Source organism: Arachis ipaensis, chromosome B1, assembly GCF_059453495.1.
Source record: "Arachis ipaensis isolate K30076 ecotype BB chromosome B1, ASM5945349v1, whole genome shotgun sequence".
Lineage (NCBI taxonomy): Eukaryota > Viridiplantae > Streptophyta > Magnoliopsida > Fabales > Fabaceae > Arachis > Arachis ipaensis.
In genome coordinates this window covers 1071899-1137182 of record NC_142436.1, presented here as the reverse complement: position 1 = coordinate 1137182, position 65284 = coordinate 1071899, and the positions used below count along the sequence as shown (strand labels likewise).

Sequence of the window (65284 nt, the reverse complement as noted above, 5' to 3'; positions counted from 1 at the left end):
CTTCATTTACCAAAAAAGCAACATCCCTCTCAAGGCATAAGATTATTGCAGCCCACGCCTCAAGATCTAATTCTTCCCAATCCTCATCTTTCATTTCCTCCGACTTTTTCTCTTTTCGTGCCAGTGTCTTGTGTAATTTTTGTGATATAAGCAGATTTTTCATCTGTATCCTCCAATAAGAAAAATAATTTTTTTTATTAAACTTTTCGATTCCATATTTGCCTACTTTGACATTACCACTAGTAGAAGCCATTATATTCAAAATTGAATTTTACCACACAAATAATGAATAATATAACGTTGGCTCTTGATACCAACTGTTGAGTCTACAGTGGAATTTTGACTTCTAATAGTAATATGAAATTGAACACTACTCACAATAATACACTCGCTATATATTTTGTAAAGAGAAAAAATAATATGAAAGATTTCTTCTAACTAACTCTATAAGATGATGTGAATAAGGATATTGTTATTATTATTGACTTCAATTACAATTCTAGAAACGTATATATAGTATCTCTATGCTATAACTTCAACGAATAAGAATAAAATTCTCCGACAAAAAACTCCTTACTAAACATTTTGAGTTCTCTCCTATTAAAACTCATTTATTTTACTTCCTAAAATTACTCTTATCCTTCTTTTATTCTCACACTATTGGTCTTTATAGTTTTACTAAATTTACAATTAAATTTCTATTTTCTTTTAATTAGATTCTTATACTGCGTTCAATTTTGTAATTAAGTCGTTTTTATTTTTAAAAATATAAAAATTAACAAAATATTTCTCTAAAAAAATATATATAATAAAAAATTTAATTATGTTCTTAATTATTGATATTTTTAATTTACAAAAAAATATTCAGTTAACTCTAATATTTTTTACACTATAAATAATCTAATTATAAAATTAAAAATAATAAATTTAATAAAATTACAGAATCTAACAGAATAATTAAACTAATAATATATTAACTTCCCTTTACAACAAAAACGTAAAGAAACTAAGACAATAGAGATGTAGACGTATAAAATTTAATGAAAAAGTTTTTATATTTTGTTTGACGCTTATATACAAGATATAACTAATATATTTGTGTATTGTGGTTTCACTGGTTTGATACTTGAGAGAAAACAAAAAAAAACTTGAAAAAAAAAAAATAAAGACATTATTTTTTAGTCTTGTCAAAATCAAATAACTTTCATTCTTCCTCCCTTATCTTCTCATCAGCACCACCCTGGAAGGCATTGTAAAGTCAAAGATAATAAAAGTCAAAGCTTGAAGAAGAAGTAAGAGAGTTAAGTTAGTTGTGTTATAAGTTAGACATAAAATCAGTTACACCAGCAGCTATATATAGTGATAGTGTTATAAAGATGAAGACTCTTCTTATTTTCTCTCCAAATTATGTTCTTTTTTCTCTCTTAGCCTTATCTCATTCATCAAATATTGTTGTTATATTTTTTTTATGTATTCTCTCATGTAAGAACTTTTTTTTAGATTTGTGTAAACTTTATACAAATAATTTTTTTTCTTTTTATTTGCTAAAATTCTTTTTTTTTTTTTTTTTTGAGATCAATATGAAATAAAGAATCACACTTTGAAACTTTTGGTCATAAATATTTTAGTCATATAATAATATCACTTGAGTCAAAAAATTAATACTGATAAAAAAAATTAGCCACGCTATGCGTACACTACTAAAATCAGCCACTAATATAAAATATATTAGAATATATTTATACATAAATACATTGGTAATTGATTTTAGTGACTGAATTTAATGTATAAATAATATTTTAAAAAAAATACATAAATAGTTATATTTATAATAACTACGGTTATCAAAATGAGTTGACTGACATACCTATTTAACCACCTTAAATAAGAGAGTTTTTTGCTAAAAAAATAGACTCCTAAAAATAAGACGTTTAACAGACGCAAACCAATTAATCTGTGAATTAAATAGGTTGATACTGCTTATGAAATAAACGGACTAGTCTATTTAAATTTTTTATTTTTTAAAAATATTTTCAATAATTTTTGTAATAGTCTAACTCAAAATATCTCAAGTTCTAAAAAAAATATTTCAAATGCTAACCCAATAATATATGAAAAAGGCAAAAAAAAAAAGACCAAAAATTAGTATTTTAGGCCAAAAATTGATATTTTTAATTAGAAATTACTTAGTTAGATAAAAAAATAAAAAATAACAACCATATCCACAACCACCAACAACCATCAAACCACCCTTCCACACAAAGAGCTACCAAAATTTTGTATATGTATTTTAGAAAAGAGACATTTAAAAAAAAAAACTAAAAAAGCTTTTGTACTTGTCTCTATAATAACTAAATGGTTCATATATCACTTTTTTTTTTTTCACTTAATTACGTCTTTACTCTTTAGTTTTCATGGCTGAAAATTCCTTTATTGAATAAGTTTAGATCCAATATTCAATTCTAAAATTTAAGAAACTCATAAACATTGACTACAAAAACATGAAAATGGAAAAGCAAAAAATTTAAAAGCTTGCAAATAGAGTGTTAAATTAAATAGTCAAGATTCAACAATATACAAAAATCTTCAAAATTAATCTCAAGTTTCTACTTACATGTAGTTTAATTACATATGCATATACATACATGGGAAATAGCTATTATAAAAATTCTAGTAGATAGCAAATTGAAAATATTTATCTATTATAAAAATCTAATTAAAAACTTGATAAAAAATAATAATATAAAAAGTTGGTAAAAGTTTTTATCTATTGACATAAATAATTAATAATTAAAAGTTTTTATCTTGGGGAAGACTTGGTCGCGAAAACCCTAAACTAACAAAAGGGTAAATAATAATGATCATTATTGTTATGTTTATTAAAATAAAATAAAAGGTGGAAATGATGTAAGTAACACTTTAGAGTACTTACACCTAAGAGCCAATGGATATCCACTTAATAAAGATAGATAATAATCAAGTTTGATCTATAATATATAAGTAGCTTAATTTGTTTGTGGCAATAAATGAAATAAAATAAATTTTTTATTTACTCTTGTTCGTTACCTGAGGTTCTCGAGTATTCGACGAGTCGGATGTTGGTGGAGGAATGGGATGGCGAGACTCTGAAGTAACTCGAAACAGGTTCTTGGCCCAGAGTCGGAGGTCGGCGAGAGCGGTGATAGAACGGACAAGGGGGGATGGCTACCTACAAGGACACTCCGATGATCAAATCAGTGTCCGTACAAGAAGATAGCTAAATTAGGTAAGATGATGCGTACCTTGAGTGAGTGCTGACCTTTCCCCTTATATACTGTGTTTGGCGGGTCCAAAGATGACCTAGCCCACTGGCCAGAATACTTGTGAGTTGTCCCTGTCTACGTGGGAGGAGCTGGTCATCCTGGACTTTGGGTCGAGACTTCAGGTGTGGCCCCGAAAAAGCCAACCCGACCAGTTTGCTAGGTGTAGTGCTAGATCGCGCGGGTGACGAGGCCGGGTGTCGGCATGGGTCGGGTACTAGAAACCGACCCGTTGGATTTTCCTGGTGGAGGATAGTTTAGGCCTAGGTCAAAGGTGGTGACCCGACTGGGCGGTTAATTGGACCGGATTTGTAGTCCATAACAACTCTATAGTATAAATTAACTTTTATTTCTACACTATATTTATCTATTTTGTAATTTCTTTCTTATTTTATTGAAATTAATAGCTAAAAGCTAGAATCTCTCCTTAATCTATGGAAAATTGAAGATTGCCTCTAAAACCAAAAAGAAATAAATTAAAAGTCCATAGAAATTAACATGGATGGAAGGACACAAACTTGATGAAAAATTCATAAATGCATGCTTACCTACATTTAGATATTGCCAATTTGCCAATTGAAGATCAATTATGAAACCCTTTTTATATATATATAGTGTCTATAGTTGTGATAGTTACGTTGATTATATAATTTTAAAATATTTAAAAAATATTATTATAATTAAAATAATATTTTTTATTATTAAAAATACTTTTAAATTAAAAATATAAAAAATATTAATAAAATAAAAAATATTATTTTAATTTTAGTAGTATTTTTTAAATATTATTGATTCGAGTTATTTATCCACTTTAGTGGTTTCATTGTCAAGGACGGATCTTTCTTTTGACAATGCAGAGCCATGTCCCCTTCCTTTTTGAAGCAAAAAAAATTGTAGTTTTGTTATATGAGTTCAATTATACATTCAAATATTTTTGGCAATTAAATTTAATTAAGTTAGCTTAGATTTAATAAAAATTATTTTAATCATACCAGCATGTATACATGGGTATTTTAATAATATAAAATATATTATTCTTCGTCTTTGTCTTCTCCTTCTTTTTCTCTTTTTCTTTCTCCGCCTTCTTCTCCTTTACCTCCTCCTTTTTCTTTTTCTTTCAAATTTATGCATATAGGTTCTTCTTCTTCGCACATACAAGTTCTTCTTTTTTATTGGTTCTGATTTTTTTTAGTGCCATCATTAAATAATTTCGGTTCATTTTTTATATTATTTCGATTCGTTTGTGTGTTAATTGAGGTTCACCTGATACTGCTGATAAGTATTGACCAAATTTTTCATTCCTTAAGTAATTTCGGTTTATTTCTTAGTTTATTTGAACTTCATTTGGATCCAGAAATGAATTTGATGTGTTTGTGTTAATTAAAGTTCACTTGATGCTGTTAATAAGTATTGACCAAATTTTTTACCAAAGAAGAATAAAATTATTCATTGTCACTTTATTCAATTGCATTAGATTCTATTCTATTCCATTCAATTAGTTCAGATTTGAACAAACAGTAAAAAAAACTCAATCATCAACAAAAACACATCAAATTCATTTCTGGATCCAAATGAACCTCAATTAAACTAAGAAATGAACCAAAATTATTTATGGAATAAAAAATTTGGTCAATACTTATCAGTAGTATCAAGTGAACCTCAATTAGCACACAAATAGACCGAAATTAGTTCAGATTTGAACAAACAATAAAAAAGATTCAATCATTAACAAAAACACATCGAATTCGTTTATGGATCCAAATGAATCTCAATTAAACTAAGAAATAAATCGAAATTATATAAAGAATAAAAATTTTGGTCAATACTTATCAGCAACATCAAGTGAATCTCAATTAAGACATAAATGAACTGAAATTATTTAATGATAGCAGCAGAGAAAATCAGAACTAATAAAGATGTTTGCAAAATAGTGTTATTGGTGATGACGATAACAAAAAAAAAGAAAAAAAAAAGACACAACATTAAAAAAGAAGAAGAATCTGCGTGCGTGAATTTGGAAGAAGAAGAAATAGGAAGAGGAGAAGAAGAAGGGAAAAAGAAGAACTTACCTACGTGAATTTGAAAGAAGAAGAAGAAAGAGGAGGATGAGGGAAAGGAGGAGCAGGAGAAGAAGGCGAAAGAGAATGAGGCACGTGATTTAAAAAGTTATTATAACAATTTAGTTAAATTTATTAGTTAAATATTTTGCTTGAATATAGAATTTTATTGATTGAATTAATAGATGAGATGAACTTAAATAATTGGTTTTCTTAAATTTCCACTAACTAAAACACTCGATTAAATAAACACAAACCTTCTAAAATTTCATAAACCTTTTAAATTCTCTATTTTGTGAACTTTTTTTTTTATCTACTTGACTTATTATTATTTGATTTTTTATTAGATTTTTTTTTTCTAATCAAATACATTCAAATATTCAATAATTATTATAATTTTTAATGTTTATCATTCTAACTATAATTTTTTAAAATATTTTATAGTTTATATATTCTAAATTTTCTATAATTATAACGATAAAAATAAAAAAATTTATAAACTTTTAAAAAAAAAGACAAATATTTTTTTTAAAAAATTAAATTTAATAATAAATTTTATCTTAATTATTTACAACGAGAATTTTGTAATAACATCCTCAATAAAGTTAGACGAACTTAATTTAAATAAAATTTATATCAAAATTATTTTGATAATTATTATTTATTTGGTATATATATAAATCCCCACCCCCCAAAAAATTATGTTCAAGCTCCACCACTAGTCACCGTAGCCTTAAACCCTATAGAATCTACCATATATATTTTGCTTGATTGAACAAAACATAGTAGTTATTTCAAGTGGGCTTCATCTATTGAGGATTATATATTGAGCAATTAATAGCTATGGACATTGGACACCCCACTTTTTACCCTTCATAATTAATATCGTCACTGCTGCTATTGTACTATCTGAAGAAAAGTTTAGGTAATAATAAATACTAACAAATCAATCTATTCCTTATATTACTATATATATATATAAAATAAATTATCTTTTTCATTTTTTGAATAATATTCTATTTGGGGTGAAAGATCCTGCAGGCCAATATTTAATTTTATAGCGACATATAATTAACAATAATATTTAAAAAATAATAAAAAATTAGTTGTTTTTTTGTTTTTACCAAAGATAGGAGACTCGAACCCGCAACATCTTAATTGAGTATGGGGAGACTATGCCATTTGAGCTATTACTTATTGGCAATAAAAAAAAATTATATAAAAAAAATTACAAATATAAAAAATTAGTTTAAATAATTTAAAATAATTTTATTTAATATTTATATTAACTATCACCAAAATAATTATATAATTTTAAATATAATTACAAATATTATATATATATAAAATTATAAATATTATATTATATAAAATAACTTTAGATATTATTTTCTATCACTGCCCTATAAATTAATTGCATCCTTGGAAGAACTAAGAAATTTGTGGTTATCTTTTATGGAGTAGAAGATGATGAGAGTGATGACAAGTAGACATATTATTGTAGGTCATGGTAAGGTAATTTTGGTAGCTAGGTCAAATAATTATTAGAAAGGACGTGTGGTGTTAAAATTTAAAAAAATATTATTCATATACTAAAATATTTTTAATATTTTATGAAAAATATGATTATTATTAATTAATTATGTATTTAAATTATTTTTTAATTAACAAAATAAAATAAATTGTTTGATTGTTAAAAATAATGATGTAAAAATAATATTTATTATAAAAAATATAGATGTAATGTGGTTGAAAATTAAAATAACCTAAAAAATTTATAAAAATCACAAATAACCATCCAACTTTTTAAAGAACTGAAAATTCTGCATTCATTAAGTGTTTATATTTAAATCGAATCCAATAAAATAACTATCCGATTATTCATTAAAATAATCATCTACACCAACAATAACCATCTGATTTTGTATTGAACTGTGTCGGGGGCCGCAGCGGGGGTAGCACGGTCGGCGTGGAGGGGGTGGGGGATTGCAATGGCGCAGGTGAGACTATGGCAGCAAGAGAAAGATCGAAAATTGGGAGGTTATGATGAGATTAGAGTAACCGTACGTAGTGTGAATAGATTTAATTACTAATCTTAATTTTTCAAATTTTAACGTCTGAAAATTTGATTTTCAATTATAATTTTATCTTTTTTTTTTAATTTATTGTTCACATTGTTAACAATTATTATTGTTTTTCTATATTTTTTCTTATATTGGCTCGTTTGAAAAGTTTCAAAAGTTACTGTTTTAAGCTTTTGATATATGAAGAATAATAGTATTAATGTTTAATGCAATTTTCAACATTAAATTGTAACTTTCTAGTCACCAAAAAAAATTGTAACTTTCTAAAAGATTATTTAAGTGTTTATGAAAAAGTTAAAAAAATGATTTTTTTTCATAATAAATTTTTTTTATCATATTTCTTTTAAAATAAGCATTTTTAGAATTAAAAAATCAAATATAAAATAACTTATTTAATATTTATAAGTTACTTTTAACATAAATATTTATTATTTAAATTATTTAAAAAAAACTTAATTAAACTATTATGAACCTAATATATCTCCTTGTACCATTATTGGTTACCTAGTACTTAATACATATGTTGATAAGGATGATGATATTAGTGGTGGTGGTTGAGAAGAAGAGACATGGTAGTTATGGTGGCTAGAAAGGTGACCATAGTGGCAGTGGGGTGACGACCATAACAGTGTGATGGTGTACCACCATTGGTGTTACTAAATTGAGGAGATGAAAAAAGAATGATAGGAAAAAGAAATAGATAGTTAATAATTTCATGCATTTGAATAGTAATAATATAATTGAAATATTTTTAAAATTAATAAAATTACGTGGTCAAATAATTTTTTCTACTAAGTTCTAATCAAGTTAGATATGCGCGTTTCTTTTCTTGAATGTCATCGTCGTCTTCTTTTTTTCAATAATGTCGTTGTCGTTGTCATCTTTTTCAATTTCTTCTTCTTCTTCTTTCTTTTTCCTCCTCGTCCTCTTTTATTATCATCATTATCGATATTGTTATTTTAATCTTCTTCTTTTCTTATATATGTTAAAAAAATTAGAACACATAAATTTTGATGCACAACACAAAAGTTTTTGTGCATAACAAAAATTTTTAAAAGGCCATATACCAGAACATTGACATCCAACCAACAAAATACACATAGCACAAAAAATTTGATACAAAATATAAAAAATTTGGTGCACAACACAAAAATTTTAATGTATAATATAAAATTTTTATTTTGTTTAGTTTGAATCAATTTGAATAAAATTGGTTACAAAAATATTTATATATAATATATTTTTTTAAATATTACAAATTTAAGATAAATAAAACGTTGGGGATAGTTTTTAAATTTCTAGCTAATGTTAGAGATTGAGGAGATGAGAACAAGCATATTTTTACTCAAAACAACAAAAAATCTAGCATATTTCTAAAGGTCATTTAACACACATTTTAACAATAATACATCAAATTAAATTTATTTTATATATAGTAGAAAAAATTTATCTTAAAAAATTAAGAATAATTAAGTTATATTTTTTTTAAGGTTTTAACATTTTGAATGGGTTTAATGACCTAAAACGATCCAATCCAATTTCAATTGAATTAAATGGGTATATGTCAATAAATGACCATCTTTATATTCGACTAAATCAGACTTATTTATTACATATACACTTATCTATAAATATTACAAGTTATTTTTAAAATTTAAAAAAATAAAATTGAATACTATAATTACTAAACGGTAGTGCTATATAATTTATTTTGATAATTAAATTTAATTAAATTAATCTAATAATTTATTGACACAATAAAAATCAACTAAGAAAAAAAAGAAAATGATATTCATAGCTCCTTTCATCTCATAATAACATTCTAGTTTGTAATAAATATATGGAAAATGATATTGGGTCATAGGTAGTTCAATTCGGTATCAGCAGCCTCCAATTATTAGTGGATGTATTTAATTTGTTCAAATACTTTTCAAAGCTAATTAGGAGGTAGTTTAATCAAGCAACAAACTCACACTTTAATTTCTCATTGTTAATAAATTAATCAACATTCTTTTAAACAAAAATATATTAAAAAATGAATTTAACTAAATAATTAACATTTTCAGTCATTATTATTAGATAATTTTTTAAATTACTTTTCAATATTAAATTCTAATCCTAAATTCTAAATTTTCTAAAAAAATTATAATTTTATAATAAAAAATTAATTAATATTAGCTAACTAAAAATTGATTTTCTTTATTTATTATTAAAAAAATAAAATACCATATGTAATAATATCAAATCATCAACAATAATTTAAAGACTTTAATTAATATATGGCTATATGATGAGTATACATCACTGCCACTTTTTATGAGTTGGAGCAATAATAACCAAAATTAAACAAACATGTGTTAACAATAAGTTTAATTTTCCACACTTATTATTACATTTTAATTTAAAAATTGGAAAATATTGTTGAAACTACCAACTAATCATACTTAATGCTAGTTTTAGCCATTTGAAAAGTCTCCAATGACAACTATAATATTAAGAGAGAAGTCATTTTTTTTTAACTTCTCTATAAACTTCTAAATAGCTTCTTAGAAAATCGTAATTTGGTTTTGAAAATTACACTAGACATTAATACTAATACTTTTCATAAGTCAAAAGCTTAATTAAAAAAGTTACTTTTAAAGCTTTTCAAACGGGCTCTTAGGTAGCGTTTGGTGGAGAGACAGAGACAGAAAGACTGAGACTGAGAGACAGAGACTAAGAGACAGAGATTGAAATAAATCTCAGTATTCTGTTTGGTGCAAAATAGGAGACAGAAATTGAAACAAGAATGAAACTATAATTTAATTTGTATAAAGGGTAAAATTGAAATTAATTAATTGAAATGAGGATATTTTAGGTATAAAATGTTATTAAAGTTTCAGTATCTATCTCTAAAAATTTTAGTCCCATGTGTCCCTACTTTTTGGAGATACTGAAATACTGAAATTTTAGTACCAGTCTCTGAGCCAACAAACATAATACTGAATCTCAGTCTTTCATTTTCTGTCTCAATACCTCAAAACAAACACTATCTTAATGCCGATTTTAGTCATTTGAAAAGTCTTCAATGACAAGTATATATATATATATATATATATATATATATATATATATATATATATATATATAGTGCATGCATGAAGCTATGCTCATTATTACAAACCATATATACCATAATATATATAACAAACATTTTTCTTCTTTGTATCAAGAAAAAATAAAAATGAAGAAACTACTCCTCCTCCTCCTTAAAGTTACAATAATTGTTGTGTTGATGAATAATTTGGCATCAATAGGAGTGATGGGTTATGGACCAGTGTTGATAAGAGGGGGAGTGAGAGATTCTTGTTCACAAATTGAGCTGCCTAAAACAGTTCATGGTCCTGAGAGCATAGCATTTGATTGCCATGGCAAAGGACCTTATGTTGGTGTTTCTGATGGAAGAATCCTCAAATGGCACCAACAACATAGATCTTGGACTCAGTTCGCGGTTACCTCCGCAACAAGGTAGGCATCTTCGTCGTTGTTTTTTTATGTTATTGTCATGAAATCGTTTCTGTTAAAAATTTAAGCCGTTAAAAAGAGGTATATTGATGGTTATATTTTTTTATATGCCTTTTTACGTAAAAAAGTTTTTTTTTTTTTTGAATTTATGTCAGTTTTTATATAGATATTCTCCTCCTTAAAGTTTTATGATTTTTTTTAACATTATTTATACTTTTATATAAGGAGGATTTGGTAAGCTTTCTGGTGATTTCTTTCATATATTTGGTCTCTCATGTGGTTGAATTTAGTTTCTTCAAAAAATGAATGACTTTTTGAATTCTTTAATCATTAAGTTTTTTTTTTTTTGTGTTTATTATGTTTTGTAAAATAATAAATAAAAATACAACTTGACGGATATAAAATAATGCTAGATAAAGTGTTAGTTTGAATATGGAAAAGTTTCCAGAAACAAAAATTTTTAGCTAAAAAATGTGAAAACTTATTATTTTTTCCTTTATTTAATGTATTTTATAATAAATAAATACTAAATAAAATAAATTTAGATTTTTTTTTCTTTAATATTACCGTTTGAATATAAGACTCATCAAATTAAACCTAATTGAACTAAAGTTATATTTAAGGGTAAATGAAATTAAAGTATATAAATATTATATTGTATGATATACAAGTAATATATTTCTCAAATAATGACACACACCAATGCATCACTAGTTTTGTATGCAGTGTATGTTGTATTTTAGTTATGAATTTGGATCCATTAAAATGTTAATAATTAATGTTATGAAGTGGAGAGTTAGGCTCCATTTGGTCTATGTTCCAGGATAGAGACATAGAAATAGTGGAAAATAAAAACATGGAAGTTGTGCCTCAATATGTTGTTTAATTTGGCTATTGTGTGTATAATTTAAAACGAGTTTATATTTTAATTAAAAGTACATAAAATAAATGAGAATATAAAGAAGGAAACATGGTTTAATAATCAGTCAAGCCTAGCCTTTTAATCTGTTTCCAATCCTTAATTTCCATGATAGAAGATAATTCACACATATATATTGATGCATTTTTAGTGGAAAATAGTTTTACATGTGTAATTAATTATGTAACAATATATTAATAAAAATAATTATTTTTTATATTTATTGTGTAAATAATTATTTAAACAGATATAATTGTACGACTGTATGTGTAAATATTTTACATCGTTAATATATCAAAACTAATATATATAAATTTAATTTTAATGTATTTTTGTGTAAAATAGTTTTACACGTATAACTAATTACGTAACGATACATTAATAAAAATAACTATCTTTTACATTTATTATGTAAATAGTTATCTAACAAAATAGATGTAATTGCACGACTGTATAAAATATTTTATATCGTTAATATATATATATATATAGACTGCCCCATTTAATTTGTTAAACATCTTTTCTCCTTTTAATGTTTGTATATGTCCTAGATTTTTGTTGGACAAAAACTAATTATACAGCTATATATATCAACCTTTAAATTAGTTGATGGGACCCTGAAAGCTATTGGTCAAAAGATAAATAATTTCTAATTATTTTATCATCATTTAACGCACCTTTGTACGTACCATACTAATATTGAGAAGTCATGTCGTTCACTAAACATGTATTTAAGATTTTGTAAAAAAAAAAAAATATAGGGTACTAATATATTATCTGTCAATTTATTAATAATAATAATTAATTATTATATTTTAAACACATGTATAAAGAGATATATCTAAAAAATACATCTATAAAGACACTTCTATTAGATATAGCTATAAAAAATATTTTTATTAGACACATCCACAAAGTCACTTCATTAAATACCGTTATAAATCTGTGTTAACAGAAGTTGACAAAAATGCTGTTGGTAACGTAGCGAAATTAAAAAAAAAAAGGTAAAAACAATAAGACTGCATGTATGTGTTTTATTAATATTTCTTTCTGCTCTCACTTTTAGTATTTTAATTTTTTTTTTACTTAAATTCTAAAAACATAAAACATTAAAAATAAAAAAATAAAATAAAAACACATATAATTATATAAATCAAATGTATGCTAATTTTTTTTCTTTCACTATATATTTCAATTTTTCTTAAAATCCTCACAGCTGAAAATACTAAAAATAAAAATATAAATCAAACATACTTAGGTTTATTATTATTATTATTATTATTATTATTATTATTATTATTGGGTTGCTAATAATGTTGAATATAATTGACCCCCACAACAATGAACAAGGGATTTCCCCAACAAGGAAATAAAGATGGATATGATGTTTTACCAAAAAAAAAAAAAAAAGATGGATATGATGGGTTACCATTAACGTCAGCATTTATAGAGTTGGTTGGTTATCACAAAATAGAAGTATACATCAAATCATTTAATTTAATTCACATTGCTGGAACTTTCTTAATTAAGAATTGTTCGATAATGAAATTTTGTGAGCTATATATGTTTAGTGAACAAACTTAATTATTCGATAATGAAATTTTTTTATGTTTGTGTTGGTTGACTTGATTCCACTTGGATTTTATCTAATGGTAGATGGTATTAGGTTTGTATCAAGAAAAAGATATATAATGTTCATCTAACTAAAATATTTATTATTCTTAACATATTGATCTTTTAAGAAAAATCAAATTTTTAATTAATTTAACAAATCATTATTCTTATTATATTATATATATACATATATTTTTGCTCTTTTTCTAACTCTTACCTATATATATTTAATTGAGGATATATATAATTGAAAAAAATTATGATATCTATAAATAATAAATAAGTGCTGACTTTTTATCTAAAAAATATATAAATCTTTGATTAATTAAAAATATAAAAATGTCTCTCACTTTTTGAAACGCAAAATATTTAAGTTATTCCGAAGAATCGATTTGTCCTTATATAGTTTTGACAAAGAAACTTAAATAATCTAATATTTTGGAAGGTTAGAAGCATTTTTGTATTTTTAATGAGTTAAAAGTTTATGTATTTTTGAATTAAAAAGTTAAGGACCTATTTATTTTTGGTGAATTCTACTTAACTCTCTTTTAAATAAAGGATAAATTACCATCTATGACATATCTAATAATTATTAGATAAAATGAATTATTTCATGCTGGTTAACATTAACTCTTAATTTAACTTGAGTTTTGACAACTAATTATACTAATTAAATATAGTAATTTTTTTTGTAAATTATAAGAGTTACAAAAAAATCTTATTTTATAATTTTTTATTTTTTTATACCACATATATATTAATTAGATTTAACGATACAAAAAAAAAAAAAACTAAAAAGAAAAATCAAAAGGTCAAATTACAAATTTAAAATAACAAAAAAATAGATAAAGTGTTAATTGAGTAAGAATGAATTTCATAGTTATTAATAGAGTTGATATAAAAATTATGTGATTTTGTAAATATGAAGTTCAGATAGTTTACTATAATTAATTAGTTTGGTTGTTAAAATTTATGTCAAATTAAAAATTAATATTAATTATCTTGATGATATAATTTATTTTATCTAATAACTATTAAATTTATGATAGAGAATAATTTACTCTTTCATTTAAAAGAGGATTAGGTAGAATTTTTTTTTTATTTGGCTAGATAGTTATTTGAGAAAAAAATTAGAGCAGATAATTTTTTTTTTTTTAAAGAGATAGACAATAAAATTGTAGCAATATACATGTACAATTCACAGGCCCCTGGCCCTAGTATTCAGTATCCCATCTAGCTATGATTTATTATTTTTGTCCGTTTTCTCTGTAACTATGTTGTAGCTAGGATCCTCAAATAATTAAGTCTACTTTTATTGCAAAATATTAAAAGATTAATAAAAGAAGTGTGGGACATCTGAAATGTAAAATTAGGTGATAGGTCAAATTAATTTCGAGTTTTCAACTGTACAATCTTTCATTGAATTTGAATGTCCCAAATCTAGGAAAGGAAAATTTTGAAGTGTGCCGTCGTACCGGTATTTCAGTGATTTTTAACCGTTAATCTTAATTATAAAAAATTATATATAATATATATAATTAAGATCAACAGTTAAAAATCACTGATATACCGATATGACGGTACACTTAAAAATCTTCCTATAAAAAAAAACATTGCCATTTATAATTGCTTTGCCTCCATATGACAAGGTTGTCCACTTATTATTAGTAGTCATATTATATATAATTATAAAACCCAAAATAAATATTAAGGACCAACATTTTATTTTTATATTATTAGAAATTAGAACGTAAGATTTAAAATTTAATTTTTAAAATTAAAAAGATATATTTGTTAACTAAATATTAATAACAAATAATATATTTTATTAATCATGTAGTATTGTTCAAAATTGATAATCAAACCCAATGAACGACTGGGATTAACTTTTAATTTAGTAGTTATGTTTAATGGCGGTTAATCCGCCACAAATTATTAAGTTATAATGGTTCATGATTGTGTAGGGACAAAAAACTATGTGATGGGTTGACAAATACAACCTTGGAACCGTTGTGTGGAAGGCCCTTAGGACTCAAATTCAACACTGTAACTTGTGATCTGTACATCGCCGACGCCTACTTTGGACTCGTGGTGGTCGGAGCTGCCGGCGGCGTGGCGAAACAGTTGGTCCATTCTGCGGATAAAGTTCCATTGAAATTTACAAATGCTTTGGATATTAACACTCAAACTGGTGAAGTGTACTTCACAGATAGCAGCAGTATATATCAAAGAAGGTAATTATATTATCCTAAATATATGATTATATTTTGCATTGCCTAACATAATATTGTTTTATTCCTTTTTATTATTAATTAAGTAGAGTATCAATAAACATATTGTTATAAATTAAATAATAATAATAATGATAATAATAATACATGTAAAGTTGGTAAATATGATAAGTATCTTTTCATTATATAGCCTTTTAATTATATAGTTTTCTCATTCCATTTCTATGTTGGTCTCAAGTAAAAACATTTATAAAAATATTGTAAAATTTTAAATTGTGTACACTACATTAATTTAAACAGGTAGCAATGGTATTTTGGCGACAGTTTTTATAACCGCCGCTAAATGGAATAGTTATACTATCATATAGATTTTGTATCAATATTCAATAATAAATTAGTAATTAATGTTACTGATAAATATATGTATCCTCTTCACAGTTGTAGCTCATCTTCTTAATGAATTAATTAACGAGAATTATTACATGTCTATTAAATATTATTAGTTTTTGTCAAACATTTAATCAGTAATAATTTGTATTTATATTTACAGTTATTTTATACACAATAAATATATAATTTGTACACATAAATTAAATATAATTTGCTCCTATATTTTTTAAAATTTGTACATAAATTAATAAAATTTATTTGTTAAAGACAATTTAATATTTATACTAGTCAAATAATAATAAAAAATATTAAAATTTGCTGACCCAAAAATTTTTCTTAATTAATTCCTTTTTTTTTCTTTTTTATTTTAAAGGTCATATTTGCCAATAATACTGACGGATGATTCAACTGGAAGATTGTTAAAATATGATCCAAGAACAAAACAAGTTCATGTTGTGCTCAATGGCTTAGCATTCCCCAATGGTGTTGCCCTAAGCAAAGACAACTCTTTCCTTCTCTTAGCTGTTTCAGACACATTCAAGATCTTGAAGATTCACATTAATAATAATAATAATAATATTAATAATAAAAATAATAAGAATAACCCTAATAATATCAATAACAACAACTACTACTATGTACAACATTTTGCAACGCTTCCACGTTACTCTGATAATATTAAGAGGAATGAGAAAGGTGAGTTTTGGGTGGCACTTAATAGTGGAAGGGGAAAGATTCAAGGGTTAGTGAAAGATCATGAAAATATTATTGGAAAAAATGTAGTTGATCCATTATCAGAAGATCCTGTGGGGATTAAATTTGATGAAGAGGGAAATCTTATTGAGGTCATTGATGGAGGGTTTGGTGACCAACTTGATTCTGTTAGTGAAGTCGAAGAATTTGGTGGAAGATTGTGGTTGGGTTCTAATGTGCAACCTTATGTCGGAGTCATAAACCCTACGCCGCTTTGACCGTGTTTGACGTGGTCGGAGAAAAATATAAATACTAATTATATGGGTGAATTTGGTTTGCGTTTTTATTTTTTATTTTTATTTTTAGAATTTTCTGTTAATCAAAATTTTGTGAAAGAAAAAGAAAAAATAGGAGGTGAAAATAGAAAATTTAATTTTATTGTTTTTATTATTGTTTTTATTTTTCTTGTTAAATTCTGATAACAGAAAATACTAAAAGTAAAAACTGAAAATAAAAACACAAACCAAACACACTCTGATATTTCGTAAAAGAACAAGAAAATATGAAGATAATGTCTTGTAGAAATGTGTAGGTTTTTTTTTTTTCTATGTATAAATTTGTTTTCTCCATTGAATTTCATGTATTTTGTTTGAAGTAGTTTTGTTGGAAAATTCTACTTCTTTAATTTGTAAGCTGGAGACTGCAATGGTCCACTTTGTAATTTTCTTATTAAATGTAGTTCTATCTTTGTTGTAAAAAAAATATTGTTTTGTACCATATTTAGTTTCAGATATACTTTTGTGTTTTTTATTTCTATATCTTTGTACTATTTTAGATATCAAATACAATAGACGAATATATATAAAAATTTTAATTACCTACTCTGTTGATGTTTACGTTGGTCGTCAATATTAAATTATGTGTTAAACCTTTTTAGCGGCGGAAAAAAAGGTTGTACAATTCTATTAAGTCAAAGTAATTTTTTTATGAACCATGTAAAATATGAAGTAAAAATAAAAAAACATAAAATTTGTGAGGTCTATATGTACGTCAAATCAAATCAAATTATTATATTAGTAAACAAATTTATTATACATTTTTTAAAAAATAAATTTTAATTTTTTTAAAATAGACTCAATATTAGTAAAATGAGGATTTCTTTGACAAGAAACAAATAATTAAAGGATATTCTAGTAATTTTGTATTTTAGCTTCTATTTTCTTAATACAAGAATATCAAATGCGAATAAAATTTTATATTTTATACAAAGAATTATTCCTAAAAAATCAACTATTGGATTTTTAAACTTCAAGCACACATATAATATATTTTAAAGAATAATTTTCACAAAAAAAATTAAAAATTTTCAAAACTAACGTTCACTTAAAAAATTGGGTAAAGTACTAAATTGGTTCCCTACGTTTAGACGTAATCTTATTTTGGTTTTTAAGGTTTAAAATATTCTATTTAAATCCAAAAAAATTTCATTTAACTTCAATGTAGTCTTACCGTAAAGTCAAAGTTAAATAATTAACAGAATGTCCTATATGACAGCAATACAAGAATAAGGTCAATAATCTGAAGAACAAGTACAAGCTCTAGAGGCACAAAATCGATTGTGAATGCATCAATATATTTATTTATCATTTTTTTTATAATTTAAATAAAATATTTTCTATAGAACTAAGGAGAATGATAAATAAATATATTGATGCATCACAGTTGATTTTGTGCCTCTGGAACTTATACTTTGTTCTCCAGATTATCGACCTTGTTCTTGTACTGCTGTCATGTAGGACATTCTATTAATTATTTAACTTTGATCTCATGGTTATATTCAATCTAAATGAAACTTTTTTGATTCAAATATGACACTTTAAACCTTAATGACCAAAATAGGATTATACCCAAACGTAGGGACCAATTTAATATTTTACTCTAATTTTTTTTTTATTATTATTGCGATAACTTGAATTTGAGGAACTAAGACATCTACCAAATGAATATGTTAAAGACTAATTCGTCTATATGCACAAAACGAGATTCGAATTCTCAATACGAGTTAACACGTAACTTAAATTGATTATCAATATTTGTTTTTGGTCGTGGGTTGCAAAGATTTATTTTTATTTGTTCACTTGTGTCACCAAAAAATGCTATGGGCTTTTGGCCCATTACTCAATTAGGAATGGAGTCTTCCCTGTAGGCCCAATTCTCTAACCCTAATTTCATACTTGCGCCATTATTGATCTCTCCCAATAGCCCGTAAAATCAAAGCCCAAAAGCCCAAAGCCCAGAGCCAGCAACACTCGTGGCTGCCACAATACAAGCGTTCGTGTCCCAAATCTCTTCTCTCGTCTCTCGTCTCTGCCATTAGTACCTTAGATTTTTCTTCTTCTTCTTCTTCTTCTTCTTCTTCGTTGGATCTATAGAATATCCTCAGTTCCCAATCGAGTTTCGCTTCGTGAGTTTCTATTTTCGTTCTTCTCTCTCTTTGTGTCTTTTTTTTCCTCCATTTTCTTCCGTGAGCTATGTTCAGCTATCACTGTGACTCGGATCTCTGACTCACTTTTGAATTCTGTGTTTCCTCAATTTTACGCTCGCTGTATTTATTTATGTATTTATCTATTTGCATCCGCAACCATTGTAACATGTTCATTTTTTATTTATATTGTTTTTTACCATTTTGGTGCATAATAAAGCTTCGTTCTTTACATGTTATGTTTGTTATTAGGAGATTATTGTATCTGTTCCCATTGAAATCCCCGTGCAATTTTATTTATTTGCAATATGCTGTTGTTTTGTCTAAGGCTGCTGCATTGTTGTGATTATGCAATGCCACACTTTGCCCTTAATTTTTAGGTATCTGTGGTAGTAGCAGTAGTAGACTGAAATTGCATCATTTTATACACATGAATGAATTAAATTCATATGTTATATAATCATTCCATGTGTTCTCTTCTCAAGTTAGTTGGAAAGAGGAAATTTGGAAGTTAGTGTTTTGAATTTGGCAATCCTCCCTTTAAACAGGAAGAGAAGGGTTTGCTATTTTATTAAAAAAAAAAAAAAACTTGATGGAATTTATATACTTTTCAAAAATTAATAGAGGCCCTAATGGCAATCTCAATGTGATTTGAATGCTAATTGCAAAACAGCAGTGATTACCTCTTGGCGTCTTGATGATTCAGGAAACATATGTTACACTCAGAATTAGATTAGATACCTATTTAATGTTTAAAGTGATTCTTTGCCATAATCATCTCACCACAATCCACACTATATGTTCTGCTTAGTTTCTTGTGATCGTTTTCATATTAGAGGTTAAATGTCATAGTTCTTAGTTACATTGTTGCATACCTAGTGATGCTGCCTTTATGACTTTTCCTAATGCTCATTTTATAGAACTTTATCACCCGTACTTGTTTGGATGTAGTATCTTAAAAGTTTTTATGAATGATTTTCAGTGTGAACTGAGATGGCTGGAGGTGTAATTCAGCAGTTATTGAGAAGGAAACTCCAATCTCATTCTCCTGTAAGCATTCTCCTTGCTCTTGAAAGTTTTATTCTACTATTTACTTTTCTAGTCGTTGCTTCAAATAAAAGTTGAGGGCTGAGAAGATGGGAAAATTAACTTCTTTTTGTTAATAGGGGAATGGAATATAGCTGCTGCTTCTTTTCTTTGCCCCTTTTTTGGTGGAGACGAGGGTGTTTAGAGCTTATCTTTACTTAGATTTCCCCTTTTAGCAATGTTTTCTTTTGAAGCCATACAACATCACTTATTACAAATTTCTCATTTGTGCAATAATTTTGTTTAGCTCATCAAACTTAGTAATTCCAGTACTGTTAAGTTAATGTGAAAATAATGTTGAATAGAAACCAATACCATATCATTAATCTAATAAATTGAAGCTCTTGGATTCGAAAGCTTATGCCTACAATTGTAGTTTATAATTTACTTCTCATAGGTTTGGACTTCCCCCTTTGCAAGGAACTTGCACTTGAGCCTTTTACACACAGAATTTGTTCTGGTCTTGCTTCATCACACACATCCTTTCAGTTTGAATATGTGTTCTATTTCTGTTTATATACTACCTATATACACATGAAACTTCTCATGGGACCTCATCATGGGGATTTCTTCAATGAAGTTCAGTGGAAATATTTTTGTTTTCTTTTTTTACACCTTATCACAAGCTGGGTGGGTAAAATGGAGAAGTGCTTTGATTGTTATTTGTGATAGAAAAGTATCACACAACTATAGTTCATAGGACATGTGATGTTATATAGGATTGAGTGTTGAGAGATGAAAAGAGAAGAAGGAAACAAGGATAATAAGTGAATGTTGCTTTGGATGTATGGGTAAACCAGACAAGATAGAGCCAGAAATAAGTACACTAGAGAGAAAGTTAGAGGAGCAGCTATGGCTACGGGAATGAATATAGTAGAATCTTGTCTAGGTGGTCTATTGTGTGTGAGGAGCAGCTATGGCTACAGTAACACACTGACATCTTTTGATTACATAGCTGACCACACCCAGTGAATCAACCTTTGATCATGGTGGTTGTTCTTGCTTACCATCCAATCAAGTGACTTGACCTAAAATGACATAATTCTCTAGTTAATTTTTTATTGTCTTCATGTCTTAAGCTTTATGTATCAAAAGGTTTAAATCTCCATCTGCATCACTTGATGTAGCTGCAACTTCTAACTCGCATTAACTGCCTCAGTTGTGTCATATTGCAAATTGCGGACTAGTTTGGACATTAACCCATTACTCTGGAACAGCATTACAATTTCTATAACACTTTAGAATCTCACTTCTCACGACAATTTCATAGTTTGATTCATTATTTGTAATTTTTACAATTTTGAGTACATATGAAAGCTATTTTCCATTTGAAGTTTTCAGTTGTTGTTTGACATACGATTTAAGCTGTTTTTGCAGACTAGTATGTGCTCTTGCACATGATATTTTCTTTATGATTCTATGAAAATTTGCCTACTATGGAATAAGTTGATTGTATCTTTTGCTGATAGCTACTTGATACTTATTGCAGAATGGTTCTCTTATGTCTTCCATTATGACAAAGAAAGATTATGCTGGCTCTACTGGCAGCAGCTCATTTAGAGCTCTTGCGTTGATTGGAGCTAGTGTCACTGGGTTTTTGGGTTTTGCAACAACAGCATCAGCTGATGAAGCTGAGCATGGCCTTGCATGCCCAAACTATCCATGGCCTCATGCTGGCATTCTCAGTTCATATGATCATGCATCGTGAGTTTTGCCCATTCTTTCCGTATATGTGGATCTTGATAATTCTCTATGCCACCATCATGTATTTGTATCAAATTTCACCTGAATGCTATATAACTATGAATCTAACTCGGGCTTTACTACATTCAAATAATTTGTTGAACAGGATTCGTCGTGGTCATCAAGTCTATACACAAGTTTGTGCTTCCTGCCATTCTATGTCTTTGATATCATACCGTGATTTGGTTGGTGTTGCTTATACAGAAGATGAAGTAAAGGCCATGGCAGCTGAGATTGAGGTGGTTGACGGTCCTAATGATGAGGGTGAAATGTTCACTCGCCCCGGTAAACTCAGTGATCGCTTTCCTCAGCCATATGCAAATGAAGCAGCTGCTAGGTTTGCTAATGGAGGAGCCTATCCTCCAGATCTAAGTCTTATTACCAAAGTAAAGTCTATTATTATCTGCTAGGAATGTGAAGAGATTTTCTATTGTAATGTGATCTTTAATTATTCTTGCACGTTGTATTTACAGGCTCGTCACAATGGTCAGAATTATGTGTTTGCCCTTCTAACTGGTTATCGTGATCCCCCTGCTGGTGTTTCGGTAAAGTTCTCTCTAAAGACTTGTTGAGAGTTAATACACTTTAACTTACGCATTATGAAGAAGTTATATAGATTCAACTATCTATTGCGTAGTTCAGGCCTAAAACAAACTTTTATAAAATCTGTTGTGGCTTGGAATCTGTGCAAGGAAAGGCAACAACAGCGCAACAATTTTTGTGTCCCTTTTTTGTGCACGAATGACTATAGTATCTGTGCATGATAGACTGGGGTTTGTTGTAGGTTCTTTGACATTTTCCATGATTTTCTTTTCGTATCAATTTACAACTAAGCCTGATGTTTGCCATTTTTACAACTCATGAAATGTTTCTTTTACTTTGCGACTCAAGTTGTTGTCAGTTATGAAGTGTAAAATGTATTTAACCATAGGTAAACTCATTTACTATTGTTTTCTTGAATAACGTAGATTAGAGAGGGTCTGCACTATAACCCTTATTTCCCTGGCGGTGCCATTGCCATGCCTAAAATGCTTAACGATGGTGCTGTTGAATATGAGGATGGTACTCCCGCCACTGAATCTCAGGTATTCTGTGTGTTTAGTATTCCTTTCGGTCAATCTCATCAAGGGAATGTGTATTACATATGAACTACGGGAGAATGGAGGTAATTTTCTTGCTGGTGTTGTGTTTTGCTGCAGATGGGGAAAGATGTTGTGTCATTCTTATCTTGGGCTGCCGAACCGGAGATGGAAGAGAGAAAACTGGTATGTTTCTTATAATATTTTGCTGTTTCCAAAATCAAAGCAGAAAATATCTTAATTTCTAACAAGACTGCTACTATGTGCAGATGGGATTTAAGTGGATATTTGTTCTAACATTGGCGTTGCTTCAAGCTGGCTACTACCGTCGCCTTAGGTGGTCTGTTCTAAAGTCTCGCAAGCTGGTTCTTGATGTTGTCAATTAACCGCCTTCAGGTTTCTTTTTTCAGTTATAAGGAAACAATATTATCATTGGCAGTAATTTTGTCGAATGATTAGTTGCCTTATCTTTGTCAAATTCGTTAATGGAGCTAACTGGAAACGTGTTCAATTTTTGGTTTGAGATGGAAATAAAGCTGTTCCATATAGGAGATTCAGTACTTTACATATTTCCCATGTCTGACCTGTGTATTGTTAGATTCTCCTGGAATCTTGTAATAATATCTTTATTCAGTTTCGTGCTTTTATGGCAAATAACCCCCCGGTTGTGTTTTGCGCCGGCTTAGTCGCAAACTCATCCGACATTACCCGGTTTCGAGTTGCGAAATTTCTCTGAAAACAATGATATTTTGCCATTATCATCATTCAGTTCATGGCATTGAGGCTGAAAAGGCCATTGTGCTTAGCTACATTGAAGGTGTGAACTAAGGCCATGTTTGGGAGGATTGAAATCATTTGTGGCATGTAATGCACTGGTTTACAAAACCTTAGAGATAGTAAAGGGAATATGAAAGAAAAATAGTAATAGGCCATGGTGCATGTTTTTTTTTTTTTTTTTACCAAAGATAGGAGACTCGAACCAGCAACCTCTTAATTGAGTATGGAGAGACTATGCCATTTGAGCTATTACTCATTGGCCATGGTGCATGTTAAATTTCAAACTTTGATGCAAGAAAATTGGAGCATAAATCATTGTTGAGAAGCATGAACCAAATGTAACAGGTTTTTGGCTTTTTAGCTAATATCTACAATTATCCAACAAATTAACTTTTGAGGTATTAGTGACTTTTTAAATTTTGTCCATTAAGTTTCATTTTTCTTATTGAAGAAATAAAATAAATACATGTAAAGACGCCATTAAGGTTAAGGCCGACTAATACGTTTGGAAACGACTTATTTGGTTGAATTTTAAACAATCGAAGTCACACAACGGCATCTACTTAGAAATTAAAATTTGTACATCGTTGACAAGTTAAGAGTGGAAAAAATGATTGCATATTATTTTATTTTCAAGTTGTAGAAACTAATTGCGTTGTAAGTGTTTAACTAAAAGTTTTGTTCGGTAACCAACTTGGGTTGGTTTAGTGGTCAACTCGCTAGTTGGTTTAGTGGTCAACTCGCTAGTCTGTTTAAGCAGATATTAGGTTCGAATCTCGTCTCGTATATGTAGCAATTTATTAGCCTGAAAAATACCGTAGAAAATGTTTTGTTCGGTATATTGAATTGCTTCTCCAAAGAAACATGTATATTTATTTTCTCTTGAAACAAAAATTACTCTCCAAGACTCCAACTAGCCAGCAGGTTAAGTTGTATTTTTAAAATATTAATATATTTATTATCTACTATTTCTACTATCTTGTTTATAAAATGTTCTTTGTTTTATATATTTATTGTTTGTTATAATTTGAAGAATTTGAACTTAAAATCTCATTATTGTGAGATATTTATTATTTTAATTAATCACAAATTTATTAATTACGATACATATTTAATAAATAAATAATTTTTACGTGTCTATTAATACACAAATATTTAAAACTTCATTTTCTTTTAGTATTGTTAAGTGTAGATAAAAAAAACTATGTTGATATAGTTTTCTTAACAATGTTGATGTATATTTTTTTTGAGTTAGAATAACTATATAACATGGATCAAATGTAATATAATATTTTATACAAACATTCAATCATATATTATTATATTAACAAAAATATTTGATTTAACTATTTACAAATAATATAAACATCTAACTTAAATGACAATATAAAATACATAATAATTAAACTCAAAACATTTTTCATGAAGTTAAAAAAAGAATAAAAGGAAATTGTAATACATTAAAGGGGCACCAAACAAGTAAATGTGTCTTAAAATAAAAAACCTACCTTCATCCAAAAATAAATAAATAAAGAGAAAATGAGAAATAGGTCTCTGACTTTTTGTTCTATGGATATTTTTGTCCTTGACCATTGAAAAATACTTTTAAGTCCCTGACCTTCACAAAATTTGGACGGATTAGTCCCTCCATTCAAATGCTTCCGTTAGGGACTGATCTATCCAAATGCCTCCGTCAGGAATTGATCCGTCCAAATTTTATGAAAGTCAGGGACTTAAAAGTATTTTTCAATGGTCGAAAATGTCCGCGGGACAAAAAGTGAAGAACCTATTTATACCTTTCTCATAAATAAAATTAAAAGAAAAATAAAAATTCTTTCTCCATATGAGAAGAGAGAGAGAAGTACCAAACATAGCAGCGAATTCACGCTTTTCAAATCTTCCGCTATTCCTCTCATTCCTGTCTCTCTTTCTCTTTCTCGCTCTTTGGGATCAACGAATCCTGTTTTTGTAGGGTGAGTTTTCAGCACCATTCCTCGATCCTATTCTTTTTCGCTAATTTCTCATTTCCGATGATTCGGTATTTCTCCATTGAACATTCCAATGACTACGAAAATTTGAATGTGTGAATTCTGGTAACTGTGTGTTTGAATGTTCAATTTATGAATTTTTTTTATTCGTTCTTTTAATCTGTGTGTTCCTCCATTATCACTTTTTCAGTGTATTTTTGGTAAATAAAAGTCTGCCTTTTTTGGTTAACTTTAGATCCATTACAAAAGATTCCTCTTTTAAACAGTATAAATTCATTACAAAACATTCTGGCTTTGTCTGAAAACACATCAAGTAGGTTTTGTTGAGTGTGAAATTCAATGTTATTCGTCATTTTGATAATTGAGTATCCAGCAAAAATTACTATATTTAACTTGATCATGTTTGTTCCTTTTTTTTGTTCCTTCCCAATAAAGCAGGTTGTGCTGAGGCCTAGCCGGTAATCGAAGCCGAATTCTGGAGTTTAATCCTTGAAAATGGGTTATATTGGTGCTCATGGTGTAGCAGCTCTGCATAGATACAAATATAGTGGTGTAGACCATTCATATGTAGCCAAATATGTATTGCAGCCTTTTTGGACTCGCTTTGTTACAGTTTTCCCCCTATGGATGCCGTGAGTAATTTCGGTTTTTGAACTAAGGTTCTTTCATTGGTTCTTGTTGTAAATATGAATGCTTGGTTTCATTGCATTTGCCTGTTTTTTCTTAGAAGCTAAACTGTTAAATATTGAGAATTGAAATGAGATATTCCCAGTTTATTTGTTATGTGACAATTCATGACCAAAGTTGCATGATCGGAATCATCAATAGTTTTAAACTGTAATCTGAATTTTGTATGCCATAGTGCTGTAGCTTGTTAATAGACAATAGCACACTTATGTTGATTATAAGTAGATATACATGTTATGTGCTCTGTCTATAACTTTGCCACTCTTTCTTGAGGGCGAAATGCTTTCATCTCCTAATTTATACATTCGTTTGATATATTTTTTTTCTTCTATATTTTCGCTATTGAATTCTGAGTTATTCTATTTCTAACTTGTACCTGGTTCTTCTGTTTACTCCCATCACTTGGCATTGTGGTATTCGTTCATCTTTTGCAGTCCAAACATGGTATACCTTTGCTTCCTCTCTTATTGACGTGTATACTTTACTGTTGCTATCGCACGCGATATCCTTGACACTGATATTCCATGAATTGTTTGGTTGCAGATTACTCTTATGGGATTTATGTTCTTAATGCTCTCTGCATTCATCGGCTATGTGAGTGGACTTTCAATTAATTAAACATTGTACTTAATGCTGAAGTTACAGTACTGCTTATCTTATTTCCAAACACTTTATTTTGATTCTCATTTTACTAGATTAGATGGCACAATGAAACTTTAATTAGTAATGCCCTGGTATTTAAGTGTTTTGACGACTTCTGATTAACTTCATGTGTTGCTGTTTACTTCTTTTGTTTAATTGTTCATTACCTAGCCGAATCTTAGGACATATTCTAATTCAATTTTCGCTTCTGTATATTTTCTATTCAGATGTACTCACCTCAATTGGACACAGCTCCACCAAGATGGGTTCATTTTGCCCATGGCCTACTGTTGTTTTTATACCAGGTCTAGTTAAGTTCTTTCATTGCAAGCATAAATTGCTCCCTTCTTTTGGCTTTTTGAATCCTGTTTATTTAGCTTGTTGAGTAGATCTCATTTCGTGCATCGTACTCTTTTTCCCCTTTTTTTGTATTTTTAATTTTTTGGTCACAAAATTCGTGCAATTCCTGATCAATGTACTAATATTATTTGATACTTAGAATCTTATTTTTCCTATAGGTAATTAACTTTCTTTATTTCTTTAAAATTGATGTGTATGCTAGACATTTGATGCTGTTGATGGGAAGCAAGCTAGACGGACAAGTTCTTCCAGTCCATTGGGGGAGCTGTTTGATCATGGTAATTTACTTGTGTCATGTTCATTTTATCATTTCTCTAATTAACTCCTGTTTAAGACTAACAAAAATATTTAAAACTCTTCTGCAGGATGTGATGCACTTGCTTGTACTGTAAGTTTCTTCACTTTGGCTGTTATATCTAACCTCTAAAATGGAACGAACAAATATGAAAATCTATGAGAACTGTATTTCAGTTTGAATCAATTGCTTTTGGGAGCACGTCCATGTGTGGGAGAGACGCTTTTTGGTTCTGGTTTTTATCTGCTGTTCCGTTTTATGGTGCAACTTGGGAGCAGTAAGTTATTATTCTTTATTATTATTATTATTATTATTATTATTATTATTATTATTATTATTATTATTTGATTCCCTACCTCTTATTTTTAAGGAATGATTATATCCCTTTTGTATATTTAATTGGGAGGGCTATCTATATATTTTATTTTTGATTTTTTAATACTTATGCCACCACCCCACGCAAACCATTTAAAATTTCTGGGTGGTGGAACTGTATCTAAACTTGCACTCCATACACCAGTGTGAATTGAACATCTATTATTTATTGACCATAACATATATAAACTTTTTAATTTTCTTTTAAATTTTGATGTAGCTATTTCACCCATTCACTTATACTACCAGTTATAAATGGTCCTACGGAGGGTCTCATGCTGATATACACCTGTCACTTCTTTACTGCTCTTGTGGGTATGCCCCTTCTCTGGGTTCTGTTTTATTGTACCAACCACCAACACAGTTTTGTTACATTTATGGTGTGGTCTTGTGATTACCTATTATTATTATTCTTCAGGTGCTGAGTGGTGGATTCATGAATTTGGGAAGTCTGTACCTTTCTTAAGCTGGTTGCCTATTGTTTCGGGTGAGATTGTCCTTGTCATGTAATATTTATTATATTTCCTGGAACAAAAGTTTGGACTGTGTCTTGTTTCCGATGCTATTTGTCATATTTTTGGTACTCATGCCAAGTTTTGATCATATTGTAAACATTACATTTAGATTTAGGGTGATATGTTGTATGGGACTGAATTCTGGGTGGTAAAATCCCACATGGACATGAACTTTACACTGCAAATATTAGGATGATTACATGGATGGGTGGATACACAAGATTATATAGGATTATGAACGATTGCATCAGATAAATTTGGGGCAGTGTTGATTATTGAAAGATGGTAGAATCTTGTATTTTTATTGAATAGGTTCTTTCTTAATAATTAGTTTGATTTTTACTGTATTTCAGGGATACCAACATACAAAGCTGCTTTAACTTTGCTGATGGTTTTTGGTGTTGGACCAACAGTTTTTGGCAAGTATGTTTTCTTCAAGTCCAAAATTTTCTTGATTTCTTATAATCAATCTACATAGTTTCATTCCCAAATAAGTGTCTTCAAATGTTAACATTGTATGTTGGTTCAATGCAGTGTGTCTAATGTCTGTAAACTTGTGAGGGCAAAAAATGGAAGCGTGTTACGTGCCTTGGCTATGGTGATACCATTTTCCTTATAGATGATGCTCCCTTCCTTTTCAAATTTTGGTTTGTTCGTTGACACATTTTTCTTGCGCAGCTTTATCCCTTTACCGTCCTTGTTGGAGCAGTTCTCTTGTGGTATAACCTAAGTTGTTCAATTGCTTTTTTGGCTTTTTGGTCATCGGTTTTGTTTATGAGAAACGTTTCTTCTATGCCTTTGTACATATAAGCACATGAGCGATCTTTTATGCAGGGATCATTTGTCGCCATCTGACATCATGGGCAACCACCCGTGTTTAGTAATTATAGGAACAGGACTTGCTTTCGGGTTTCTAGTGGTAAGATTTTTGAGAAACTATCCACGTTTATATGGTTTTTGATATTGCGTTAACATATTAATAACTTTTTTTCTTAGCTTTTGTGTGGACAATCTATTCTATGTTCCAATGTTAACTGAAGAAGGCTTAATTTTGCAGGGAAGGATGATTTTGGCCCATCTGTGCGACGAACCTAAGGGCTTGAAGACTGGAATGTGCATGGTACCAAACTCTTTCATTGGGATGTCTTCTGAAAATTTTCTTTTTTTTTTTTGTTTCTGTTTATTTATTTATTTTTAAAATAATATTTTCTCCAAATTTGGCTATGGTAAACAGAGCTTGTATGGCTGTATTTCAGTATTCTCCAACAAAAAAAAAAGCTACAAATCTTGGAGAAATTATAGCATGAAAAGTTTGTTTCTCTATACCATAGCGTGGAAATATGAAGCATTTACTATCTGTCATGCTATGGTTTTGTTTCAAATTCTGTTTTTTAATTGTTTAGTGCAGGTTTCAAATCTTGTAGTCATTGTTAAAGTTTTGACAGCACTAACAAAATTGATATGTGGTTTTATTTACATTGTGCAGTCCCTTCTGTATCTTCCACTCGCCATTGCTAATGCACTCACGGCAAGACTAAATGATGGGTATGTTTTGTGACTCTACCATTCCAAGTTCTGTTGATTATGATTTTTTGTCGTAGAAACTGATTGGTGTATTTATGGCAGGGTACCATTAGTAGATGAGAGATTGGTTCTTCTTGGTTTTTGCGCATATACAGGTACAGTTATCAAGTTACCGTTTAAACTTTGTCTGATAAAAGAATAAATATTACTGTATTATAGAATGGCAAGGAATAAGAGAAAATGATGACATTTTAAAGGAAAATCATAAAAAAAAAAAAAAAAAAGATGCAGATTATGAACATGAGAAACAAATGCGTTATATTGCTGCTGTTAGTTTACACCATTGGTGAAACTTATATACATTCGCTCTCTGACTTGACGATTTTTGCGCTCTGGACACAGTGACGCTTTACCTGCATTTTGCCACTACCGTCATTCACGAGATCACAAATGCCTTGGGGATATGCTGTTTCAGGTAAATAATAAAATATAAAAAAACATGCTATTGTTATATGTGAATCTTGTGTTGAAATTTTGGATCATTTGATTTGTATGAAAACTAATGTTGACTATTGCCAGATATAGTGTTGTGTGTTTTAGTCTATGACAAGAACAATGCCAATGGTTTTCTTTACTCATTGAATTATCATTTTTATTGCAGGATAACTAGGAAGGAAGCTTGATGTTTTTGGATCATTTTTCTCTAGGTATGAACTCTTAAAATTGTAACTTAAAAAAAAAAAATGTGTCTCAGGGTGTATGTCTTAAAGTTTATTTGATTTTTTTTTTTTTTGTTGAAAACAAAATCAATTTTTACATAGTTGAATAAATGTTTAAAAATAATAAGGATTAAAAAAGAAAGTTTCATTTTTTCAGAAGCTGAAAATAGAAACTTCAAACAAGAATTGGTTTTTTATTCTTTCAATTATATAGAAGAGTTTATTTTTTAGAATCTGTGTTATAGAAACCAATGAATGCACACCTTATGTATATATTTATGCTATCATTCATTTTTATCTCACGTCTTATATATTTGCTTTTCTACTCATTCTGAGTCACTTTAATTTTGTTATTTCAGCTTGCAAATCAGGAAAAATTGCTGGCAAAAAATTTTGGTCTATACCAAATTTCCCAATTTTGATAGAATTGAATTTAGTCATGGTTTTTCAATCAAATCATGGTACTTTGTAATTATTATTTATTTTTATTTTTAATATTAAAAAATGTGCTAATTCCATTTTTTAAAGCCATCTAGAGAAGAAAATTATTTACTCTATTAAGATGGGTCAATTAGATTGTATGTTATCATTCTTCCAAAGTCCTATGATAATTCAATTAGATTGTATGTTACATTTGATTTGCTTTGAACAATGATGGATGATAAGTGCTCATATTATGCTTTGGTGTATTAATAGGTATTAGTGTGCCTATTAATCTATTTTTTATAAATTAAAAATAGATAAGAATAATAATAAATTTGAGATTAGTCAAGATAGTAACTAAGTATGTTTCGTTAACATTAAAAGGTTTAAATTTTGGAGCTAATAAAATAATTTTTTATATACTTTGATTATCTGATATTTATCTTCCATCTAAAAGGATTTTTTTTTTCCTTTTTGACATACTATCTAAAAAAGATGAAAAAAATAAAAGTTTGGTGTTTTTCTAAACATATCGTGTGTTTACCTGTAACTGTAATAATTGTTATCAACAATCAACATAAATTAACTCAAATATAAAGCTAGAATATTATAAGGGATAATGTATCAACAATAAAGCAAAAACTTGATATGTGCTAGCCAAGTGTTATATTTTGAAATAGTAAAACATAGTTTGGAATAATATATATATTTCCATGTCTCACTATATTTTCCTATCCCTTAAAATTAAATGTCCAAAAAACTGTCATGACATAATTAAAAGTGAAAGTAAAGGAATACATATGCTAATTAATTGGAATAACTCAAGCTAGTAATTAACTTTATAGTAAGAAATTAAAGAACCACAGAACTCATTGGTCAAAGTCAATTGCCTCATATTGTTAACAAACTTCTGTCCATGACCTCAATAAGCTTGTTGGCTATGGCACTAGCATATACCGATGAACCTTCACATATCTGAAAAAATAAAAGGGAGAGAAAAAAAAAATTAAAATCACACATAATTTGCCATATAATAAAATCATATTGCTATATTATCATTAGCCAAAAAAAAAAATGACATTAACTTCTGAACTTTTGATTCATGTCTACTTTACATTCCAATTCTTAAGATGCAAAGTTTGATATTTTAACTTTGTCAATTAGTGCAAAAAATTATATATGTTCTGTTAAAATTCTCAAAATTATTATTCTCTTATTAAGGGATGATTTTGTCAATAAAACACATCATGCAAATTCTAATTATATATAACTAATTATGCATATAAAGTGTGATTTTCTTAACATATACATGTATATATATTTTTATGTACACAGTGGCATGTTACAATATTATTAATTAAAATTAAAATCAAACTCAATGATAAATTTACATATACCTTGCTATTGAAGAGAAAGCTGCAGAAATCACCAATGTGGCCACCACCAACATGTTGAAGATCAAGTTTAAGTTCATCAAGAACCTTTGAAGCATAAACTAATATGCAATTATTGTCATTGACCCTCTTCCTTTGAACAATCTTTATTGTTACCTCATTGTCAATGATTCTCACATCAACCTCACTTTCTTTTGATTTTCTTTGTATCCAAGAACTCCTTGTTAGGCTCTCACTATATGATGATGAATTATTCTCATCATCTTCTTTTTCTTCTTCTTCTTCATCTTCAATTTTGAGCTTCTTCTTCACCCTTTGTTTTTCATACCTCTTTTTCTCCACCAATGATTTGAGTTCATTCACTGTTCTTAGAAGCTCTTTGATGTAGTCAATAGCATCTCCTACCACTGATGCTCTATCATTCTTATTGATTTCATTTATTGGTTCCATCAAAAAAAAAAAAAAGGAATTAATTAAGGTCCACAATTTATGCTTATACATATAAAGATTAATTAACTTTGTTATATTATATACTATATAATGTTCTATACTACCAATCAATTATATTATTATATATCATGTATATGTTTAACTTTTGAGACATTTAATGTAACTAATTAACAATTAATAGCATTTAATTAAGTATTATTGGTTTATCCCCATAACAAAACAGAAAGAAAAGAAATTTAAGGTATGCACATAGATTCAATTTATGCACACTAATCAATCAATTATAAAATGTTCTATATATTGATGACAAGTACATTAACTAAATAAACAAAGTTATTTATGGATATGCAAATTAATTAAGAAAATTTGATAATATTATTAAATGTATGAAATAGTTTTACCTTGGTGGAGCTTGGTATGAGTTCTTTCAAAGCATCAAATTTGCCACCCAAATCCACTCTCCTTTGTCTCTCAGTGTTAGTACTACTAAATTGCTTAATATTGTTGTTATTGCTCCTTTTTCCTCCTCTCTTCTTATTAGCCACTTCTTGATGATGATTAGTGAACTCTTCTAGCACCCCATTTTCAAGAACATCTCTTCCATAACCACCGTTTTCTAATTCAACAATAATGTCATTATTATTGTTGTTGTTGTTGTTATTTTCCCCTAATCCAAACACAAAATCACTTCTTGATGTTGTTGGTACCATGTTGTAGTAGCCATGATGATGAAACAACTCCCTCATTGATGATGATGATTGATGAAGCAGAGGAGGTGCTTGAAGGTTCAAATGCAATAATGGGTCATTGAAAACATTGGAAAAATTTGAACTTTCTTGTCCCACAATGATGTTGCTACTACTGCTACTAGGGTTTGGAAGACATGTTATTATGTTGTTGTTGTGGTTTTCAAAGGAGATAGAAGAGTTCTTAGGACTTGTTGGAAAGTGGAGAAGGTTAAGGAGATCTGTTGTTTGTGTTGGAAAACAAGGAAACTGAATATTATTAGTATTATTATTATTGTTCATGTTGGAATAATAATGGTCAAAAGAATTTTGATCATGATGAGTTGAAGTAGAAATAGTAGTATAAGTACTATGATTGTTATTACTATTAGCATCATATTCTTCTACCAAAAGGGTGTTTAAGTAATTTCCAATATTGTTTTCCATTTGTTGATTCTGGCCAATAATAGTTACCTCCTCATCAAATGAATCAACAACTATATTAGTAGTAGAAAGAAATAATTGCATGTTGTTCTTCAACTACTTCATATGGAAGAAAGAAAGAAAGAAAGAGTAGAACAAAACAGATTCTCTGAAAAGCTGCTTTTGTTGTCTGTTGTTGTGATTTTGTACCTTCATTTCACCATTTGGAATTTGGATATATAAACAATTATACAAAGACAATAATTACGAAAAAAAATTATAAAAAAATGTATTTAATATATATACTTTTCTCTCTCTAAGCTTTTGTATAAATATGGTAGAGAAACAGAAACTGAAAGATTGATACTCAGAGACAGAGACTTAGAGACAAAGACTGAAATAAATCTCAGTATTCTGTTTGGTGCAAAGTGGGAGATAGAAATTGAAACGAGAATGATGCTCTAATTTAATTTGTACAAAGGATAAAATTGAAATTAATTAATTGAAATAGGGTATTTTAAGTATAAAATGTTATTAAAATTTCAGTTTTCGTCTCTAAAAATTTCAGTCTCCTGTGTCCCCACTTTTTGGAGGTACTGAAATACTGAAATTTTAGAGACAGAGACAAAAATTTTAATACCAGTCTCTGAGCTAACAAACATGATACTGAATCTCAGTCTTTCAGTCTCTGTCCCAGTACCTCAAAACAAACGCTACCTTACAGTCTTAAAAATAAATTACTTACATAGTATGATTGTTTTTGGAAAAAGTGTTATTTTCTTAAAAGAAATTATATTTAAATAGTGTGTTTTAAGAAATAAAACTTTAATTTATGGATATTTGGGGTTGGATATCGTAAGAATTCATTGTTTTATACGATTATTAAATAAGAAAATGTTTGGCTTTTGCTTTTAGTCTTTTTTTTACAATAATCGAAATTTTCACTATTAAAGAAGTAATTAATTTTTTATTAGTGATTAGATCATGTAACATAACTCTAAATGAGTTGTTTATTATGTTTTTTAAGAGAATAGTGAGTAATTATTGTGAATATTAATGAAGGTATAAATAAATATACATATATTCATATAAAAAGTATTTAATTTTGATATATTAACAATATAAATAATTTTATATAATTATTTAATTAAATTTATATGTTAAAATTTTTTTAAGTAATAAATTTAAAATTATTTATTTTTACTAATATTTCAATAATAATTGATTATTTTTGTAAAAAAATTTTATATTTCGAATTTACAAAATTAAAATTCATATGATATATGCTATAGATATTTAAAGTATGTGAAATGACTAAAAGGGGTCTCATTCTGTTACTTGTTGTACAGAGTGGCGTCATGTGGGCCCTACAAAATGATCTCCTATGATTATGAATCAGATAACACACTTTTTTTAATATAAAAGAAAATATTGAGTTATAATTTCATAATTTTTTATATAAGATTCACCTTCCAAGCCAATGCCTTTTGCATGAAGTACCTACAAGAATATGAGAAGGTGAGACTCTTTAACAACTCAGTATTATTATTTAAAAAAGAAAAGAAAAGAGAAAATTGAAAATAAAAGGAGTGAAAAGGACAAGTGTGATTATGATGTTGTGTGTTTCAGATTAGCTATAAATGAAACACCATATTATAAGAATTTTCGTAATATTTAATTGAAAATTTGTAAAAACTATTTCAAATGTCTTATAATATATTTAAGTTTTAATTATTCTGTTAGTCCTTTAGTTTTGTAAAATTTTTAATTAGGTCTCTATATTTTTTTTAATTGGGTCCTTATATTAATTTTTTTTTCAATTAAGTCCTTCTTAATAGTAATTAGCTTAATTTTATAGGGACTCAACTAAAAAAAAAATAGTACAGCAACCTAAATAAAAGGAAAAAAAAGTGTAGGGATCTAATTAAAAAAAAATTGGTGTAAGGACTCAATTAAAAGAAAAAAAGTATAGAGACCTAATTGAAAATTTTACGAAACTATAGGACCAGCAAAATAATTAAATCTATATTTAACTAATTAATAATAAATATTCACAAGAGCTCTTAATATAACACAAAGTTTCATTTATATATATATAAATTAATTAATTAATTAATTAGAAACACATCTTGACAATGCAGCAATAGTTAGTTAGCTTTTCTGTTTTTTTCTTCCAAGAAAACTGATACTAATTACTAAGAAATTTTGAAACAATTATCCTTAGCTTATACTAAATATAATTTATATTGATAACTGAATTTTGTTACTAAATATAATTTATATTGATAACTGAAACAAAATTAGATTACTAATAATTTTGTTACTAGTCTATATCAATTAATATTTCTAAGAGATATTTATTTAGCGAGTCATATGTATAGATATAATTCATTTTATAATTTTAAAGACTAATCATTCAAATTTATACTATTAATTAATAAATCAAACATATATAATGTATACAACTTAAAATACTTAATAGAAAATTTTTTTTCACTAATGTTGCACCAATTTAGAACTTTTTACATAAGTTTAATTTATCACTATTAGAGTGAGGGAGAAATCTTCCATTAAAAGCAAAGTGCCACGTCAATAACATAAGCTTGCTTAGAAATATAATAATATTAGCAAATGTGTATTTATACGTAGCTTGATATGATTGTTTTCTTGACTTAAAATATTCTATATATATGACTCATAAGTCATAACAATGATGACAACTTCATAACCCTTCTACACAAATCATGTTTTGCGTCTAGGTCACAACTAAATACTTCATATTATTACGGATAAAATATTTTTTTATTCTTAAAACTTGCTAAAATTTTAAAAATATTTTTATATTTTATTTTATTTTAATTTTATTCTAAAAAATTTTAATTTTCAGCAAATATCTCTTAACGACTAATTTTTTTAAAAATTTATGACCAATTCAGCAACAATTTTACAAAAACAATCATCAACACAAGTAAACCAGAGATAATTGTTATGCATTATTGTTAGATTAATCTTAAATTTTTTAAAAATTTAGCTGTAAAGAATATATTTAAGCAAATAATTTTTTTTTTAAATAATAAAATTTAAAAATATTTTTAAAATTTTTGATAAATTTTAAAAATAAAAAATATATTTTTTTCCTATTATTATTATTATTATTATTATTATTATTATTATTATTATTATTATTATTATTATGTATTAAGCCATGAATTATAGTTCTAAGTTATGTCATTATTATTATTATTATTATTCACCAATATAATGTGTCTTAGCTTTCCCTCATCATATTATTGCTCTTGCTTCTTCCTCTCTAAGTCCTCAATAGGGGGAAATAAGAAACCTCTTCTTTTAAACTATGATCATGTCTTCTAATAATCCAAACCCCCTTCATCAACAACAACAATATATTTATTTTTCATCATTATTATTGTTATTTTTATTATTGATCTCTCTTTAATTCTTCACAAATTGAAGCATGGAAGATTGGAACATGCTTGGTGCGGATTGTGTTGTGATATCATGTTGCTGCCAATGTTTAATGTTGCAAATTCTTGTTTATGTTTTGCTCAAGCTTCCATCAAAATTGGTGAGGAAAACAAGAAGATATGTTAAGAAGAAATTTTGTGGTAACAAGAGGATTAGGAGTAGTCTAATTAGTCTAGATCATAGATTAGATCATAGAGAAAAAATATTAATGGGGTCTTCTTCTTCTTATGATGATGATGTTCTTGTGAAAATTCATGACCAGTCTATTAGGTTTCGAGAAGAGATCGTAACGATAGCACTAAGAAATGGTACTTCAGGACGAAATGGTAATAATAACGGGTCGTGTATGGATGAAGTTGAAAAAGTGATGGAAAAATTGTATGAAAATGGAGAGTTAGCATTTGGAAGCTTTTGGGGTCAAAAGGAGCCATGGGGTGTTCCTAAAATTGTCTCTAGTGATTTATTACATAATCATCTCCATAATTGTGATTATGATAATAGTTTTGTACGATATGAAATAATTGAATTAATAAATTATCATGCATAATTATGGTTCTAATTGTGGTTTAAATATACATATATATATATATATAATCCATAACTTAGAGTTTGTATGTAAGACTTAAATCCGAATAAAGGTGTAAAGTATTTATTATTTTAAATTATATTATATTTATTATTTTTATACATATTAAATTTTTAATAGATAAAATGATAAATTAATAGCAGTTTTTTTTTAAGAGAAAAGGGGGCCTAAGGCCCAATTAATAGGACGTTAATAAATTAGTATGCATAAAGTCAAATTTTGAGGTAATTTTTTTCAAAACCTAAACAAAATTGAGGAACTTGTTTAGATCGGAGTCAAATTTTGAGTTTTAGACTAGTGGCTTTGAAGGAACATACATTTTTTCTTTTCCTGAAAATAGTTACCAAATGAAGGACTTTTTTCACTTAAATAAAATAAAAAATTTAGAATTACATACATTTTCTAAATCAAATTCTAACAAACAAATTTCTTTTTCTTATATTTATATAAATCATCCTAGGTCAGTTAACTTTAGGTTAATTTGTTAAACATTACAATATAAAACGATTTATGCTAACTGACGTTAGATGATTTATATAAACATAGAAAGAAAAAATTCGTGTGTTAAATTTTTTTTTTTTTTTTTGGGTGATTCCGTGTGTTAAAATTTAATTTAAGAAATTCATGTAATTATAAATTTTTTATTTTATTTAAGTAAAAAAAAACACTTAAATGAAGTAGAGAAGCTCAATAAGGCCCAATAAGATCATAGTGTAACGTAGCCCAACAAAGCCCAATCAGAAAAAAGCCCAATCTGTATTTTGCTATAGGCATAACAACTAAGGCTGGGTTTGGTAAAGCTTTTGCTTTTTAAAAGTAGCTTATGAAAGCTGTCTTTTAAAAGATAGCTTTTTAAAAGCTGCAGCACTTGCGTTTGGTAAAATCAAATTAAAAATGACTTTTAATAAGTACAAGCACCACAATTGTGTTTGGTAAAACAGCTTTTAAAAGTTGAAAAAATTATAATAAACATGTTTATAACAAAAAATAATTTCTTTTTTCAAATTTTTTAAAAATTTATATAATATTTTAAAATAAAATAATGTTAAAATAAAAAATTCATAATAAATATAAATATAATAAATAAATTCTTTTATTTTTTAACTTTAAAATTTTATATAAGTATCATAAAAATTTATTTTATCAATTAATAAGACTAATAAACATACAATATTATTCTATTCTAGTAGGCCAATAATAATACAGGAACCAGATATATTATAAAAACAAAAGAATAATAGAATAATTAATTAACGTTACTTGAAAAAACATCACAAAAAACAATAAACTGATAATATGATTCATGAATCAAATTTTGGAGTTCTAATTGAATTAATTAACACTTTATTTTGATACTAACTCAAATTTTAGAGACTAATAATTAACATATTTACTTGATTTATTCACTGTACTAATATAAATAGATTTATCATTAGTCAATAATAAAATTTGTATGTAATCCAATGTTAGTACTGGGTACGCTCATTACCCACCTATATATATTGGCTCACCTTTACAGATCACAAAAAATAGGACACTTATCTCAAATAAACTACTCTTATGATTATATATCTATATTTACATATGTATATATATGTTGTTATTATAATTTTGACTAATGTTCATGCAAGGAAAATTTTATGATTGATTTTCTGATCAACCTCTTCCCGTTTCAAAGAACAGAGAAAAACAAACATAATAGATCTACTGAAAAAATACAAAATTAACGCAAAAAAAATAACATAAATAGATAGAAGTTCATACCTAATATGTGATAGAGATGTATTTGTATTGAAATTTGTGAAGATTAGGTTGAAAAATAAAAAATATATGAAGATTGTGTTAGAATTTGTGAAGGTTAGGATGAGAAGTTAGAAATATACGAGGATTTTAATGGCAATATAATAGCGGAAAATATGTGCGGGAAAATGAAAAAAATTTGGTAAGCATAAGCCAGCTTTGAAAAGCTCCCTCCTAGGTGCTTTCAAAAGCACCCCTAACTTTTAAAAGCCGTAAGCACAAGCACTTGGACTTTTTAATTTACCAAACGCAAAATGACGTGCTTGTGCTTTTTAAAAGCACAAGCACCTCTTGAAAAAGCTTTACCAAACCCAGCCTAAGAGTAATTAATCCTGGCTTTCTTTTCATAAATCAAACTCCGGTTAGACTAAGACCAATTCTTACTAATGATTGTAGAGGGATACTGAAATTGTTGCTTTATAATTTTTGGGCTTCGGCCCGTCACAATATAAAAAAAAAAAGTAATTAATGGCTAAAAAAAAGTAAGAGTCATTATTCTTTTACAAAATAGTTTAAAGAAAAAAGAAAATATATAATTAAAACTTTCTACTCCATAAAAAAAATGGAACCCCTCAACAAGAAAACTATCACTTATTTGAATTTTTAATATAGACTTGATAAGGAAAGAAACATATATACTTCCTATGAAATTTTCAAGTTACTAAAATGCGTATATATTTCCTCAAAAAAAAAAAAAAAAAATCATATACAAACGAGCTTGAAGTTATTATTAATTTAGGAGACCACTTTAATAAAGATATTAAAAATGTCTTTTTTTAAAGACGTTTATATGTGTCATGTTATTATTGAATATTTTAAATAAATTGGTTAATAATTTATTTTTTAATAAATCAGAACAAAATCAGTTTATTATAGTAATAATAATAAATTCAATTGTTTGCATTATAATTATTAGACTCAATTTGATTCCACCGAATTACACAATTTAAACTGAATATCTTTAAACTTTTTGATAAAAAGATAAATATATCCCTAATTTTTTATTTTGTAGACATTTAAATTCCTAAAAATTTAAAAATACAATTAAATCTCTAAAAAAATAGGTTTATTGTTATTGTTATAAAAAATCGATTTTATTATAATTTATTAAAAAATTTAAAATAACTAATTCATTAATACGTACAAACCTAAATATCTTTACAAAAAGACGTTTTAAGCGTCTTTATGAAAATATCCCTGTTAATTTATTATACAATTTTCATAACGCTTTAATTTGTCCTCTTCCAACTTTTTTTTTTGGTGACTATCCTCTTCCAACTTTTAACTTATAACAACACGGTTTCTTCACGAGTCTCCTTCCTTGAACCATTCCAAGTGAGATCTATCATTATCAATAATTTCATAGCACACCCCTTTACACCAAATCAAATTCTTCATAAACAAATTATTAATAAACCCTATACAAACATACATTACACCATTATTATTAATATTTTTCTTCTTCTTCTCCTTCTTCATCTTCTTCTTTACCTTTGATTATTAGATACTATATCATACACAAATATGTCACACCAAAATAGTAACAATAACGATCAAATAAAGCAACTAAATGACATATTCAATCGCTTTGACATGGACTCGGACGGCAGTCTTACTCACTTGGAGCTCGCCGCCCTGCTCAGATCCCTTGGGGTCAAGCCATCAGGCGACCAGCTCCATGCCTTGTTATCCAAGATGGATAAGAATGGCAATGGATACGTCGAGTTTGACGAACTTGTCCATGTCCTAATTCCTCGTGAGGACCACAGCCACAGTCACAGCCACAGCCACAGCAATATTTTTCTCAACCAAGAACAACTTTTGGATGTCTTTAGAGTGTTTGATCGCGACGGTAATGGATTCATTACCGCCGCAGAGCTAGCCGGATCCATGGCCAGAATGGGACAGCCGCTCACGTACCGTGAGCTAGCCGCCATGATGGCTCAAGCCGACAGCAATGGCGACGGTGTTATAAGCTTTGAAGAGTTTGTTAATATTTTGGCAAAATCTGCTTCTGATTTTCTTGGTATTAAGGTGGCGTAGATCTTAATTAATTACATCTTAGAGGTTTGATCTTCTTTCACTTTTCTTAATTTTGTTTAACTCCAAATTAATTAGTGAATTGTTATTCAGATCCGAATGTAATAATTAACTTGTGATTATATTATTTATTCCATTTCTAACTTAATTGCTGTTATTGGAATACGAATATTTTAGTTCTCGCTGTGCACCATTCATTGTTTATATATTAATTAGTTTTGCAGTCACCAAAAAAAAAAAATATTAATTAGTTTTGCATATTATTATTATTTAATTCGTTAGAAATGTTGATATATAAATGTTAGGTATAAAATATTAAGGGTGTGGTGAAGACATTGTTTATTTATGCAATATAATTTTGAATAATCTTTTTTTATTTTGTTGAATATTTTATTTAAGATTTTATAATTTTTTTATGTAAAGATATTTTTTTTTAACTATTGGATAATAGATTATAAAGAATTTAATTTTTGTATGTTATAAAAATATTACTATTCCTTTTAAATTAATACTTTTTTCTATAAATTATGCTTCTAAAATATGACTAAATAAATATTTTTATAAAAAGATATTTTTGACATTTTCGTCTAGATGTTTTTTTTTTCTTTCTATTAGATGAAGCTCATACGTAACGAATAATAAACCTGCATTTTTAAAATGAAATGATTGCGATGAATGAGTATAGTGAATGAAAAAAAGATGAAATTGAAGGGTCAAGGATTAATTAGAAGCTAAATAATTTAACTATGGATAGTGTAAGCTGTTTAGTCAATGTAGATGTTGACTTATTGATGCATACCCAAACCAAAAGTGTTTGGTGAAAGTGATAAATACATAATAATTGAGTTACATGTGCATTATGATGAGGATGATATTGAGATGACAATTTAGTAATTTGAATAAATGATCATTTATACTCATAAAAGATGAAAATACTGACATATGTATCCACACTAAATCGAAACTAAACTTGTATCTATGCAAGATGTCCTCCGTGTGATAAAAGTACCTTGTCTTTAGAGGGTTGGAGTGTCACGTAGGGTACTTTTGTTACACAAAAGACATCTTGCGTGGATACAAGTTTAGTTTTAATCTAATATGGATACATATGTCAGTATTTTCATCATTTATGGATACAAATGATTATTTATTCTTAGTAATTTACATTCATTTTAATCACACGACATGACACTTTGTAAATTTGTCAAAAAGAAAATATATTAAGTCAAATAATATCGATTGCAACCAATTAGTTCTTGAACGTCGAATTCAGAGATATTATGGATAAATAAATAAAGGGAAATCTCTATTAGCACCAAAATTAAAATAATTCATATGATGATTGAAAGAAAATGTGGAACAACTCAAGTTCAGTTCATTGAACTTCATTTTCTACAAAAGATTAGAAACCACCTTCTCCTTCTACCCTATCCTACAAAGAATTCTTGCTTCTTCTATAAACTTAGTAACTCCTTCTATCTATGAGCCCAAAAAAAAAGTGTACATAAAATTTACCCTATTTTAATTTTTACACTTCTTCCCAACATGATAACAAAATGTTGGTTTTCTATGAACAAAGAGAATCACTATACTTTTGACAAATCTATACATAAACTACAGGACTTGATAGCATTATCTACGGTTAATCGTTCTGTCTCGTGTGTCGTTAGCCATGGCGGCTAGGCGAGCAGTTGATCCGACGGTTGTTGGCCGGAGCGATCTCTGGCGAACCATGTTACAATATTCGGGATCCTTTGTCTTCCCTTCATACCTTATCCATTGGACAATTTCATGAAACATGGGAAAGAACCTCATCTGAATTGCTGAGTAGGAAAAGTATGGTATGAGTGTTGAGATCACCACAAAGAATGTGACAAGCCAATACATCGGAGACGGCGCCAGAGTCTCGGCGAATACTCTATAGGCATTCGTCGAAAAATGTGGTGGCATTGCGCCGTATGCCAGAAGGAAGATGTACCAGAATGCAATGGAACCCCAGATGAAAATATGTTGGATCATGGTGAAGTAACTTATAGCTAAAGCTATCTGCAAATTTACCACCCAAACCACACAAGTGTACATGGTTGCGCCGAGTATATCCCTCCCGGCCGTTCTTCCCTCCGCGTCGAAGGCCTGAAGCTCCATGGCTTTCGTGCAGAAGAAGAAAACTAGTATGGCGCTGATGAATCCGTTAAGCATCCATGCGAGTATTCGCCGCCAGCTAAAGAGGACGTTTTGCACTCCTTCTTGATATAACAATGGAAACTGCCATCATTAACAAGGAAACTAACAATATTAGAGAAGAAAAGCAAGCAACTATAACAAAAATCAATTCAATGCTTATAGTAATATCTTGGTTAAATCAAATCTCTTAGTAGTTTTTGTAGTTTCACTCAATTTTTTCAAGAATTTAATTTTGATACACTGTCAGCGCATCCAATCACATAACACTATGTCAGGATAAATAACTACTTTCTAAATGACAGAGTGAATGGTAATCCAAAAGAACGACTGTAAGTAGAAACCATACCTTTAGGCAGTACCGAGCGGATACATCCTGGTCGAACACCCCGAGAGCAATCACAGGAAGCGATGAAAAGAAGACATTATAGATAGATAAAAGCCAATCATTGTATGCAGGTTCTCCAGAGAATGATGCATACACCTCATATAAGAACAAAGTGAATCCGAATGTGATGTTCTTGTAGAAAAAATAGCATATCTGCCAAAACAATGAAGCAAAAGTTGACATAATTAAGTATCATATACTCTTTTAGAACCTATCTTGAGAATGTTAAGATCAAAATATATTAGCATGACAATACCATAGATGAGATCCTCCGGTAACACCAATGTCCGTGCACGAGAAGTAATCGATCCAAGTATCGGAATTGCGCAATTGCAATGTCACTAGACATTACAGCCTGGTGGATGGGAAGAATGATGAATAAGTTGTTAGAATTTTATGTCTTTTATTTATTTTGTTAGGGACTAATTTACTCAGAAAAGAAAAATGAATCCATTTGAGGAATTTTTCATTACCTGCATTCCTTCAACTCCACTAATTCCAACTCCTATGTCTGCTTCTTGAAGCATTCCAACATCATTAGCTCCATCACCAATAGCTAATGTTGTTTTCCGAGTTCCGGATTTGACCAATCTAGTAACCTTCAAGACAGTAACAATACAAAGTTATTTCCAAAATCAAACTACCTTTTTATTTTATTTTTTATTACCAATGCAGCAATAATAGGCCAATACCAGTGCCTTCTGCTTTGGTGACGAGCGACAGCAGATAACAGATGCGCAGCGAATCGCAAGCTCTAGAAACATGTGCTTCACGTTATCGTCTAGAGCATAGACAAGCGAGTTTCCGTCGATGATCAAAGCAAATGCCTGCTGAGAACTTCCTCTGTATGCTGTCAGCTGTGCAGCACCTTCAGATATCTGTTGGAGGACACTTTGCCTAGATGCCTGAAAGACGAATCCGTATAAAACTATCAGAATATAGATTTTCAGCTCTAAAGTGTCACTTAACAACATAGCCGGCTGAGCAGTCGCACTTCCAAAGTTCCACAAAAGGCCACAACATGTTCTATCTTGAAAGGTTTAATTACTCTGATATTCTCTATAATTTAGCTCAGTTTTTAATTAGGTCCCTAAAGTTCAAAAGTTTAGACTCATGTCTTTATAGTGTTTACAATGTCTTTCCACTAAGTATCTCTAGTTTAAAATTTTGTAATCAAGTCCCTATCGTATACAAAAGAAAATAAAGAAAAAGATAGAGATTCGGAAAAGGATGATGAATTTCGTTTTACCTTGATTATAGCAAGCTTGTCTCCACCCTTTTCCAGTGCTTTAATTTCTGGACTCTCCAAATGAATTATAATCTGCTTCATTCCTTGTCTTAGCAAACTACAAGAAAAACTGCAATGCAATTCTTGTTTCAGATATCTCGAAAAGCAATTATTTTCGTGAAGTCGAAGTAAAAGAACAAAAGAAGGCATAATTAGAATTAAGTACCCTATATTGATTGCAGTCTCCATTTTATCCCCAGTCAAAACCCAAATCTTGATTCCTGCTTGGGCAAGCTTGTCAATGCAATCAGGAACCTATCAAAACAACACGAGAGGCGTCATTTCGAGTCATTTTACGAATCCTCATGAGTAAAACATGTATTTTCGCATCCGAACTAACCCCGTTTTGGAGTTTGTCCTCTACAGCAGTGGCTCCAAGAAGAATTAGATTCCTCTCAATCTTGTTAGATATTTTCTGAATCTGTCTTTCCTGATCCGCACAAACTAAATTCTTAGCCTTAGAGAATTTATTATGAAACTCCTTGTATTCTTCCACATCAAGCTCGCGATAGGCTAGTATCAAGGTCCTTAGACCTGCATCGGCATAATCATGAACATGCTCCATGGTCTTATCTTGGAACTCCCTCCCATTCTTGGCTAGCCTTTCAAACATGACACTGCATGAAAACATAAAGCCAACCAATCAAAAATCATTTAGACTTGCCTTTGATAAGTGTTTTAGGACAAAAACAATTGGACAAATATCTGAATAGGTTTGTGTCTTTCAATGTGTCTACATTTCTATTCTAAGACAGTTACCAACCTATCAGCACCTTTGCATAACAGAAAAATTTTTCCTTCTTCATCCTCCACTATGACCGACATCCTCTTCCTCGAGCTATTAAATTCCAAAACATTGAGAAGCTTGTACACCCTGCAAAATGAGACTAGCTAATGTAAATATAGGTCCCTAAAGCTCAAGATACTACTCAGATAAAACAGTTAAAAGCTACTGACCTTTCAACTTTTTTGCCAGATTCAGGATCCAACTCAAATGTTGATAAACTAGTCTGAGTCCTTTTACAGAACTCAAAACCAATTTCTCTGGCTGCAATCACAAATGCTGCTTCGTCGGGCGATTCAGCCTCATACGAGACATTTCCTGTGTCTTCATCCATTTCTGGTATAGCCGTATGACAGATAGCCAACAGGCGAAAGAATCTCTGGATGACATCAGCATGAGGTTCATTAACCCAATTTCCATTCATTATCCTTTCATCAATGAAGTTAAAGCCCTTTATGGAAACTTTTCCATTCGAAGATTCGTTGATGCTGTCGGCTTCTGACCCTATAACTTGTTCATGATTTAGAGGTGAACCTTTTCTTCTACCCATAGCCTTCTCAACCTCTGTAATGCCACGGCCGTAAGCAACCCCGGCAATAGAACATTTAACAAACTCCATTGAGTTGCATGTAAGAGTTCCGGTTTTATCAGAAAGTATTGTATCAACTTGGCCAAGTTCTTCATTTAAGTTTGATGTCCGGGCATTTGCCGGCTTGTCTGCTTCCTCATAGTACATATGGATATCTTGATTGATGAAAATGCTCTGAAGAACTTTGACAATCTCGATCGACACATAAAGGGATATTGGAATAAAGAAGCCATATAACATCAGTGCTGTCAAACAGTGAAATGCAGCAGCAGCTTCCGGTCTCTTCGGATCGAAGAAAACTGTAGAATCATCAGGTCTTAGATACCATCTTTTCATTGGTCCACTTTGCAAGTCATCTTTAGTTAAGATGTAAAAGAAAATAGATCCAACAAATGCCATTAGAAACAAGATACAGAACAAGAAGTAGATTACTCTATCCATCTTCCTCTCAATTCGGCTTCTTTTCGAAGGAGGATCTGTAGAATTTTGGATAACCTTAGTATCATGACCAGTGAAGATTACAGCTCCGAAAATGTAGTCTGTATTGCGAAGTTTGGAGTCTCGAAGAAGAAGCTGCTGAGGTGAAAGGGGATACTTTTGGTCTCCAAATTCTAGGCTCCCAATGAACGAGTACAGATTAGCATTCGGATCTTCACACTTGACCGTGGCTCTAAACTTTTGGAAGCTGAGATCGCCGTGTAAGGAACAAGTTATCTCTAAGCCTTGTTTCAACTTCAAATTTGTCTCGCCATCCAAATTCGTTGTCTCAACATAGCATACTGCATCCTCATAACTCGACGAAAGCAATAGGAGGTCTGCAGGGAAGAACTCATCCTTCTCTACCTTCACTACATTCCCCACTCTAAGATTCTTCCACTCGGTATATTCGAAATTTCCATCACCTTTATGCACTTTCACTCTTCTATTGTTCACCTCAATATCCTGCAAAAGCAATTTGCCAGAGAATTTATATAACATACTCACTTGTGCTGCAAGGCATAGTGCAAAATGGTTCAAAACATTAACCTTATAAAACGAAATTCGCAACAGATAACAGTTTCATCAAATACTATCTTAAAGATTCTTAATTTGTAACAAACTTTGTCACTAAATACACTCTTATTCCTATTTGTGCAACATAGAGTTTAAGTTACCTGCTTTTTCCGGCGCCAGTCTTCGATGCCTTCCTTCACCATAGTCGCCCCTACGACGATAATCAACGGAAAGATAGCGCTGGCAGCGTTATAAGGCGCAAGTCTGGTGAATGCCAAGATGCCAGTAACCAAGAAATAGAAGTTAGCCACTCTCCTAAACTGCTCGAAGAGCGATTTAGGGAGGAATGTAGCAGGGGTGTACTTTGTAGACCTAACAGAGTTATCTGCATAGTTCCTAACAACCTCGGATTCTAAATCATTCAACTCATTGCACAACACTACTCTTGAATAACCCCTTCCCCCAATCTGAGAATAAAATTCATCTTCAAAAGATGATGCTCTACAGCATGTGAATGAGTATAGCTTGCTCAAATGCAACTTCCTTTTCCTACCACTCCTCATTCTCTAACAAAAACAGAACCTTTTTCGGATTCGACTATCCGAAATCAAGATTCAAGATGCAGGGGAAAATACCCTCTTAAGATAAAACCAATTCCAACTCCAAGTTTCATTAAAAATGGCAACTTTCCCTAACACCAAATCACAAATTAGCCTCAGTAACAAGAATTCCTAATGAAAAATCTAAACTTTTGAGGCTGAAAATCATAACCTTTCAATGGCATCAATGAACCAAAGACTGTTCAAAGAGGAACAACTTACCCAAAATCCCACACAACCCAAAACCCCATAACCCATTAACACATATATCAAGCAAAAATAGAATAAAATAACAACTATTATATAAAGGTAGCATCAGCAACCAGCAAGAGATACTAAACCCCAGAAAAGGTTCCCACAGAAAAGAGCTCAAAGACCAAGTAATTTGATAAGGCAGTGGAGTAACAAAGCAAAAAACAATGATGGGATAAAAAATAAAAAATAAAAATTTAAACTTTTATGAGTAAGAGACAGCAAGAGGGATAATAAGGTTATGGTTTAGTTGGTCAAAGAAGATTATTATGATATCAAAGTTTGAGACTTTGAGACAAAACAAAACGATATACACAATGAATTGCAGCAGAACAAGGCCTGCAATGTTGTAATCTCCAAAAACAAACACACCCCAGAACAATAGAACTAGAAAATATTGAGAAAATAGAACATTCTAGAAAGCACAGTGGAACAACCAAAGAAGCTTCTTTTTACAACAATCAGATCTCACATTTCAATTTTTTGGTTTCAAAGAGTGAAGAATTCAGAGGATACAAAGTTCAGTGGCAGGAAGAAAGAGAGTATGAAAATGGTGGAAAGAGAGAATATGGGATATGAAAATGGAAGCTTAGAAATTTTGCCAGGAAGCTCAAAGAGTAAGAAATGGGGAAGCTTTAGTCAATGGCGATGACTCAAGTCTCTCTCTCTCTCTATTTTCTCGTTATCCAATAAACACCAAACATTAACAACACTAATCAACAGAAGAAAAATAAGAACAAATTTTCAATAATAATAATAATAATAATGTGGTCTAATCAGAATTCAGAACTACTGTAAACTAAACAGTAAAAACAGGTCAGAAAATTACACAAATTGAGAAAAATAAAAAATAAAAAATAAAAACAGTTTTTTTTTTTTGTTTTATTGGGTTGTTCTTATTCTTGTTCTTAGCCATAGATGATAGAAGGTTTATTATATTATATTATATATTATATATTATATTTGCATAATAAAAAAGAGAGCCTAGAGAAATTATCATGGTTGATTATAATTATAATATTATTAGAGAAATATTTACGAGCATAACAATATATATATACTAAAAAAGGTAATGATTAATTATATTCAATTATAACAATTAACTTAAAAGCATTATTAAAAAAATAAATATTTTAAAAACAAAAAATATAATTTATGTTATATTCTTTTGGTTTAAAATAAGTGTGACTTTAAAAAATATATAGGATTTCAAGTCTTTGTCTATTTGTTTTTCTTAAAACAAATTCATGCATAACTTATTAATTTTAAGAATAAAAAATAATTAATAAAAATAATTTTATACATTCACATTTAAATTATTTACCTAAATTTATTTCTAATAATTACTGTAATATAAGATTTCACACCCCATTTAATTGTAAACAAATGATACATCACCTCACCATGATGATAAATTGATCATTGTATTCTTATTATTATTATTATTATTATTATTAAGAGAATGTAAGAGAAGTTTAAGGTTTGGAGAAAGAGTGGATTGAGTCAGAAAAGAGTGAGTGTTAGATGCGCCGTCATGGCAGGGAAATGGCAAATTGCATTGCAAATGCCAAATGCTGTTTCCTGACAAAGTCAAAACCTGAAGTCTACAGTTTTCTACTTTCTCTTTTGCCTTCATTTTTTCCCCACCCAAGTACCTAGTATCTAGTACCTAGTTATTTGCTAACTTGTTCTAACGTGCAAAATGATATAAATTATGGACATTTCGATAAGTTGTCGTGTGTTCGTGTGTCGGACATATTTTAAACACAATATTTGTTTAATATATGTGTTTGATGTGTTCAACTGTGTCGTAATAAAAAGTAAAAAAAATTTTTCCGAACACGCTTGGACACACCTAAATACTATCACGTGCCAGTATGTCCAGTCTTATTCTTAACATATATTCGTGAAATAAATTTAGATATAGTATATATTATTATTTATTAAAATAAAAAATATTTTAAATACTTGATATAATTAAAATAAAATGTTAAAAATAATTAAAAAATTAATGTATATTTTAATATCAATAAAATATCAAAATATCATTACGATTTATCTAAAAAATACTTTATATTTTATATATATACGTGTTTTCGTGTCTTATAAGATTTTAAAATTCGCGTATCGGCGTGTCCCGTATCGTGTCGTGTTGTGTCCCGTATCCGTATCAATATCCGTCCATCATAGGTAGGGGTGTTCAAATCCAAACCGATCCAAATTAAACCGCTCATCCAATCCAATCCAAACCAAAAACCGATTAAAATCGCACTAATTCGGATTTGATTGGATTCTATTTTTTGCAAACCACTGGATTGGATCGGATTTCAGATCTACTTTTCATAACCGATCCAATCCAATCCAAACCGCACAATGTGCTATAATATTATTATTTTATTATTATATTTACAATTATATTTATAACACGTTCAATTTGTTATACATTTTTTTATTATTCATGTATTATTATTATTTAATAAATATTTTATGTTTAAAATATTATTTATTTATTTATTTTAACTAACCTATGATTTTATTTCTATTGTTATGTTATCGTTGGCTTTTTAAGATATGTTAAACTTGTTATGTCATTGTTGATTATTTAAAATTTGATATTAAGACTTGTTATATATATTTAATTTTTTTATTTAAAAAACCGCAAATCCAAACCGATCCAAACCGCTTGTAATCGGATCGGATTTTCAATAAAAAGTTCATCCAATCCAAACCGCACCGCACATAAATTAAGCGTTTGGATCGGATGACTTTTTTCCTTAAAACCGAACCAAATCAAACCGCACCGTGAACACCCCTAATCATAGGTGCTTGTGTTTTTTAGTTTTTACCTCTTCCTCTCTTTTCCGTTTTTCATTTTTATAAAGAAAAAAAAATATTTTATTTAAATGTATATTTGTTAAATATTAATACATTTCAAAAAAATAATAAAATATATTTTATAAAATAATATACTATTAAATGTAACATTGAAATTTTACTTTTAATAATTTTATAAAAAATAATTAACCTAATTAATAGGTTATTTTTTTTTTATTTTAAATTATCAATTTAAACTGATAATACTAAGGAGATAAAAAAAATCAAAATTTGTCTTTATTTAATATTTATTAATTATTACAACAATTAATGAATATTAAATAAGATAAATTCTTATTATTTTTTGTTAATTTTTTTGTTGTTAAATATTTTTTGTAATTTAAAATATAATAAATGAAAATTTAAAATTTATTTAATTAACAAAGGTGTAACATATCTTACTTAATAAAAAAACATTAAAGGATGAACGTTTTAGTTCTTAACTTCTTATACATTGTTAAAAATGTAGAATTAATTTCTAATAAATGATGAAAGAGAGAACGGAGAAACAAAAAGGCTTTTAATTTGCCCCGGTTTAACCACCATAAGAAAAAAAGAAATGGAGAAAAATGTGTGGAAGAAAATAAGAGTGGATTTAGTGATTCTAGGAGTAGTTGATTTCATTGTTTTAACTTTAAAACTTCATGCATCAATTTGCACTTTTTCAAAAGTACTATTTTGTGAGGTGTTTCATCTAATTAAAATTTAAATAAGTCCTTATAATTAGTTTTAAGATACATTATTAAATTAAATTTTAAATTATAGCTAGGGAGACAAAAATATTTTTCTCCATATATCATTTTCTTAGTCTTGACATTTTAAGATAATTGATAAAACGCTACATTAATTAATAATTGAGACAAACTAATAATAAGGTTTACATAAACCTTAAATATTACAATATTAGACTTATAGAATAATAATTGTGATAATTCTTTTGATTAAGATGTGACATAATGTCCATTATCATAATTTTACCCTTCAACCACTCATTAATAAAGCTCTTCCGAAATTTCAGAATTATTTGCCGCTCTTACAATAAAAGTTAAAGTATAAAAAGATTTAATTGGTTTGAATGGTTATACTTATAAGCATACACTTTTTAATAGTAGATATTATTTTAGTATTAGTATTTTATTAATAATTAATATGTATTATTTTTATTTTATTAGTTAAAAATAATTTAAATACATAATTAATTAATAATAACTATATTTTTATACAAATATCAAGAGTATTTAATTTATGAATATTGAATAATTTTATTGATTAACATAATATTGTTCTCTTTTTCTTTTTTTTTTTTTTTTTTTTTTTTTTTTTTTGGTTTTGTGTGTCTTACAAGTAATTTTGGTCTTTTATGGCACTAATTGAAAGTTGCTCCACCAAAGGGAAAGATCCATATATGGAGTAAGAATCTGTTTATATAAATGCAGTCATAGAAGCACTTAAAATTATCTTAAGAGAGTGGTAAAGCCAACTTTTTTCCCAATATTTTTGTTATCTAAAGATTTTTTTTTTTTTTTTTTGGTTTCTTCCAGTAGAAGAAAAAAAAAACTTTTAATTAATTATGAAATTGAATAATATATAGAAAAATGTTAAATGAAACTTTGATCTAAATTATCACTATATGTAGATATATGGGATTTTAAGAATTATATTAAATTATTTCGAGTTGAAATTGTCTAAATAAAACACATGACAAATCACTTCAATTATTGTTTTCTTTTATTTCTTTGTTGAAAGTTGGAATAGAAAACAATAAAACATAGATTGCTAACGTTAAGTTGACGGTATAGTAAGATTAAATGGAAAATTAATAGGGTAAAGCATAATTTTTTGTCTCTGGAGTTTGATAAAAGTTTTAAAAATATTTTTATGTTTTATTTTGTTTTAATTTTGTTTCAAAAGTTTTCGATTTGCATCAAATATATTCCTGACGTCTAATTTTTCAAAAAATTTAATACCAATTCAACAATAATTTCATAAGAACAACCCTCAATACAAGCAAATCAAGCATAATTGTTATGCATTATTGTTAGATTGGTCTTAAATTTTTTAAAAATTTAGCCGTCGAGAGTATATTTAATGCAAATAAAAAATTTCTGGGACAAAATTGAAATAAAATAAAATTTAGGAGTATTTTTAAAATTTTTGCCAAATTTTAAGAACGAACAAAAAGTATATTTTATCTAAATTAATTTTATATATATTTGAAAATAGGTTAAATTACTAAATTGGTCTCCTACATTTTAGTCTAATCCTATTTTAGTTCCTAAAATTTAAAGTGTCATATTTAAATCTAAAAAGATTTTATTAGCTTCAATATAGTCCTACCGGAAAATCTATATTAAATAATTAACGAAACTTAATTTTCAAATATGGAAAATTTATATAACCAAACTTTTCAGTTGCCGAGGAGAGTTTCCTGCGAAAAGTAAGTTCTCGACAATATTCTTTTTGTGCTTGAACCAAAGCCAGTGGCTCGCGATATTGTATCCGACTATCCGCTGTTAATTATGTGTCTCTCAAATTTGTATCTCTTCTTTAGGGAGACATTAAAGTTTGGACATTTGGTGAAACCGTAACATTAATTATTTAACATTATTTCACGTATGGCATGACTACATTAAAGCTAAATGAAATGTTTTATATTTAGATAAGACATTTTAAATTTTAAAGACCAAAACAAAATTATGTCCAAACATAATAGACCAATTTAATACTTTATCTCTAAAAATAAATCAAATTTGATTTTTTTAAATGTTTAAATTTAAAAGATTGATGAATGCGCTTTTGAAGTTTTGAGTACTTCCTTCTTTAATTTTACCACTTTTTTTTTATTTTTTCGATACTTCAAAAGCATAACTGCCACTCTATTCTCCAAAAAGACCTTCCTTTACCACTTTATAAAAAGTTTTGGTTAATATATTTTTATTGTTTATAGGCTATCCCAAAATTTATATAGTGATTAAAATGAGTAACTAAATTTTTTTTATAATTATTTTATAAAATAATTCCATTCAAAGTATAGACAATTTAAAATTTATTTACTGTAGTTTTACTATATATTATAAAGTCCATTAAAATCGCCAACAAATTATAACTCAAATAATATAGTCTTCCTATATTCATTTAAAAATTACGAATTTAAGTCTCACTCCTAATTTAAAAAAAAAAAATCCACTAAGACTATTAATAATTAAAATCACGATACATATGTGACAAATAAATGCGACTTCATTCTTTAGTATATATATTATAAAGAGTCAAGTTTGATAAGAAATATAAATGAAACGTGTGAAACACTTACCTTAAGTTAATAATATTTTACTATTACAATTTTAACATTATTTCCCCCAAAATTTTGCAACATAATACCATTTCATGAATTACATTCACACAATTTAATTTATAACTATCTTTTGTTGAATTTTAGTTTAAACTTTACAAATTATATATTTTTGCTTTAAACAATATTTTAATAGTTTACCCTTTCTTGTGTTATGTTGACTTTAGAGATTTGTAACGTGAGTCTTTTTTTTTTTTTTTCAAAGTTAAGAGTGAAATTCGAATTCGTAATTTTTAAGTGAATATAAAGAAATTAGGTCATTTAAGTTATAAATAGTTAGTATTATTTTTTCTATTTTTATTTACTCTACAATAGTGGAATTAATTGATTATTATTTTAAGTATGGAGTCAACCAAATTTACTATTGATGAAACTTGGATGATTATCAATGGAAATGCTAAGCTGGAAATTAATTAAAGTGACTAACCTATATGGTGAAAGTTGTGAAAAGTAAGGTTAATTATTATTTTTTTTGATTCTTTTGTTTTTATGCTATTGCTTGTTATTATGTATCTTCGCTTAAGTAAATATTGAAAGTTTAAATCTCGTTTTATACATACAATAATTTATTTATATTATTAGTGACAAACTTTTAAATACAGTTCAAATCTGCGATAAATTAATTTTTTATCTCGGGAACTAAGAAATACCATAAAAAAAACTAAAATATATATATAAAAAATTGTGATAATTAATATGCATTAAGAAACATGTTACTAAACGGTTAATTTTTTTTTATATTGTTTAAATATATGTGTAATATATTGTTATTGGAAAATTAGGTGTTTTTTTATATGGTATTTTATTTAAATCGAACGGTCCGATTTGTTTGATGAAAAAAATAAATTACAAATCGGAAGGTCCGATTTGCTTGAAAAAAAATTAAACTCCAAATCAGAGGGTTCGATTTGTATTTTTTATTTTTTTTATTTGTTAAAATAAAAATCGAACGGTCTGATTTTAACATTAAAAATTTTTTTATTTTCAAAATCACAAATCAGAGGCACCGATTTGTATCATCCCATAGCCAAATAAAACACCTCTCTCTTCACACTATATTGTCATACACGTTTCTCTCACTCACAGGAAAAATCAAAAGCTCTTACTAAACATGTTACTCAATAATATTTATTTATTGAACAAGAAAACAGAGAAAAGAAGAAACCCTAATAATTATGTTTATGTTTCCCTATCAAATCACTGTTGAGGAATAGTTTTCTTAGCTTTTAGACTTAAAAGTGTAAGTGCTTCACATGAAAGTAAGAAAACACACTCCAATTTGTTTGAGAAGTTCTAAAAAAGTTACTACATTATTTTGCACTATTAATAATAGATATTAGTATTTTTCCTATAATAAAATTCACTTTTATTTGATAATATCATTAACATACATGTAATAATTTTACTTTTCACAAATTTTGATTTATTCCTTTCTTTTATTAGCTTTCTTAATATGTTTCATGACAAAGCAAAAAGAAAAAATAAATTAGAAAAAGCAATAAAATGTAAAATATGAGTCAAATTTGAATCAATTACGTCAATTATTTCCAATAATGACAATATTAAGAAAGAGTTAAAAAATAAAAAGAAAAAAAAACAGCAGAAAAACGCCACCTTCCACGTCATTGCATAGTTGAATATATAATTTGTCGGTAGTTTCATACTTTCATTTCAAATTAATGAAGTCACCAACTCCATCACGCAAATGAACATAGAAAGATTGATTACTTCAACCATTAATTAAATTATTAAGAAAATGTTACGATATAATAATTTATCTAGAATCTAGCTAATCCATTTGGTTTCTTAATTTTATAATGTAAATTAATTAAGCTAGTATCTATAACAAATTTCATCGTTGTGTCTCGCTAAAAACAAGTGACGTGCCACATATTGTTTGATATAAGTTGTGACCTATAAAGCACGGATATTTTATTGAGTTGTCGTGTTCGCGTATCAGATATATTTCATACACGATATTCATTGATATTCGTTGGATATGTGTGTCTGAATATGTCCAACCGTATTTTAATAAAAAGTAAAAGAATTTTTTTTGGATATGTTTAGACACACCTAAATACCATCATGTATCAGTGTGTTCAGTCTTATTCTTAACGTATATTCTTGAAATAAATTTAGATATAGTATATATTATTATTTATTAAAATAAAAAATATTTTAAATATTTGATATAATTAAAACAAGACACTAAAAATAATTAAAAAAATTAATTTATATTTTAATATTAATAAAATATCAAAATATCATTACAATTTATCTAAAAAATACTTTATATTTTATATGTATACGTATCTCCGTATCTTATAAAATTTTTTCGCATGTTAACGTGTTCCGTATCGTGTCGTGTCGTATGTCTGTGTGTATCATAGGTTGTGACACATGGTGCTTAACGATTTAGATCAAAATACATGTAAAAATTATTAAAGAACTAATTTGATTCATAATTATAAAAATTAGAAATTAAATTAATTAACGGATAAAATTTAAAAAATTAAAGTGATGATTGTTATCTCGAATCCATTGTTATCATTTATTTCATTCACGTGGATACGGTGGCCATCGTTCAATTTTTAAGATTTGTCTTTATTATGCATCTTTTAATTTTTCTTAGTTATTATTTTCTTATGGCATTTGTTCAACTCTTCATGTTATGATTGGACAACAAATTAAAACACTTAAAATAATTATTTGGTAGCTTAAACTATGGTATGATAATGTAAATACATACATAACTTCATGGAAATAATACAGTTTAATAAATTAATAATTAAATTAAATCCTTTGTCTTCTCTTAATTTGACGATTATATATATTATATATACGAGCAAAAAATTTTGTCTCACTATTGATGATTGGAGATTTCTAGCTATATTTAATTTAATTAATTTCAATTATATATAATTGGCTTATTAAGTCAACCCAATTAACAATAGCAATATACCTTAATTATTTTATAATTATATTTAATTATAATTATTGGTGATGGAAGATTGTTTATTTTATTAAATAATGGAAGACTCATGATCTGATAGATGTGAACATTTTATATATATTATATATATATATATATATATAGTAACGTGCTAAAAGTTTATTAAAACACTTTTAATTTCTTTCCAATTACAAATACGGTAAGATTAGAAGGACAAAAAATTAAATAAAATTTATCTTATAATTAATAAATATTAAATAAATTAAATTATAATTATTTTTAGTTAATTTTTTTTTAATTATTAAATATTTCTGTTATAAATATTAAATTTATAATAAAAATTTACATACAGTTATTTTTATGTAAAATTATAAATTAAAAAATTATTAAATAATTTAAAATATTTAATTAAATTATTATTTAATAATTTTCAATTATTAACTTCATATTACGAAAACTACAGATAATACTCACCTAACACACAAAAGACCTAATATTATTGGATTGAATGAGTTCTCATATCATATTTAAATTAAAATTAAATGAATTTAATTTAATTTTAAAAGTTAGTTCATAAAATGAGAAATATCACATACTTATAGATTCTGTAAAATTTTTATTTTTAAAAAATATGAAACTTGTGGTAGTAGTAATATGATTGAACATGCAATAGTTAAATAATTAGTGCAGTAGTGACTCCAAATTATTCACTACTTACTATAAATTAATTATTAAATCTAAAAGATAATAGCTGGTGTAACCATGAAATGGAAACAAACTAAACTAATCCATATATACAAGAATAAATCCTCTCTTCCTAACCAAACCACTACAACTATATAAATTTTATAGTGTCTAAATTTTACCTAATTTTTTATAATAAATTTTAAATATTTAAAATTTATTAATTTTTATGCTTTTAAAATAAAGATTAATTATTTTATTTTTTGACAATTAATACCAAATTTTTAAGCACTATCACTACAAGAAAATAGAGTTATTTTAACACTTTATTTTTTAACACCATAATTAAATGTCAAAATTAATATATATTTTTGACAAATATCGTAAATGTCAACTTTTCTATGTTTTCTTGATGAATAATTTGACTGTAGAGAATTATTCCTCAATTTTGATACTCATTTGTTTTTAATTTACTCCACTATTTTTCTTCTTCTTTGGGCTCTGTTAATTTTGACATCACACTGCTCTCAGTTTAGGATTATACTACTCATTCTTTATCTTCAAAATCTCAATTTATTCTTTAGTTTCAAGATCTCATTTCATTCTTTGTTAAAATTTTTTGTTGAAAATATTTTATAGTCAATAAGTGTCAAAATAAATAGTATTTTTGACAATTAATAAGTATCACAGAAAATATGTTCTCAAAATTTTCTAACAAATTATTTTTGACAGCCAATATTTATCAAAATAAGATTTAAATTTTTTTCACAATCACTTATATGTTAAAAATACTATTTTTGACAAAATTTTTATTAACATATTTTCATAGTTAAAATAGTGTCAAAATTTGTTTTTTTGACAAATTTTAATTTTCTTTTACACATTATAACCCTCAAAAATAATCTATATTGTTGTAGTGTATATATATCCATGCAATCATCTCAAATATTAATTAATGGGTTTGGTAATGCATACGTGCGTGAGACTATAATAATCTATATATAATTTCAATGAATAAATTAAATATATATCCATGATTATTATTATTTTACATATCTAACAAACTTGCTATTGTATTGACTTTTAGTTGTTATAGGTAAGCTTTGCTACTTGCCTAACAAATAAATATCTACCTCTAAAAATCTACAGTTCCTTTCATCTCTATCTTTTTCATTCATCAAGAAAGTTGGGAAGAAGATTAAATGAATGAATCTGTTTTTGAAAATGATTTGTAAACCAAGTTGGAGATAGAAGACAATATGGTAAAAAAAAAAAGCTTTTCTTCACCCTAGAAAGTAATTAGAAGTATGACCTTAAAAAAAATAAAAATAAAAATAAAAAATGTGTTCTACTCTTATCAGTCTTAATTCATGTTTGTAATTAAAATTATATTTATAAGTTAATGTATATTTTTGTTTCTCAAAAATTAAGAGTAAAATAAGATATAATTAATTAACCCTTAATTAATTATCCTTATTGATGAGTTTGCAAAACTCTAAATTAAGTTGATGATGATCAAACATTATTAACATAATTAATTGTAAAATTATTAATTTGAGCTTTAATTCACATTTACTAATTAATAATTTTGTGTTATGCGGATTTTATTATTGGGTCAAAAAGAAAAGAAAATCATTGCAAGCCCAATGTGAATTCAAGTTTTCAGCCTTATTCAAAAAATGTTTAAGTGTTATAGCTGAAGCAATATCTTGTTATTGGGCCAGATTTTTTAATCATTATTATTAGCCCAATTCAATTTTGGTTGGAAACCAACTTGTTTGGTCCGAAACCAATATTGAAAGAAAGCAAGTTCCATGATTTCAAAGATCCCACTTTCAATTTGTAATGGATTTCAAATTCAATTAACTTGAATTAACTTGCATTGGAAACATGAGAGAGAATAGGCAATTGATTTGATGGCACCATTAGTGCTACACGCTACCTAAAGCAAGAGGGATGTAAAAATTAATTTATTTTAATTCAATTGTTCAAATTCATTGAATATGTTTCTTTCTTCTCTCCCATCTCTCTCATAACTCTCGGTCACTTCTATCAGGAAAAGCATAGAAGCTTTTGCAAGCTATCAGAAGCAAAAAGAAGAAGCTAGAAGCAAGCTTGAGGCCATAGTGATGATGGCTTCAAGAAAAAAAAATCTGAAGTGTGAAGTGGCTCAGATCTTTGCCAAAAATGGGTAAGAAATGGTGAAATATTCTCAAGCCTTCCATACCCGAAAATAGAAGAAGATCCATTCGGTCAGAGGAAGAAGATCCTTAAGGGATGACTTGTCTCAGCTTTTGATTAACTACCACATGAGGTAGCTACTGTAGCTACGTGGAGAAGATGCAGAAGTTAGAGCAGAAGAAGCTGTCATCATCAAGAACTCATCAAGGGTTGGGGATTCTTCTTGGAGTGCAAATCAAGATGGATGGCTTGGATTGGTGAAGCTTGGTGTAAAGGGAAGACACAGAGGTAATTGCATGTTGGATTTTACATTCGGTTTTCTCTCCTCTCTCTCTGGCCGAACCGGTTTTGCATGAAGAAGAAGAAGTTGGCTCAGTTTAAGAGCTTCAACCTTGGAGGCTTCCTCTTCTATAAATAAGGGTGAACAGCCAGGGCTAGAAGTAAGGAAAAGAGTGAGCACAGAGTTCCTATAGCTTTCCAAGCTAACAGAAGTTCTTCTCCTTCAATATTTTTCAGTTTAATTTTGTCTGTCTTGAGTCTCATGAAAAAAGGCAAATAGTGAAGTTTGTAAGAAAAAGCCATAGAGCGAAAAAAAGCAGAGAGTGTAAAATTAAAAGAAAAAGCCATAGATGTCCTTAGAGGTCCTTTGTACATCTGTGTTGTGTTTCATGATTCTGTGGAAATTTCCTTACAAGTTGGGTTAGCACTTAGTAGTTGAAAGCATGGCAGTGACCAAGTCAAGTTCAGGATTGGGGATAAGATTCTGGACTTGTCCCAGATAGGAAGGGTAGTTCCTAGGAAGAATTGGTGTATGTAATCATGAAGATTATAGTGAAATTCCATCATTATTGTGATGGAGACTGGATGTAGGCTGCATTGCACTTGGTAGCTGAACCAGGATATTTCATGGTGTGATTTTCTCTCTTTCATCTACTCCATTTCTGTTTTTGCTGCATAGGAGATAAAATTGAAAAATATCTCGTGCTAGGTTACGAGATAAAAAGAAAAAGTCTCGTGGTTGGGTACGAGACAAAAATCAAAAAGTCTCCAGAAGTTGTTTCAAAGACCAGCAATTTTTAAGAAGCGAAAAGGGGGCTAAGATTCAACCCCCTTCTCTTAGCCACTGAAAACCATCAATTGGTATCAGAGCTTGGTCTCAAAGAGATCAAGCTTTGCAACTTGGAGAAAAGATCCACATGACAGAAAATAGTGGCTCAAACTTGGTGTCCTACAATCTGACAGAAGGACAGTCAAGCAACAAACCCCCTCTTTTCAATGGAAAAGACAACACCTATTGGAAGGAGAGAATGAGGATTTTTGTGCAAGCAGTAGATTACAGATTATGGAAGATCATTCTGGAGGGTCCTCAATATCCAACCACCACAAGTGCTGAAAGAGTAGTCTCACTTAAACCAGAAGTCAGTTGGACCGAAGAAGATAGAAAGAAGGTGGAGCTCAATGCCAAAGCTATCAACTTGCTCAACTGTGCAATCAACTTCGAGGAGTATCGACGGGTATCACGATGCACAACGACAAAGGAAATCTGGGACAAACTTCAAGTCACTCATGAAGGAACCACCATAGTAAAGAAGACCAGGATAGATATGCTGAACAGAGAATATGAAATGTTCTCAATGAAGGAAGGAAAATCCATAGATGAAATGTTTGAAAGATTCAACATCATCATTGTTGGCTTGGATGCTATGGGGATTAAGTATCCTGAATCTGTGCTTATGATGAGAGTTTTAAGATGTCTTACAAAAGAGTGGGAAACAAAAGCATTGATAATATCTGAGAGTAGTGGTCTTGATTCTATGACATATGATGACTTGAGAGGAAATTTACTTGCTTTTGAAAACACTTACTTGAAAAAGGATTCAAAAAGAAAAAGAATAGCTCTTACATCTGTTTCTAACCCTCTGGATGATGAATCCAGTGATAACTCCTCTGAAAATAAATTTGTATTATTTGCCAAAAAATTCAGGAAAATGGTGAAGCTCAAGGAGAGAAGCAAGGGAAGCAGCTCTAGGAAATAAAGGAAAGATTTCAGCAAGGTGATATGTTACAACTGCAAAGAAACTGGGCATTTCAAATCAGATTGGCGTAAGTTGAAGAAAGAGGAGAAGCCAAAGAAGGGAAAGAAGAAAGGTCTGATGGCTTATTGGGAGGACTTGGAAAACGATTCAGAAGATGATGAAGAATCAGAAACCAAATCCCAACCATGTCTTATGGCAGATCACGTTGAACAGGTAGTCATTCATAACCCTGACGCTGAAACTCTTCATCTTATGATAAATCACCTTTCTGAAAAAATTAGATGCTTCTTGCTTGATAACCAAGATCTTGAGCAACAAATCACTATTCTTAAAGCAGAAAATAGTTTTTTCAAAGATAAATTAAGGGAGGCTGAAGCTGCTGTCGAACTTGTTGAAGAAAACAAGCAGCTGAAAGTCCAACTTAAAAGTTGTGAAAGTGATCATTCTATTGTTGCATATGTAGACTGTTTTAAAAGAAATGAAGAGTTGCTTAAAGAGGTCAATAAGCTTAAAGAGTCAAGCTCGCTCAAAGTTCTGAAAATCTAAATCAAATCTTGGCTAGTCAAAAATCTCTTTATGATAAAGCTGGCTTGGGTTTCCTCAAATTTGTTGAGAAACCTTCTTTTGAAAATATTGCTTCATCTTCCAACGATACAAGGTTTCAAAACCCAGCAAGCTTTAACAAAACAACAACTCCAAAATTTTGTAGACTATGTAACCGAAATGGCCACTTTCCCATTCAATGTTTCTTTGGTGAAAGAATAATTGGTGACAAAGTTTACAAATTTATTTTTTATTATAATAGATTGGGACATAGGAGATGGTTTAACGTGAAAGGATCCAAGAAAATTTGGATACCTAAGGTCACTTGAGCTCATTTTGTAGGTATGCCTAGCATCCAAGCGGAATGACAATATGTGGTACATGGACAGCGGATGCTCTAGGCATATGACCGGAAAGACAACCTTCTTCATAAAGCTTGATAAGTATGAGAGAGGATTTGTCACTTTCGGTGATGATGGTAAAGGAAAAATAGTGGCCATTGGAAAAGTTGGTAAAAGCTTCTCATCTTGTATAAATAATGTTCTTCTTGTTGATAGTTTGAAACACAATTTACTAAGTGTAAGCCAATTGTGTGATCTAGGATATGAAGTTATTTTTAGAAAGTTTGTGTGCTTAGTTATATGTGAAAAATCTGGGGATATTTTGTTTGAGGCTAAAAGGTGTAATAATATGTATGGATTGACTCTTGAAGATTTAAAAGATCAAAATGTAACATGCTTTACCTCTCTTGAATCTGAAAAATGGCTATGGCATAAGAAATTGGGTCATGCAAGCATGTACCAAATTTCTAAACTTGTTAAGAAAAACTTGGTAAGAGGAATTCCAAACATTAAATTTGATAAGGATATTACTTGTGACGCTTGTCAATTAGGCAAACAAGTAAAAACCTCTTTTAAACCAAAAGATGGAATTTCTACCAAAAGGCCATTAGAGATGTTACACATTGATCTTTTTGGTCCAACAAGAACTCAAAGTTTAGGAGGTAAACACTATGGTCTAGTGGTAGTGGATGATTACTCTAGATTCGGTTGGGTACTTTTCCTTGCTCATAAAAATGATGCCTTTCATGCTTTCTCAACTCTTTGCAAAAGAATTCAAAATGAAAAAGATTTAAAGATTGCCCATTTGAGAAGTGATCACGGAAAAGAATTTGAAAACCAAGACTTTGAAAAATTC

General features: G+C 28.5%; 6 protein-coding genes and 1 pseudogene across 6 annotated transcripts; 5 read left to right on the top strand and 2 right to left on the bottom strand.

Annotated features, from left to right (window-relative positions):
* Positions 1-10573: 10573 nt before the first annotated feature.
* On the top strand, positions 10574-17568 carry LOC107643863 (protein STRICTOSIDINE SYNTHASE-LIKE 10). The gene is made up of 3 exons (XM_088500761.1): positions 10574-10947; positions 15442-15711; positions 16472-17568. Exons 1-3 carry the CDS (start codon positions 10574-10576, stop codon positions 17067-17069), a joined length of 1242 nt encoding a protein of 413 aa, XP_088356887.1. The 3' UTR covers positions 17070-17568.
* A 1530-nt stretch (positions 17569-19098) lies between these two features.
* Positions 19099-23835, top strand: LOC107628218 (cytochrome c1-2, heme protein, mitochondrial). Its single transcript, XM_016331015.3, has 8 exons — positions 19099-19255; positions 20256-20323; positions 21849-22063; positions 22209-22488; positions 22576-22647; positions 23071-23187; positions 23302-23367; positions 23451-23835. The coding sequence occupies exons 2-8, from the start codon at positions 20267-20269 to the stop codon at positions 23565-23567; spliced, it is 924 nt and encodes a 307-aa protein (XP_016186501.1). The 5' UTR covers positions 19099-19255; positions 20256-20266; the 3' UTR covers positions 23568-23835.
* A 1942-nt stretch (positions 23836-25777) lies between these two features.
* Positions 25778-31735, top strand: LOC107628107 (choline/ethanolaminephosphotransferase 1). The gene is made up of 20 exons (XM_021111822.2): positions 25778-25931; positions 26385-26578; positions 27068-27077; positions 27177-27227; positions 27503-27580; positions 27838-27913; positions 28001-28023; positions 28107-28207; positions 28526-28620; positions 28724-28792; positions 29174-29243; positions 29355-29418; positions 29499-29539; positions 29655-29739; positions 29878-29940; positions 30307-30365; positions 30447-30499; positions 30747-30819; positions 31006-31051; positions 31423-31735. The coding sequence occupies exons 2-19, from the start codon at positions 26442-26444 to the stop codon at positions 31025-31027; spliced, it is 1170 nt and encodes a 389-aa protein (XP_020967481.1). The 5' UTR covers positions 25778-25931; positions 26385-26441; the 3' UTR covers positions 31028-31051; positions 31423-31735.
* A 642-nt stretch (positions 31736-32377) lies between these two features.
* On the bottom strand, positions 32378-34076 carry LOC107643853 (transcription factor bHLH10-like). Its single transcript, XM_016347605.3, has 3 exons — positions 33732-34076; positions 32884-33303; positions 32378-32461 (listed from the first exon to the last, which is right to left on the bottom strand). Exons 1-3 carry the CDS (start codon positions 34074-34076, stop codon positions 32378-32380), a joined length of 849 nt encoding a protein of 282 aa, XP_016203091.2.
* A 3703-nt stretch (positions 34077-37779) lies between these two features.
* LOC107643841 (uncharacterized) lies at positions 37780-38511 on the top strand. Its single transcript, XM_016347595.3, has one exon. The coding sequence runs from the start codon at positions 37954-37956 to the stop codon at positions 38509-38511; it is 558 nt and encodes a 185-aa protein (XP_016203081.1). The 5' UTR covers positions 37780-37953.
* A 3180-nt stretch (positions 38512-41691) lies between these two features.
* Positions 41692-42552, top strand: LOC107628011 (putative calcium-binding protein CML15 pseudogene; annotated as a pseudogene).
* Positions 42553-43699: 1147 nt separating this feature from the next.
* LOC107627912 (putative phospholipid-transporting ATPase 9) lies at positions 43700-50185 on the bottom strand. Its single transcript, XM_016330749.3, has 11 exons — positions 48775-50185; positions 47205-48562; positions 47011-47121; positions 46588-46864; positions 46414-46502; positions 46209-46317; positions 45652-45864; positions 45433-45558; positions 45216-45314; positions 44921-45112; positions 43700-44655 (listed from the first exon to the last, which is right to left on the bottom strand). Exons 1-11 carry the CDS (start codon positions 49174-49176, stop codon positions 44023-44025), a joined length of 3609 nt encoding a protein of 1202 aa, XP_016186235.1. The 5' UTR covers positions 49177-50185; the 3' UTR covers positions 43700-44022.
* Positions 50186-65284: the final 15099 nt, after the last annotated feature.

Bases quoted from the DNA above. Each gene is read 5' to 3' on its own strand.
- LOC107628218 (XM_016331015.3), top strand. From the start codon at position 20,267: ATGGCTGGAGGTGTAATTCAGCAGTTATTGAGAAGGAAACTCCAATCT. The intron at 22,064-22,208 runs GTGAGTTTTGCC...TTTGTTGAACAG, and splicing joins AGTTCATATGATCATGCATC to GATTCGTCGTGGTCATCAAG. The intron at 22,648-23,070 runs GTAAAGTTCTCT...TGAATAACGTAG, and splicing joins ATCCCCCTGCTGGTGTTTCG to ATTAGAGAGGGTCTGCACTA.
- LOC107643841 (XM_016347595.3), top strand. From the start codon at position 37,954: ATGGAAGATTGGAACATGCTTGGTGCGGATTGTGTTGTGATATCATGT.
- LOC107628107 (XM_021111822.2), top strand. From the start codon at position 26,442: ATGGGTTATATTGGTGCTCATGGTGTAGCAGCTCTGCATAGATACAAA. The intron at 29,540-29,654 runs GTATAACCTAAG...TCTTTTATGCAG, and splicing joins GTTGGAGCAGTTCTCTTGTG to GGATCATTTGTCGCCATCTG. The intron at 30,820-31,005 runs GTAAATAATAAA...TTTTTATTGCAG, and splicing joins TTGGGGATATGCTGTTTCAG to GATAACTAGGAAGGAAGCTT.
- LOC107627912 (XM_016330749.3), bottom strand. From the start codon at position 49,176: ATGAGGAGTGGTAGGAAAAGGAAGTTGCATTTGAGCAAGCTATACTCA. The intron at 46,503-46,587 runs GTTAGTTCGGAT...TTGTTTTGATAG, and splicing joins AGGACAAACTCCAAAACGGG to GTTCCTGATTGCATTGACAA. The intron at 45,113-45,215 runs GTATTGTCATGC...TTGTTTTGGCAG, and splicing joins ACCGGAGGATCTCATCTATG to ATATGCTATTTTTTCTACAA.
- LOC107643863 (XM_088500761.1), top strand. From the start codon at position 10,574: ATGCATGAAGCTATGCTCATTATTACAAACCATATATACCATAATATA. The intron at 10,948-15,441 runs GTAGGCATCTTC...ATGATTGTGTAG, and splicing joins GCGGTTACCTCCGCAACAAG to GGACAAAAAACTATGTGATG. The intron at 15,712-16,471 runs GTAATTATATTA...TTTATTTTAAAG, and splicing joins AGCAGTATATATCAAAGAAG to GTCATATTTGCCAATAATAC.
- LOC107643853 (XM_016347605.3), bottom strand. From the start codon at position 34,076: ATGAGGGAGTTGTTTCATCATCATGGCTACTACAACATGGTACCAACA. The intron at 33,304-33,731 runs GTAAAACTATTT...GAAATCAATAAG, and splicing joins TCATACCAAGCTCCACCAAG to AATGATAGAGCATCAGTGGT. The intron at 32,462-32,883 runs GTATATGTAAAT...TTATTTTTTCAG, and splicing joins GCTTTCTCTTCAATAGCAAG to ATATGTGAAGGTTCATCGGT.